Source organism: Puntigrus tetrazona, chromosome 15 (genome assembly GCF_018831695.1).
Source record: "Puntigrus tetrazona isolate hp1 chromosome 15, ASM1883169v1, whole genome shotgun sequence".
Taxonomy (NCBI): Eukaryota; Metazoa; Chordata; class Actinopteri; order Cypriniformes; family Cyprinidae; genus Puntigrus; species Puntigrus tetrazona.
Genome location: NC_056713.1, coordinates 9,530,620 through 9,587,368, shown reverse-complemented (window position 1 = coordinate 9,587,368; position 56,749 = coordinate 9,530,620). Strand labels below are relative to the sequence as shown.

General features: G+C 39.7%; 10 protein-coding genes, 1 long non-coding RNA gene and 2 other non-coding genes across 24 annotated transcripts; 4 read left to right on the top strand and 9 right to left on the bottom strand.

Moving 5' to 3' along the window:
* Nucleotides 1-266: 266 nt before the first annotated feature.
* nek8 (NIMA-related kinase 8) lies at nucleotides 267-9,804 on the bottom strand. 7 transcript variants are annotated; one of them, XM_043259941.1, is made up of 15 exons: nucleotides 9,552-9,804; nucleotides 8,347-8,552; nucleotides 7,917-8,149; nucleotides 7,709-7,840; nucleotides 7,401-7,609; nucleotides 6,741-6,820; nucleotides 6,396-6,583; nucleotides 6,156-6,303; nucleotides 5,567-5,643; nucleotides 4,394-4,511; nucleotides 4,118-4,268; nucleotides 2,350-2,513; nucleotides 2,105-2,257; nucleotides 1,027-1,088; nucleotides 267-683 (listed from the first exon to the last, which is right to left on the bottom strand). In XM_043259941.1, exons 1-15 carry the CDS (start codon nucleotides 9,596-9,598, stop codon nucleotides 441-443), a joined length of 2,211 nt encoding a protein of 736 aa, XP_043115876.1. In that variant the 5' UTR covers nucleotides 9,599-9,804; the 3' UTR covers nucleotides 267-440. The 7 variants fall into 7 exon arrangements, with proteins under 7 accessions (XP_043115876.1, XP_043115872.1, XP_043115875.1 ...); XM_043259943.1 differs by lacking the exon at nucleotides 1,027-1,088 and adding an exon at nucleotides 836-994 and having other exon boundaries at nucleotides 519-683; nucleotides 9,552-9,712; XM_043259937.1 differs by lacking the exon at nucleotides 1,027-1,088 and having other exon boundaries at nucleotides 267-994.
* Nucleotides 9,805-12,425: 2,621 nt separating this feature from the next.
* Nucleotides 12,426-12,514, bottom strand: trnar-ucu. The gene is given in 2 exon segments: nucleotides 12,426-12,461; nucleotides 12,478-12,514. It is a non-coding gene; the product is annotated as a tRNA-Arg (tRNA).
* A 272-nt stretch (nucleotides 12,515-12,786) lies between these two features.
* trnat-agu lies at nucleotides 12,787-12,860 on the bottom strand. The gene has a single exon. It is a non-coding gene; the product is annotated as a tRNA-Thr (tRNA).
* A 1,774-nt stretch (nucleotides 12,861-14,634) lies between these two features.
* Nucleotides 14,635-18,709, top strand: rab34a (RAB34, member RAS oncogene family a). 4 transcript variants are annotated; one of them, XM_043259900.1, is made up of 11 exons: nucleotides 14,651-14,884; nucleotides 15,344-15,407; nucleotides 15,483-15,574; nucleotides 15,666-15,734; nucleotides 15,835-15,936; nucleotides 16,023-16,087; nucleotides 17,004-17,055; nucleotides 17,139-17,220; nucleotides 17,319-17,409; nucleotides 17,535-17,642; nucleotides 18,192-18,709. In XM_043259900.1, exons 2-11 carry the CDS (start codon nucleotides 15,354-15,356, stop codon nucleotides 18,257-18,259), a joined length of 783 nt encoding a protein of 260 aa, XP_043115835.1. In that variant the 5' UTR covers nucleotides 14,651-14,884; nucleotides 15,344-15,353; the 3' UTR covers nucleotides 18,260-18,709. The 4 variants fall into 4 exon arrangements, with proteins under 4 accessions (XP_043115833.1, XP_043115834.1, XP_043115835.1 ...); XM_043259901.1 differs by having other exon boundaries at nucleotides 14,655-14,884; nucleotides 15,669-15,734; XM_043259898.1 differs by having other exon boundaries at nucleotides 14,635-14,884; nucleotides 17,535-18,709.
* Nucleotides 18,710-18,860: 151 nt separating this feature from the next.
* zgc:174895 (uncharacterized protein LOC100126024 homolog) lies at nucleotides 18,861-21,065 on the bottom strand. Its single transcript, XM_043259902.1, has 5 exons — nucleotides 20,269-21,065; nucleotides 20,039-20,132; nucleotides 19,650-19,796; nucleotides 19,434-19,529; nucleotides 18,861-19,163 (listed from the first exon to the last, which is right to left on the bottom strand). Exons 1-5 carry the CDS (start codon nucleotides 20,389-20,391, stop codon nucleotides 19,021-19,023), a joined length of 603 nt encoding a protein of 200 aa, XP_043115837.1. The 5' UTR covers nucleotides 20,392-21,065; the 3' UTR covers nucleotides 18,861-19,020.
* Nucleotides 21,066-21,606: 541 nt separating this feature from the next.
* Nucleotides 21,607-27,077, top strand: proca1 (protein interacting with cyclin A1). The gene is made up of 4 exons (XM_043258232.1): nucleotides 21,607-24,325; nucleotides 24,434-24,566; nucleotides 25,183-25,317; nucleotides 25,433-27,077. Exon 4 carries the CDS (start codon nucleotides 25,539-25,541, stop codon nucleotides 26,877-26,879), a length of 1,341 nt encoding a protein of 446 aa, XP_043114167.1. The 5' UTR covers nucleotides 21,607-24,325; nucleotides 24,434-24,566; nucleotides 25,183-25,317; nucleotides 25,433-25,538; the 3' UTR covers nucleotides 26,880-27,077.
* Nucleotides 27,078-29,178: 2,101 nt separating this feature from the next.
* Nucleotides 29,179-31,813, bottom strand: LOC122359051 (dehydrogenase/reductase SDR family member 11-like). The gene is made up of 7 exons (XM_043259168.1): nucleotides 31,602-31,813; nucleotides 30,771-30,980; nucleotides 30,602-30,696; nucleotides 30,389-30,518; nucleotides 30,182-30,274; nucleotides 30,039-30,104; nucleotides 29,179-29,796 (listed from the first exon to the last, which is right to left on the bottom strand). Exons 1-7 carry the CDS (start codon nucleotides 31,731-31,733, stop codon nucleotides 29,755-29,757), a joined length of 768 nt encoding a protein of 255 aa, XP_043115103.1. The 5' UTR covers nucleotides 31,734-31,813; the 3' UTR covers nucleotides 29,179-29,754.
* A 148-nt stretch (nucleotides 31,814-31,961) lies between these two features.
* Nucleotides 31,962-37,687, bottom strand: LOC122359050 (dehydrogenase/reductase SDR family member 11-like). Of its 2 annotated transcripts, XM_043259166.1 has the most exons (8): nucleotides 37,614-37,687; nucleotides 34,315-34,446; nucleotides 33,603-33,812; nucleotides 33,426-33,517; nucleotides 33,203-33,332; nucleotides 33,031-33,123; nucleotides 32,878-32,943; nucleotides 31,962-32,760 (listed from the first exon to the last, which is right to left on the bottom strand). In XM_043259166.1, exons 2-8 carry the CDS (start codon nucleotides 34,444-34,446, stop codon nucleotides 32,719-32,721), a joined length of 765 nt encoding a protein of 254 aa, XP_043115101.1. In that variant the 5' UTR covers nucleotides 37,614-37,687; the 3' UTR covers nucleotides 31,962-32,718. The 2 variants fall into 2 exon arrangements, with proteins under 2 accessions (XP_043115101.1, XP_043115102.1); XM_043259167.1 differs by lacking the exon at nucleotides 37,614-37,687 and having other exon boundaries at nucleotides 34,315-34,691.
* On the bottom strand, nucleotides 35,241-37,617 carry dhrs11b.1 (dehydrogenase/reductase 11b, tandem duplicate 1). 2 transcript variants are annotated; one of them, XR_006252679.1, is made up of 8 exons: nucleotides 37,482-37,617; nucleotides 37,185-37,394; nucleotides 36,142-36,236; nucleotides 35,929-36,058; nucleotides 35,744-35,836; nucleotides 35,601-35,666; nucleotides 35,344-35,450; nucleotides 35,241-35,310 (listed from the first exon to the last, which is right to left on the bottom strand). XR_006252679.1 is itself a non-coding variant. In XM_043259165.1 (7 exons), the coding sequence occupies exons 1-7, from the start codon at nucleotides 37,611-37,613 to the stop codon at nucleotides 35,409-35,411; spliced, it is 768 nt and encodes a 255-aa protein (XP_043115100.1). In that variant the 5' UTR covers nucleotides 37,614-37,617; the 3' UTR covers nucleotides 35,317-35,408. The 2 variants fall into 2 exon arrangements, 1 of the variants encoding a protein (XP_043115100.1); XM_043259165.1 differs by lacking the exon at nucleotides 35,241-35,310 and having other exon boundaries at nucleotides 35,317-35,450.
* A 620-nt stretch (nucleotides 37,688-38,307) lies between the features above and the next one.
* Nucleotides 38,308-41,412, bottom strand: ca4b (carbonic anhydrase IV b). The gene is made up of 8 exons (XM_043259163.1): nucleotides 41,154-41,412; nucleotides 40,928-40,975; nucleotides 40,232-40,396; nucleotides 39,993-40,138; nucleotides 39,576-39,668; nucleotides 39,431-39,497; nucleotides 39,087-39,250; nucleotides 38,308-38,894 (listed from the first exon to the last, which is right to left on the bottom strand). The coding sequence occupies exons 1-8, from the start codon at nucleotides 41,209-41,211 to the stop codon at nucleotides 38,718-38,720; spliced, it is 918 nt and encodes a 305-aa protein (XP_043115098.1). The 5' UTR covers nucleotides 41,212-41,412; the 3' UTR covers nucleotides 38,308-38,717.
* A 4,134-nt stretch (nucleotides 41,413-45,546) lies between these two features.
* Nucleotides 45,547-47,307, top strand: LOC122359087. The gene is made up of 2 exons (XR_006252683.1): nucleotides 45,547-46,676; nucleotides 47,050-47,307. It is a non-coding gene; the product is annotated as an uncharacterized LOC122359087 (long non-coding RNA).
* Nucleotides 47,308-47,445: 138 nt separating this feature from the next.
* On the bottom strand, nucleotides 47,446-50,255 carry si:ch211-105f12.2 (RIMS-binding protein 2-like). The gene is given in 6 exon segments (XM_043259239.1): nucleotides 47,446-47,818; nucleotides 47,903-47,974; nucleotides 48,910-48,986; nucleotides 48,989-49,012; nucleotides 49,127-49,289; nucleotides 49,417-50,255. Coding segments are annotated over 6 exon segments (609 nt in total). The 5' UTR covers nucleotides 49,624-50,255; the 3' UTR covers nucleotides 47,446-47,752.
* A 1,997-nt stretch (nucleotides 50,256-52,252) lies between these two features.
* Nucleotides 52,253-56,486, top strand: ywhag2 (3-monooxygenase/tryptophan 5-monooxygenase activation protein, gamma polypeptide 2). Its single transcript, XM_043259238.1, has 2 exons — nucleotides 52,253-52,498; nucleotides 55,638-56,486. The coding sequence occupies exons 1-2, from the start codon at nucleotides 52,412-52,414 to the stop codon at nucleotides 56,292-56,294; spliced, it is 744 nt and encodes a 247-aa protein (XP_043115173.1). The 5' UTR covers nucleotides 52,253-52,411; the 3' UTR covers nucleotides 56,295-56,486.
* The last annotated feature ends 263 nt before the right edge of the window (nucleotides 56,487-56,749 follow it).

Below are 56,749 nucleotides of genomic sequence, written 5' to 3'. Positions count from 1 at the left end.
TATTTAAGCCCCGAGTGATGACATTTGCATGCATCTAGGATTAGTTGCACCTAATTATGCATAATTTACTGTTATTACCGGAGTAAATGTGTAACAAGGACATTGTAAAATAAGTGTCAACCTAGTTATTCATCTCAGTGATTATAATTACATTAACTATCACTATATTAGTAGTAGTGATATAAATAATATATTATTATACATGCATTACTACAGATTGTATACAATTTATTGTTGGCCACACAGAACTGTTTGGTAGGCATTACTCTTTTTGCATATTGTATTTGAAATTTAATAACAACAACAACAACGTAATTCAGTCTTTTTTAAATTGTATTCTGAATAAGGCCGTTATTTACAATGCTAGATATTATTATTATTATTAGCAATATAGCCAATATATTATTCTAGACAATGAGGCATTATTTACAACTGTAATATTAATAATAAAAATAGTTCAGTCTCATTTTCGTAACAGAAAGATGTAATACTGCAAAATACAGAATCTGGACAATTCTGTTTTCGTAAGTTAAAATGCATATACGTCTGGTCCAAAAGGTTTTACGTTGTAAATGCAACAGCATGCATTGAGAGGGTCGGTGTGACGCGGAGCGGCTCTTCTGCTGACCGCGAGCAGTCACTGGGCCAGGGATGTCACTTCGGAACAGGCTCTTCAAAAAAAGCTGAGGAGAGAAACCATGAGTGAGAATATAGTCACTGTTTTCAAAAGCGGCAGCAACCTCTGTAATGCCAGACCAACAACAGATGATTGCGATGAACGCATTCGATTCGAGATTTGCTAACATTCGTAAAAGAAATTCTAGCTGCACATTACGTTTGACAGCCAACAGCGTGTTTCCATGGCAACAAGCCACCGACGTGACAGTGTAAGGGTGGCTCTCATCGAGCTGCACTGCCTTGGGTTTCCCAGAATCCTCCTCTTTCCGTCCGAGCCGACCACGTGCTCCTTTACCCCAGGTGTACACTTCCCCCTCTGCCGAGTCAAGGAGCAGAACATTTACTCACAATTCTGAACATCATCGGGCTGAATAACATCTTTGTGCCTCTTTTTCTTTGCGTGTCAGGTCCTGTGAGAATCATGAATGAACAAAGACAACATGAAACAATAAAGGTCTTCAGAGTCTTCAAAGCCTCTGGGACTCAGTCGGGGTTACATGCTGACCTTTAGCCACATGTCACGTTAATTAACCTTCCTGCCCCCACTAAATCACGTTCTGTGGCTGAAGCAGTTAATGCTGTGATAGCAGCCTTGTCTGAACTCCACTGCCATATAGTTTGGATCCCAAAATAGAAATAAATAAAGAAAAAAAATTACACTTTCCTTGTTTGTATGCCTAGGTTTTAGAATCATTAAACATGAAATATTCTGTATTTTCCAGTATTTTCCTCCAAAGTGTCATAAACATATAAATATATTTGAATATTATATTATATTATACTAAAGAATATTATCTATTTTGAATACTTTGCTCTTTTAGGACCCTTGCTGAATTATACCATTACTTTTCTCCAAATTGTAATAAACATATACATGACTATATTACATTATATTATAATAAAGAATATTATCTATTTTAAATACTCTGCTCTTTTAAGATCTTTTGTCTTATGGCATTACTTGTCTCTTAATTGCAATAAACATACATAACTATATTATATTATATTATATTATATAATATTATATTTTTCCCTCCTCAAAATCATGTAGGCTATATATTAATATATATAAATATATTAATTATATTGATATTAATATATATACTTAGTTACTGCAAAATATAAAAGTAAATAGTACAGATGTACAGTTGTTTTTGCTAAATCTATACTGTTAGTAATAAATAAAAGCAATATAGAGACAAAAAATATAGTGTTTTGTAGATTAGTTTTTACTATTTTTTTTTGCTATTTGTTTTATATAATAATAAGATTTAATTATTTTTATTTATTTAATTACTATAATAAGATTAAAAAAAAACTTAAATAAGCACTAAAAGAATCTGGATATCATGAATGAATTACAATAATGATATGCTTTTGATTCTGGGGCGAAACGTGACCTGTTTTGTAAGATTCACTTGTTTACCTGCTCCAATAGCCAGAGTGAAGGCATCGCCACACGCAGCCATGGTGATCCCCTGCAGTCCTGACACTTGATAGGGCACTCGACTGCTTCGGCGGGAACTGCAGCCAAGCTGCCCGTGCTGGTTACTGCCGAAGGTGAAACACTGACCTTTCTCTGCATTTCGAGCACACGTTCATGAATCAGGCCTCGGACTGAACCAAAAGCAGCACGCTGTACTGTAAACGGTGTGAATGAAGAGCTCTGACCTGTGACTGCAACAGAGTGTGCTGTGCCGATGTCTATATACACAATCTTCTCGGCACTGAGAGGAGCCGACTGGACGGGCTGGAACGTGTGGACCTCCTCCACCTGACTGTGAGACGAGGGCTCCTCTGCGTCAGGGACCTTATCCAAGCCCAGCTTGTTAAACCTGCATTTGAGATGGCTATTTATTCTTTCCGATATATTAGCAGCTCTATGTGAAAAAGAAGTGCACTTAATTGTAATGAATGTGCACTTGTAATGTGCTTCAGATCTTAAAAGTATATTTTTTAAAGAGAAAATGTGTACTTGCAGATGGCATAATATTAATAATGAAATAAAAGGACGCTTAAGTGCACTTAAAGAGAGTACAATTTCACGACTGTATTTCTTGAAAACACCTAAATGTATAGTTCAGCCAAAAAAAAAGAAAAATCTTTCATTCATTACTCATGCTAATGCTGTTCTAAACCTGCGAGACCTTCGGAATCAGTTTCGGAAAACAAATGAGTATTTTTTGGATGTATTCCAAGAGCTTTCTGAGCCTGCAGAGACAGCAACACAACCGACGTGTTCAAGACTCAGAAAGATAGCGAGGACATTGTTAAAATAGTTCATCTGACAGCAGTAGTTCCACTGTAATGTTATGAATCTACTGTTGCGTTATGTTATGAGCATACGTTTTGTGCGCAAAAAAATTAAACCTTAATTTAGCAATTTCTTTCTTCAGAATAACTGATGTCATATGGACTATTTTAACATGTCCTTACTACCTTTCTGGGCCTTGGACATGTCAGTTGTGTGGCTTGAATTTCATGAAAAATATCTTAATTTGTTTTTTGAAGAAGAATGACATAATTTTTTGGGTGAACTATACCTTTAAGTATAGTTCTAAAAAACTGCACTTTTAATAATATTAAATAAATAAATAAAAATATTTATTGTTTATAATACATTTTAAATAATTGTTTTAATATGTTTTGATGTGATTTTAATTACATTTAAAGGTAATGTATCATCATAACATAAGTGTAATTACAAATTTAAATACATGTCATAAAAGTTAAAATTAAAAATATAAATTAGAAGTAATTAGGAAATATGACATATAAAGATATACTTAAGTCCTACTTAAGTGGGTCAAAAAGCTAAGTTGTTTTAGTTATCGTTTAAAAACAATGCATTCAGTTCTGCCATCGTTTCCTTACTCTCATGTCATCCCAAACCTGTATTAATTTCCTTATTCTGCTGAGCACAGAAGAAGATTTTTTGTAAATGCTAAAGTGTACTTCTTTTTCGCATCTGAAATGTCTGTAAGAATTATAAAAATGATATTTAGCGCTCAGACCGTAGGATGGTGTGACTGACAGGGTGTGACTGTTATTTAAAATATGGACAATGTGTTGGTCATTTCCTGTGATGAAATATCTTCAGTATTCACAGTCCTTTCAAAAGCTAGAGCAGGAATAAGGAGTGTGAACTCCCTAAACTGGTTTGGCAATCTGTAAAAAAACTAAACGGCATAAGAAAAATTCATTGAGATATCTTGGGGTTCATGTGATTAGATGCAGCAGGTTTAAAAATCCACTCTGAGGTTCATTAACCAGCAAAATGTATTCATGTTTGGAAATCTAGGACAGATAACCACATTCTATATGACGTTTTGGTTAATTACGCTGCCTTGTTGTTGGAAGCCACGTTGGAATAACCATATTTATGAGATTAGAGCGTTATTAAAAATCTGTGCTTTCTGTGAGAGGACATATTGAGTACCTGTTATTCCCACAGGCCAGAATCTGGTGCTGTGTGCTGATGATCATGGAGCAGTCGATCCCACACAACACACGCTGGGCTTCGAAATCATTCGGCAAACTCACCTGCTGAGGGCAGTTGTGGGAGTCTTGAGCAGCCAATCCCAGCCGGCCTGTCAGACAGAGAGATAACAGAGACAGAGAGAGAGAGTGATAGAGAGAGCTGCTGTCTACAAGAGCACAAAGAGAAGCCCAAAGACACGCAGTGTTCGAGTAACAAGAGGTGTTGCTCATTTACCGTTGTCTCCTCGGCCCCAGGAGAAAACCTCTCGCTCATTGGTCACGGCCAGGACGTGGGATGCTCCACAAGACACTTGAAGCAGCTCATAACCCAGCAGAGCCTCCACTATCTTGGGCTGAACACAAAGAGAACAACATGAAGCACCATATCGTGAAGAAAATGAATGCTGAGGGGTGTTTGACCGCAAGCTTGAAGAAACGGTGCAAAATCAACAAATGTATCTGGTATATTGAATTTATTAGTCCTTACTTATTACTATACAAAAGTGATTTAGTCAAGAGCAGTGGGACATTTTCTCTTTTGTTGTTTGATAAACACGAATGACAGAAAGCAGGGAAATTAGACTGCTGTCACTTTAAGAGCTGCCTGGATCCAATATAGTGTTAAACGTGTTTTCTTTTTCAGCTGTTTGCTTTCACTTAAAACCTAAATTACTGAGATGCTTGCGCGACGATACTTTCAAAGACAGTATTTGACCGGCCTAAAAAGCGGTAAAATAAATCGCTGCTGTTTTTTAAACCGCAATGGAAATTATACATTTTTGAGACCATGTAGCACAGCAACGTCACGTGACCATGTAACGGCAATAAAGTCCAAAACCTCTACCAATTGACTCATTTCTTTTTTTTTTAAATAGCAAGTCTAAAAACTTTTCTAATTAATAAAATAAAATACACAAATCTGAAAACAGCTCTATTACATAAGGTAGAAAAATGTTAAGTAAAATAAAAATAATCAAAGTTAATGGTGTCTGCCAGTATATCGCCCACCCCTAATTGATTGGTATGTCATTTCCAGCTTATTCTTTGTTTATTCATTCATTTATTTGTATGGCATGTTAAAAAACAACTTGTTGACCAAAATGCTTTCCAATAAAACAACATATAACACAAAATAACCAAAACCAAAACAGCAGTAACATAATACGTGGCATAAACAATAAACAACGACACCTTTAGCAGTTACCCAGCTACCAAATTTCAGTGTTTACATAAGTTTTAGTAATTGCAGTACTTCAAATTTAACCTCATGTATTACACTTTTTTGCCAAAGCAGCATTTTTTCATCTTTTGTTGTTGAGCCGTGATGTCAAAGCTTGAGGCTAGCCTGTTTAGCGATCATCACCGTTGTAAACAGATCTCTTTATATTCGATCGTGTAAAGAACCTACCTGTGTCACATCGTTGAAGTTCCCATGTCCAAGACAACCATTGCTTCCACTTCCAAACGTCATGATTATACCTCTGTCTGCAAAACCAAATGCAAATTGAGCAGATTATAGTTTCTGGGGCCGATAAACAAAGAATTGAACAACAACTGTTCCCCCGCCAGAGCAAACCGCTGGACGAGAAGAGCAACTGAGCCGGAAGTGAGGACCTTTAATCCTCCGTATCTGGTGAATAATGATTCCCCCACAGAGACGCATATCCTTTACTTTAGAGCAGACAAATGTACACCGCTGTGCTGCAATGTCAGGGGACAAGAGATTAGCCTTTTCAGTGTGAACAAATGCTGCTTAATGAGCTCCGTAGGAAGGATAGTAAAAGAGGTGATTACATCCTCCTTTCATCCTTTTTAAACTTTATCACAAATGTTTAAATTACTCACAAAGTCCACTTTGCAGCTTACTGAAATAACTGCTTAGGAAAGAAAAGAGCATCTGATGGACGTGTCAGCTTTGTTTGTTTTGGTCTTAGGGATGAAAAATCTCACGCCACGAAAACACCTGCACGGAAATTTCCGGATTGTAAGAAGCGTACCTGTTAGACAGGTGGTGAAGAGATCGCCACACGAGACCGATTTGATGGTGACACCAGACTGTCCCTCCAGGAAGCGCGAGATGAACTGGGGCTGCATCTGCTCTACGGCGCCGGGCAGAGCGGGCTCACCGGATCCAACCGAGGGGGCCTGGCATAGAGTCCAATCATAACAAACTCTGAGAACTGCATTCAAATATCGGTGATTTTCAGTTAGGAAGTTAAGAAAAGTGATCCTCATACCTCCCACGTGATGAGCCTCCCAGATTTGGTGACGCCCATCTTCTGTGTGCGGCCCAGGGACACTTGAATAACCTCTGTGTTTAGCATGGGCAGACGCAGAGGAGCGGAGATGCCACTGCCCCAGGTGTACACGGACGATAACGGCAATGGGTGCATCATCTTTGATGAAGTGAGACTGGACAGCCCTCCTGATGGGACAAACCACAGCAGAAATGCAGACAGGGAAACCAAGATCTAAATGAAAAGCGATATTTAATGTGCTATTATATTCAAGGCTGTATTAACATGCATGATGCTTAAAATGTATAAATGGTAAACGAGAGACGTAAGAGAATAACATCTGACCCCTGGTTCTGGTACCGGTTACGCGTCCACCAGGTCTTCCATGGGGGCCTGTCTGTACAGTAGAAAGTGGCTTTTCAATTCTAAAAAAAGAACAAGTTTAACAAGTTAAACAAAATGCATTCACAAAATGCAACAACAGAAACAATGTATACAAAACAAAAAATTGGTTGGCAATAAAAAAGTGGATTTTTAATGGTTAACACGAGACCGCACAATTAAATGTAGTAGAAAAATAAAATAAAATACACCAGTCTAAAAACAGTTATATTACCTAAGGTAGAAAATTTTTTAATACATTTTTTAATAATTAACGGGTAAACAAAATGCATTTGGAATAATTAACACAAGTCTAAGAATTCCGAAAAGCTTTAATAGTACTATTAAATGCATTTAAAATAAAAGTAAATAAAAATACAGTTCTATTAAAAAAATAATTTAATTAAATGGTTTTTTTTTAAATAGCAAGTATAAAAACTTTTGCAATTAATAAAATAAAATACACAAATCTGAAAACAGCTCTATTACATAAGGTAGAAAAATTACAAATAAAATTAAAATAATTAATGGGCAAACAAAATGCATTTACAGAACTTACCACAAGTTACAAACAGTACAATTAACTGCAACAGACTGCAATAAAATAAAATAAAATAGTCTTGCCTTCGCATTTTGACATTGCCTATGTCAGTGTAGAGATTAAGCAATGGCCTGATACAGATGGGATGAGCCATTATCTCATTTAGTTGGGGCCTTTTGGATGGATCCAGATTGAGCATGTTGAGAATGAGCTGTCTCAGTTCTGGGCTGTATCGATCTGAAATGGGGGCAAATGTGCCACTCATGATCTTCAGCACCAACGCTGGCAGGTTCTGAAAACAGAGAAATAGTTTTACCAGTCAAGGAAAATAATAATTTGTGATGTTCAAATTCTTTAAGATCAACAAATCAATAAGAAAAACACATCTCACCGCCGCTTCAAATGCTCTCTTGAGACTAGCAAGCTCATAAAGCACACAGCCTAGGGCCCAAATGTCGCTCTTCTGGTTGTATGGCTTCCCTTCACACAGTTCTGGAGAGATGTAACATGGTGTCCCCACAACCTGTCACGAAAAAGAGGAATCTGGACTGTGACGAAATCGCATGCCGTCAGATTCGAATAATTGCCGTTGTACTTACAGTATAAGCTTTGCTCTTGCTGACAAGAATTTTTGAGATTCCGAAGTCTCCTATTTTTACTATCATCTGGTGCTTGTCTAGGAGTATGTTCTGGGTTTTGAGGTCCCGATGCAGGATGAGTTTATTGTGCACATGATAAAGGGCCAATAAGATCTGAACGAAGAAGTGTAATATAGTGTCTTCATCTAACAGGGAGTTGCAGCGCTTCTGAATGTAATCGGCCAGGGTTCCACCTACAATAAACACAACAAGATAGACGATTACAGATATTACATGCATGCTGTTTTGATTCATAGTCCAAAAGTAGTTGCATTAAAATCAGCAAAGATTTCTAATGCTTTATGTTAAAGCAATACACAAATATGTTAGCATCACGATAAATAAACATTTTGAAGTGACCATCAAAAATTTGTGTAAAAAAAGTCTATGCCTGGAGCGTATTCCATGGCGATCATTAGTGCCTTGTCCTCGAGGAAGTTTTCGTAGTACTCTATTATGTTTGGGTGGCTGAGTAACTTGAGGACTTGGCATTCATTCTGGGCTGCAAGACGTTCATCACGGCTCATCTGCTCAACCGGGATCTCCTTCAAGATCACCAGCGCGCCGTCGGTGCGTCTGCGGCAAAGGTGCACTATCCTGCGGCGGACACAGAAATCAGGATACAAGAGGATTCGTTACATTCACGAAATGCTGAATTTAAAGCTTCAACGATTCAGTTGCCTGCTCGCATACTTTTAAAATGGACCCAATGAAGACACTCAATTGCAAATGAACTGCAAACGAATGAACCTTATTGTGCCGTTTGACCCACTTATTAAGCAGGTCGTAATTGCATCTTAACATGTAACTTCACAATTATCAGAAAAATGCTTGAGATCTTGATGAACACAAATACAGTCATGATGTCATCACCACTGATACCTGCACGTCATACACGTAGACATTTTCGTCACGCTTTTGAAATGACGAAGCTGCGGTCTAAAGGAGTTCACTTTAACTGAAGCATCAACCGCTGAAGAAAACACTAGTTAATATGATAATTAAGCACTTTACACGCGCCGTGGCGTTAGTCAGCATACAAATAAGCCTGCTTGACTGAACACAAGGATTTAAAATGTACTTTAAGATTTTAATTCGACGTTATCGGTCCTCTCGTGACTCTTAAAGGTGAAAATAAAAATAAAATATTCGCACAGAACGCACACTTTAACGTACAAGCCCCTGTTTGTTACCGGACGTTCCGGATAAGGTCAGAACAGAAATTCCGACCAGAAAGCCGTATAAACGCTGCTGTTTTGACAAGCCAAAAGAGCAGGGCGAGCTATTCGTTGCTCATTAGTCGTTTTCCCTTTGAAAGGAAAAGTGTCGCAATCTTATCGGAGCTCTTAACGTGACTGTAACTCGCTGGATAGGGAGATAACGGCTCTGGAAGGATACCGCTGGAATGCGGAAGCGCGCGGAAGCGACGCTCCGTTAGCTCGCGCTCTGATTCCGAGGAGAGCCGGAGATTTGAGGTCCTTCACGAAGTTTCTCAACCGCGCGCCGCGCCGAGTTCAAACGCGTGAAAAAGTCGCGTTCGCGAAGCAGCCAGCTTTATCGACCGAGTGCACGTCGCGAAATAAATAGCGCGTTTACCCGAACGCTCCTCTCCCGACCACTTTTATCTTCTCGTACTTCTCCATGTTTGCTGGCTTCTAAACGCGCCCCGTCGCCAGGCAACACTTCCTCCACCCCTACAGAGTTCTAGAGGGGACAAAATACAGCGAGCGAGAACTGAGGGTTGTGCTCGAGGATGTGGACACGTTTAGTACTGAGGGGACCGATGTAGGCTAGTCGTTTATGATTGAACCAGCCTACTGAAACTGATTTATGTAGTTGACAAGGTAGAGAGAGGGTGTCTTAACATAGTGAAATGTGTTGTGATCAGTTGCTCTGACTGTTCTGAACGCTGTTGGCTTTTCCTCAGCTTTTAAACGGCTTCAATTCATGCTTGTAATCTGGACTAGGTTGAATCACAGAATCACCGCCTGACTATTGTGGTGTCAACTTCATTCTTAATAAGAAGATTGGTCTTTGGGCGATTCGATGACCTTCAGCCAAGACACAACATACTTGGAAAGTATGTTTTCGGTGACCTGCTGACTTTTTGGCCTGATTAGACCCGAGCAAAACGAGAGGTTCACATTTCAGAGGAACATAAAGGACCCTTGTTTGCTGGATGCTTCTCGTTTCTTTCTCCGAATCTTTTAATTGTTAAGAATTTAATAATATTCCAGTGTAACTGTGTTTGACAGTTTTATTGGACGAGACATTGGAATGGATAGTTTCCTGTTTATTTGAAGAAATAATTATGTCCAGAATGGAACTTCTTTTAACATCTTCGTAAACTGGTATGACTGAAGACATCAAAAAAAAGAAAAACACTGTTTTTGCCACATTGCAAAGCTTTTCGCTGTTTTTGCTGTTCATTCTCTTCAGAGTAATTTTATTATCATTTATAGACTAATTTATATAAGTATATATATATATATATATATATATATATATATATATATATATATATATATATATATATATAAACATTTTTATTATTATTTTTTTACATTATTTTCATGTTAGATTTATATTTGTCTGTAATTTTTAATTACTAGGTTTTCATTTTTTGTTTTAGTTTTAGTAGTAATTCATCTTAATCTAAATAAAACACACGTATATCTCTGTGTGTGTGTGTGTGTGTGTGTGTGTGTGTGTGTGTGTGTGTGTGTGTGTGTGTGTGTGTGTGTGTGTTAAAGTTACATTTCGTTAAACTTTCATTTAATTGCAAAAAATGATTTTACGGTTTCAGTTAGCTAGTCAGCTTTTGCTTAATTCCAAAGGTACTGTAATGATATCAGAACTGTGAGAAAACGATACAGATATCAGCGGCTATGTTAAAAATACACACACCTACGAGTTTCGACGGGGCCCTTTCGGCTCACATTGTTCTCTTTAACAGCAACCGGTTCCGGTGATCGTGAACATTCCTGATCACTGACTGTCACACTCTGAGACGAGAAACACTTTCGAAGCGGATTACACCGCGGTTTATGGGATGAACCAAATATGCGACCAAGCTGGTTCCGGAAAAGTAAAAGCAGCGAGGGTTTCAGAGCAGCATGCGTTTAAAAATGTTACAATCCAACGTTGTTTTGTTCATTTTGCTTCATCACATGACTCATATTTTCAAGTAAGTCATACAAATAACTGACCAGAACGATTGCACGGAGGAGGACCACAAAATGCATACTCCGACTCCAGAGGTTTACGCGCTCGTGCAAAGCACTGGCTAGTTTCTCTGAGGACGTCTGTAGCATCAGCCCCGAGCAGTTTCCCGGTTCTCGAGAGGAAAGGCCGCGTTCACACTGCAGCAGAACGCGGGTGTCAATCCTGTTGCGTTTTCAGGAGCGTGTGTGAACGAGACATTTCGATCCCGAATTCTGCTGCTGTGTCAAAAAGCGGATTTGCGACAATCAAGGTTTGCTAGAACCAATTGCTAGAGCCTCTGAATCAAACTTAATGTCTTTGATGCACCTTTCAGCTGGAGAGCATCAGTCGTACTGACGCTTGTTTAAAACGTAAACTGTAAACCGGATTAAATGTGCACGCAGAGACGTGGCGCGTTAATTCGCACGAAAGCGGCAACAAACACAGAACGACGAGACCGGTTCAGCAGAGTGAGTTGTTTGAAAGGTGAAAAGTTCACAGAATGGCCTTTTCAAATTTGCTGAAGCCTGGCGCATTAAAGTGCGCGTGACATTTAAATATTCCATTAATATATAACCATCTTAGCTTCAGGCTGACACAACGTTAACCGTAGGTGTAAGCGACTGAAGAATTAAATAGTTGCATATACGACGTTATGTAAAATAATAATCACTGTTTTGACGAAATAATGCTCTATTACATCGAAAGAGGGATTCTTTTGAACCTGCATGTTAAATTAATACGAACTGCTATTTTTCTGCAGAGTCGCAATGATTGATGGCCCACTGCAACACATACGCCTACATGATATTTCACAAGGAACTAGAGGTTACTGAACATATTTCAAACGTGTTTTTCAATAACCGAGTAGATGTAATGACAAGCAACTGGTATTTCCTCATTTGGCTGTTTAGATGCGGTTACAATAAAGAGAGAGAACGGAGAATCTTATCTTATTTCACTAGACTGTAACTGGTTAGGTCTTTTTAGTGTTACGTGATTTTTTTTTTGTGGTGTGTGCTGCCCTCTTGTGGAGGTTGCGGGAGGTACTCAACGGGATCAGTAAACTTCAGCTTTATCCACCGCGCGAGATTACGGAACGACATTGACTCAGTCTTTTAGAAAGCGCGAAAAGTTTTTGCGTTTCTCTTAAACGCGTTCGTCTGCTCTCGAAGGCGTTTAAAAGCATTGTGAAATTACTCAAGTGGGCGTGTTGAAATCGCATGCAGTCCGTGGGAAACACTGTGCGGTTCGACGTAAAAGATGCGACTCTGGTGGGACTCGAACCCACAACCTTTGAATGGCCTCATTCAGAATCTAGAAGTCCAATGCGCTATCCATTGCGCCACAGAGCCCGGGGACGCGGCCGCTCGCGGTAGCTTTTGAGCGTTTCACGCGAGAGCTGTGGTCAGAAAGAACGGACCGCTAGTTTCTGTACAAACGAAGCCCGGTTAAAGATGAAGAGGAAATGTGTTTCCTGTCCAAGAACGAAGAGAGAGAACGAACAAGTCCACAGTTGGAAGACAACACTTAAACCCCAGAAGAACTTCATCTGTCGAAATTGATCGCAACTCGTGGCTGCGGCTTTTCACTTGCTGGTTATTGGTAGAAAAGCAGACGCTTCATAAGGCACCGCTGGGATTCGAACCCAGGATCTCCTGTTTACTAGACAGGCGCTTTAACCAACTAAGCCACGGCGCCGACCCGCGGGGTTCTCCTGGTCATTAATTGGAGGAGGGACGGTCTCAGCGCCTTAAAATTATTAAAATAAAACAAAAAATAAAATTCTTTTCCATCGATTGCTTTATAAGCTACAACCTTCATTGGCATGGGCTGCATGCTGTCTCAATTTCTATAAAGTACTCTGTTGGTTAAATCCTTTTTTTCGTATTGGGACCATATACATGACAAAAAGGTTTAACAATAAATAAGCGTAATACTGCTTTAAATTGCTGTCGTTTTTTTCCAAAAATTATTATTTTTTATTTGAATTAATAGCATTTTTTTTACCTGAGCCAAAATAAATATCGTTGTAACGCTTTCGTCAGGCATATTTTCTACAAAAATCAATTTATGGCACATTAAAAGATTAATTACTTTCACCCCAAATAGTGATTTTACATTTTACATTTATTTCGCCACTATCCTAATGCAATATTTCTCAGAACAAACCACAGAAAATCCTTTTTATTGGTTTTAATTGTGAAAAGTTTACGGTTGGTAATGTTTGTAATAGTGTTTGTACTTAAAACCATTAGATTTTTTTTTTTGTTTTCTTTCTTATTCAGCAGGATAGGAGCATAAAGCTCTATATAATTTGTTAAATAAAATTATAATAAAAAATAGAATTTCTGACAAATTCTCAAGTGACTTTGATACATGCCTAATCTGTGTGCAAAACCAAAATAGAATATTGTGAAAAAAACTTATTTCAAAAAAGTGAAACTTTCGTATTTGAGATTAATTACAAAAAACATTAAAACATTTTAAACAGTAAAACGTTTTTTTAGTTTGATTATTAGAGTTTAAAGCTCATAAAAGTCTAAATCCAGCATATCAAAAATATTAGAATATTTCCTAAAAATCAATCAAAAAGTATGTATATATATATATATATATATATATATATATATATATATATATATATATATATATATATATATATATATATATATATATTCTCTAGAGATATATAGAATATGGCGCCCTCTGGTGTTTGAGAAGAAAATAACATGCTTTTCTGTAAAACTTTTTTTTTTTTTACAAATATAGACATACATAGAAAACAAACAGAAACAAAGATAGGTATTGCCAGGGTAACAAACCAACCAAAAAATTAAACAGGCCTAAATAAATGAACATTTTACAAACACAAAAGAACACACAAATAAAGTTTTCATAGATAGAACTTTGACAGAACTTTGGAGAGTTGAGATAAATCAACTTTGAACAATAAAAGCAGAGGTTAGGAACTAACCAGACCTCTGCCTGTATGAAATTCAGTTAGTAGCAGACATTATTATTATTATTATGTTTTCAATATAAAAATAGCCTTTTTAAAATTCAGTTTTCACCAGCAATTACTAATGTCATTATTCAGAAATCACTTTAATATGCTGATCTGCTGCCCAGTATCATTATTACTGTGCATCCCCATAATTTCATATCATTGTCACCGGTTTATATTTCCAAGCAGGCATTTTTGGCTCAATCAAAAGTGAAAAATAGACATCAAAGTAACAGCATTTCGGCGAAATATAACTTTAACATAAATGTTTTCACGTGCATCCTTTCTGAATACACATGTAAATGTATTATATGTAATAATATAGTAATTATTAATAACACACTTATTCAACTCACATCGAGCCCAATGTTTCTAAAATATATTCTTGCGGCGTTTGAGAGCGTTAGGCCTACCAAGAACCCCGGGGAAACATTAGTAATAGCGCATTATAAAAGAGAGGTAGTGTAATAACAACGGCGTCGGTCGAAACCCTGGGGGCTGCAGGGGGCGTTTTCTATCCCTCTTTCCTGGTTTTGTCTGGGGGTTGGAGGAGACGAGCTCGTCTGTACGCACTTCACGGCGCTTCCGTCGGTTTCCTTCAGAAACTTGGAAACTGCAGGCGATGGACGAACACTAAAAGCGCCTCGCACCCCTTTCCGTCTCTTCCTTTCCCTTCATACCACCCTTTCCTCGAAGGCGTCGCGTTTACCGAAACGAGGTAAGAAGCACGCGTTTGTTTGTAGCAACAGAGTTAACGGCTCGACTCGAAACGTCTCTTCTTAAAATCTTCTTTTGAAATGTTTGTGTCTGTCATAACACTACTACAGACAGCGCGTGTTTAGTTCACGTAATCACGCACAAGACGCGCGCGCTGCGCTAAAAGTATATATAAAAGGCACCGCGACAAATTCAGCCGCAAATTAGGGGTTTTCTTTGTTCTCTGGTTTACTCGGGATTAACAGATACAGATTAGCGAGTCATCACCCATGCCGCTCTAAGCATGCAACTACTAACTCGTTCTGTCGCGTTACCACTGAAGTAACGAGACAGGCCGTTGTTTTATACTCCAGCCAGAGCTTCGTCCGGGCCAGCCATTGCTCGTTCCTCCCTTAACCGCGTGCCGTGTTATAAAATGCCAAGCTGTGATTCATAACTTGAGCGTTTCTTTCCCCCGCAGAAGCATCACCATGAGCGTGCTGCCCCCTGTGCGGAAAGACCGCGTGATCGGCCGGCTTCCCAAGGTAGGTGCTTCACACACAGCCAGCTGATGCCCGAGGCCTTGTTCGTCCTCAAACGCGTTTCCTCCACCCTTGCAGTGCTTCAGTAAAGGCGCCGCTCTGAACACAGAGGACGAGTTCCAGGGCAAGGTGAAGACGGCCTGCCAGCAGCAGAGGACGGGAACTGTGGGGTGAGGAGATGGCTTTCCATGAGCCGGTGGTTTCGGGAGATTCCCAGAAACATCCGGCTTTGTTTCACCAAGCGCCTTTTTTTTTGTCCAGTAGGTTTAAGATCTCCAAGGTCATTGTAGTGGGCGATCTGGCGGTGGGGAAGACCTGTTTGATCAACAGGTGAGTTAACCAGTTTAACGGCTGGATGGAAGAATTCAGCTCGCCGTTGGCCCGGATACGGTCATTTGTTTCTGTCGAAATGTACTTTTTTTTTTTTTAGATTTTGTAAAGACGTCTTTGACAAAAATTACAAGGCCACCATTGGCGTGGACTTTGAAATGGAGAGGTTTGAAGTTCTCGGGGTCCCTTTTAGCTTACAGCTGTAAGTACGTTTGACCGCAGCCCGGCTAGCTTTAAACGAGTCCTTTCTGTAGTTATTCCAAATCAGTTTTTGTTTCAAACTTTCAGGTGGGACACTGCGGGACAAGAGAGGTTTAAATGCATTGCCTCTACGTACTACAGAGGAGCTCAAGGTATACGACTCGACAAAAAAATGATATAAAATAATGCTTATATATATATATATATATATACTGTATATATACATATATAGACTTTTAATATATTGTAGATATTATGCCTAACAATAGTTTATTTCTATATACTATAAAGTATAAAATGAGGTAGTGGTAATAAAAGTATAATAGCTAAGTAATTATAGGGCTGCACAATTAATCAAATTGACAATTATGAATGCCACAATTACATAATCGTTCAAAAAAAGCAATAATTGTTCAAAGTCCACTTGTGTTGCTTAAGATGTTTTTTTCTTTCTACAGGTTATCTTACTTTTCCATTGTTTTATTTATAGTTTTAGTTTAATATTATAATATCATGCATATTTTTTTAGCTTAGTACTATAGAAAGCGTCATAAGCGTCATTCCGTGTAAATTGTGTTAATCGTAATTAATAATCACAATTACAGTTTCAAGCGAATAACCAACAATTATGATTTGTGTCATAATCTTGCAGCCCTAAGTTATTATATTTAATGTTTTTCAAATATGTTATTTAAAATAGTGCTGTCAAACATCAAAAAAGTTTTTTACATATATATATATATATATATATATATATATATATATATATATATATACAGACATACAGTATATATTTGAAAATATTAATTGTATATACTTTTATATTTATATTCTTGGATTTTATATTATATAAAATATATTTCATGTACAAATATAATTTATTTCTTAAATATATATACATGCACGTGTTTGTATTTATATATACATAATAAATATGCACAGTACACACACACACACATTATGTAAACAGGAACTTTTATTTAGGATGCGATTAGCACTCATTTGTGCACACTATCTTTTTCTTAACCTTTGAGGTACTCATCTTCCTTTGCCACTGGTGTTTTTCAGCTGTAATCATTGTGTTTGATCTGACTGATGTGGCTTCGCTGGAGCATACAAGGTAAATGACATCCTCACTGTAATTCAGGGTTAACAAATACACAGCGCGCTTCATGCATTGAAATGTATCGTCCTCTTCTAAAGGCAATGGCTGGAGGACGCAATGAAAGAGAATGATCCTACCAGTGTATTACTCTTCTTGGTTGGCACAAAGAAAGATCTGAGTGTGAGTGGCAGTTTTTATTTTTTTTTATTGACATATATATATATATATATTAACATTCCTGACCATGCATAATCCAGTACAATGTGTCTTCCCTCCAGTCTCCTGCACAGTATACACTGATTGAGCAGGATGCCATTAAACTGGCAGATCAGATGAAAGCAGAGTACTGGGCTGTGTCTGCTTTGTCTGGTGAGTTGCTGTCTATAGAGATTGCTTCAGCGTATTATATTATCGCAAAGTCACATCTGGAAACCCCAGACAGGAGCTGCTGCTGTTTACGTTGTTTAACTACTCTTTTTTTTTTGTCGCTGTAGGGGAGAATGTGAGAGAGTTTTTCTTCAGAGTGGCATCTTTAACATTTGAGGCCAATGTTCTGGCAGAACTGGAGAAAAGTGGATCCAGACGTATTGGAGAAGTTGTTCGTAAGTGCATTAAAGATCACCAAAAGTTGCTGAAAAATGTACTCACCTTCAGACCATCCGAGATGCGGACGGGTTTCGGGGAGCAGCGCTCACCAGTGGATCCTTCGGAGTGAATGGGTGCCGTCGGAATGAGACACAGCTGATAAAAACATCACAGCATTATGACGGCACCCATTCACTGCAGAGTAGCTAATGTAATGCTACATTTCTCCAAATCTCGTTAAATTGAACAAAAAAACTCATCTGCATCCCGGATGGCCTGTAGAACAATATACTTTCAGCCATATTTCATTTTCATTTTTTCATCGACGTTATTTAATCCACTGGAATTTTATTGCATGATGAAAAAAAAGGTAATTAGATTATTATTTCCCCTGCCTGAATGTGAACTGAATTTATTAAAAGAGAAAAATCATTACAGAGTCAGACATTATTACATATGAAAAGATAACGAAGCAGTGATTTTCTGTAGAATACGATGCACAGATGAACAATACATAGTTATAAACTTCTTATTTAATGCAATGAAACTTTTTTTTCTCCTCACAGAAATCAACAGCAACTCAAATAACCTGTATGCAACTTCTAAGAAGAAACAGACCAACTGTTGTCAGTAAAGAGCGGTCATGTGAAAATGCAATCGTTTGCACCAGCATATAATGGTACCAAAGGAAAACACACACACGGATGTACTATGCACGTACGTAGGGAGAGTCTACATGAGAACAGATGCACAATATTTCAACTATGAGACTGTAGAGAGCAGCGTTTTTTATATTTATAGAGTGTAACTGAATATCTGCTGCATGAAAGAAAACATTCCTTGATGGGAATCCCGTAAAGAGCTCTATGCACAATCATCATCAGTGATTATTATACTGTGCTAATTAAAAGTAATATTTTTATTTGGCATTTTGCTCAGTTTACATTCAGTAGTGATTTTAAAAGCTACACAGGAGTATCACGCACGAGTTGCACAAAAAGCAATAAACAGCGATAAATATATTTTTCTATATCTATATCCTGTTTATTAAAAGGGTCGTTTTCCTTGAACTTTTATAGATTTTTTTTTTGATACAGATTCGTAATCTTGCTGTAAAGATTTTAAAACGCTAATTTCCCGTGATTTACTTTTTTTATCCTTAATAAAATTTCCTTAAATAAGCCGTTTATTTAATTTTTTTCAAGACAATAAATAAATAATAAACCCCACACGTGTCAATATATAATGTCATTTGATTAAATACTGATTTTAATACCGTTCAAGTTCATCATTATTGATTATTTCACCATTTTCAAGTTTGTAATCTAAGCTACAACCTTAAAATTGCAATTTAAAAGTTCCCGTGAATATTATTTAGCGATTTCTCAATTTAACTTAACCACTAAAGCTCTTAAAAGACTCCAGGTGCTGAGCGTCTATCTGAGACTGCAGCTCTTTTGGGATGCAGTGGGAATATTTATAGTTTTCCTTTAGCCACTTTCCCCCCTCGCTGTTCTCAATGGCCACGGCGGCAATGCCTGCAAAGGACGGAGAAGTAACAGCGCTAATTTTACCGTCTTAATCGAGCCCGCTGATTAAGTTAGACCCTCTCGCAGAAAGAAGCCGTGCACATGTGCGCCATATCTCCCAGAAACAAATATAACAAGAAAGTCGATAAACCCTACTTCGGTTACATCGTTTGTTTCAATAGCCCTCTAAATGGAGAATCAACATCAGAGAAAGATATTAAGGTGGCTTCGGGTGGAGAGAGGAAGTGGATAAAATCTTTCAAAACGTTTTACGCTTACCTACAACAGCAGCTCCTTGATTCTCCACCAGTTTAATAGCTGCTCTCATAGTACCTCCAGTCTCGATCCACTGGTCTACTATAAGAACCCGCAGACCTGAAGTACATCATAATATTGATCACTTATGGTATTACTAAGAAGTAGATGCGCCTTCAACGGCGTTGGTGGCGCATCTACGGTCATGGTGACGATGTATGAGTTCACATGCATCAGTACCTGGCTTTAACACATCGACTCGCACTTCCATCAGTTTCTCTCGTCCGGAGTAGTCGCTGTAGTCCTGAGCGCGAGTTTCAACACATAAGTGTCCCGCTTTTCGGATGGCCAGAAACCCTTTTCCTAAAGTCACGGCCACAGCTGAACCTGAAGTTGCGGGGTACAATACACACAATCGATTTTTTACAGACAATGTCCTTTCGGTTTATGCGCTTCGTGATTTAGAGACGGTCCCTAAGTTTATATCCCACTCTATATTTAGCTTGTTTGCAGAGGAGTTATATTTATATATATATGTATGTACTGCAACACGTGAACTGAGCTAAGAATACTCTCTTGAGTTCTGACCGTCTTGCTCCACGCCAGCCACGAAAGAGAACGTTTCATACCGAGGATGAAGCCCATGGCATCTATTCCAGCCACCAGGTCAACGGTCTCGTTCTGGAACGGTTTGAGAAGATCTTTTACGCAATCTGACAGGGCCTGGATTAGTCGAGAGCGACAGAAAACAGTGAGCAGAGAGCGTAAACCGGCAGTCGAACGCTAGAGCGTCTTTATTTTTCGGACATCAAGATGCACGGTTTTAAAGGTTTGACTCGCAACAAGAGCAGTCGTTTACCTGTGAATTGCAATAAACCCTTGATGGATCGAGCCATGCAAATTTTGGACCCTTTGTGTTTGGTGCCATTAGAGACAAGTACCAGCCCTCTTCTCTCTTTTGGGGAACTGTTAAAACATCCATTCTGGGAAGACCGCCGGACGTCTGAAAGCTCACTTCGGTAGCGGCGTGTGGCCGATTTGGTGTCGAGTTGGAGTACTGGGTAAAGTGGGCGTGAGCCACAAACCAGAGCACTTACTGGGTCGCTGCTTTTAAAAACAAGCATGTTTGGCGCCCCCACCCCCCTAACAAACTGTAAACGTTAATGTTTGATAACGCACTTGTAGCCCACTCCGTTATATTTCTATGAACTGGAGTAGTTCCAGGCTTGAGCCAAAGACGAGGGGTTAACTGTCTACTTTGGCAGCTGCTAAATTCTGAGAGATGGTTCTCAGGTTAAGTAAATAAAAAAAAGTGAAAGAAAGGACCCGTGATATATCTTTTAAATAAATGCTCAATAACGTCGCGTTGCGCTACAGCGCGACTGACTCCTGGGACTAACCGAGGCTGATTGCGCTCATGATATCTATCCGCAGTACGGCGGCGTGTCCAGAAGCGGAGAGCAATATATCCCTCCGCGACATCAGCCGAGGCGCTCAGTAGTGTTTAGGCACAGGAGCCAAGTGCGAATATGAGAGATTCAGAAAGAGCGAGAACCGCCGATAATGGGTTGTGTGTAGGTTTAAATCAGGCTGCGATTCGTCCTGATGCTTTACAAATAATAGTCTTTTTCAGCCCAAAGACTTGAAGTCAGTCGGCAGTGAATAAAGCCTAAAAACATAGCCTATATAGGTACCGTAGTGTAATGCGTTTCCACTTATTTTGCGGGGACATTCCTTATAGGCGAAGGCTAATGGTTTTTAAAGGGTATTTTCTATGCCGTTACCCGAATCCTACACATAAACCTACCCTCTCAGAAAAACATTCTACTATTTTAGATTTTCTAAACATTTCGATATGATTTATAAGTTGTTTTACTCACGGGCAGAAAAAAAGATTATGTCAAAATGTAGCCCACTGGTAGGATATTACCATACCATATGGGGCACATTAGGTCCATATATATATATATATATATATATATATATATATATATATATATATATATATATATATATATATATATATATATATATATATATATATAAATAAAATAGAAATCATGTGTATTTATATGTTTGATCTGTACCGTAACAAAAGTGCAGTTCGACAAAAGCTATACGATGGTCAATAAAAAAGGTTAGGAAAGCTTCTGCACACATGGTAGCAGGAATATATTTTTATGCTGAAGGAATGACAATAACTATACCATGGAAAAAAATATAGGGGGAAACACTAAACGACTAAACGCATTTATGCGCAGTTGCACCTCATATGCATCCATAAAATCCACAAAAGATCGAAATTATGATTCAGTGGATCATTTCATTTTTGAATCTTTTAGTCTTTTGCGTTTTATTTTCTGAAGAAATGTCCAGCCCGGTCTCGTGGAAATGCATAAACAATACAAAAAAAAAAAAACCGGCGTATTGATGCGCAAAACGGCTTTTGGCTTAAATATGACACGCACGTGTCTGGCGTGCATATAATTAGCAGTTTTCACGTACACGTCATCCAACAACCCTAATACCATCGCGCACGATATACACGCCAAGTTAACCTCGTATCAGATGGGAAAAGGGTTCCTTTTTTGATATCCGAAAATCACGCGCAATCAAAGAGAACGGATTCCGGCGCAGGCCTACATCAAACCTCACGAGCACGGTCATGAAAAGTGTTCTGCTCCAAGAACTGATGTGCTATAGCATAATAAACCCTTTAAAGAAAATGCGCCGTGGTGAAGCAGCAGTTCGTGGTGCAGGCTCACGCGCTGGTTAATAGTCTGGCAAAAGTTTTTAATGAGCAGGCAATTAAATGAATACTACATCGGACTGATTTTCCAACAATGTCGCATGTTGCCTCTGGTGATTTTACATCATTTGCTTCCTCCCCCACCAATCCGATTTCTCGGCCAAAGCCCACTGTTGGACTCAACGGGGGCTCTCTGAAAGCCGCCCATAAATATTTTGCTTTTAGACTTGCGCGTAGCCTGCTCAAGTCCTGATCGATTTGGTCATTTTGTTAGTACCCGCACCTTTTTCAGCAGATATGGGCTAGCCTGTGTTAATAAATAATAATGAGTTAAATACATAATAATAACCCGGGACGGACGATATTAACCGTATGATGTTTTTCTTAGAATTGCAGCACTGGTGAGCTACAAAGGCCTTGTTAAACGACTTCAAAAGCAACAGCCACACGAGCAATTGCCATTTAATTCACATACAGACAACGGCAAACGTGGGTTCTCTCCTCAAACGACTCTTTTTCACTTTACTGGCGCCCGCGTCTGCTAAAAGTCCCAAAGTCGAGATCCGCGTAACCATAGGAAAACGCGCCGACGTTCGGCAACCGCGCGGAGATCTTCATTGGTCTGCATTGAAAAAGCCCACTGTTCCAAATTAGGTCACTACCCATTTCTTTTGTGAAATTAGAATGCCCAATCTCGTTGGGTCGGGAGAATCACCCCATCTCTTGTTACTATGGAAAGCGCCGAGAGGAACCTCCTCCTTGCTGCGTCACCGAAGTAAATCTCGAGGTGTGGGGAGAGATGGGGTTACTTGCGGTCAGAACACACACACACATATATCCATTACACCCTACATTCATCATGCGGGATTACAAATTCCGGTGCGCGTGCACACAGCAAACACTGCTTGATTAAAAAGAACCTGCGTTTAAAACAGTTAACCATGTTTTTTTCCTCTGTGATGTGACTTTGAGGGGTTTAAGTGGGTCATCTTTTAAGTAGTGTGTTCAGACGTTTCATCTCTCCTAGCGCAGTCACCTCAACTCAAAGAGGATTGAAACAAAACACCAACTGCATTTGCGATAAATAAATAAACGGATGAATTGCTTGCGATCTGACTTTTTTTATTATTAATTTGACGTTGTTTGAAAGCACCTAAATATATCTAAAAATATGAGTCTAAATAGAATTAATACCCTGCGTAAGGTTGCATTGAATGGGCTATACTTGCAATTCTGTTTTAGGCTACGCATGCTTTTAACCGTAACGCCTTGCCTTCTATCGTCTTAAAACGTAATTAAGAAATAAGAATAAAGCGGAAAGAGCTATCTCTCGCAAATCAGAGAAATACGAATTTGCATTTTGCACGTATATAAGGTCCGCTGGGAATGAGAGTACGCTGGAAATCATTGCACATTGTTCACTTGCCACGGGAACGCCAGGAGGAGGAAACAGATGCACATTAGGGTATTCAGGTTCATTGGAGGAGGAAAGGGTTAATTAAATGACAGACCCCTCCCATTATTGAACGGCAATATATTAATAGGCACGGCAGCCGGTGAAAGAAGCCGGTGCTCGTCGGAGAGGAGAGGCTGCGGTGCTGTCTGAGACTCCGTGGTGCTGAAAGTGCCGCCCGCCGCGATGTGGTCCGTGTTTTTCGTGTTTCTGTCTTATCTAGACAGGAACTTCGTCAAAGGCGAATTCCTGAGCCAAGCTCTAGACGCAGAAAAAGAGAGCAAAGAGCTTTTTTACATGCTGAACAACACTCTTTGCGCCAAAAGTTCGGTCGCGGGAGAGTATCACCTCCATCAGGTCACCGACGGGGCTGAAGAGGTCCGCTCGGTGCACGACTCCGAGGGCCGCCTGGTCGACTGCTCCGTCATCCAAAACCAAATGCAGGTCAAATCCTTCATGCACGTGTGCAGACTCGGGCTGAGGAACCAAATGGGCTCCGATCTGAAGATGAGTTTGACCGGGGTGTCCGAGGCGAAGGCGAACTGTAGAAAGCTGAAGTCTAAAGGCGACAGGAACGCGATCGCGACGAAACGAGCAAAAGAGGCGAAGTCCGACGCGGCGAACGGCAAAAGACGCGAGCCAAGCGAGGCTTCACTTATCCCGGGACGCTTTGGTGTGGAGCAGGAAACATCGCGGACACTTACGATCAGTTAGGTGAGCTGACGTTAATTCACTGACTCCAGTAGCGTATTTTTTGTCGTTTTCGTTCTGCGTAGCAGGTGTTTAGGCATTTTGTGCATGTGATTTTTTTTGTTCCCACAGGAGAATTTGAAGAGACCGACAAGTGTTGCCGCGTTCACGATCACTGCCCCTATGTCATCCATGCGTTCTCTTCCAATTATGGATATACCAACTTTAAATGGCACTCCCTTAGCCACTGCGACTGCGACAATAAGTAAGTTCGATGTGATCCAGAAGTTTGACAGATGACAGCAGCATGGCATGCAATAGGCTACTCCTTTTAAAACGACTTTTACTGTTGCCTATATGCCGTTTTTACAGCTTTAAATTAATCGTGAGACAATTATTATTGGAACTGCAGTGCTTTTTATTTTATTCTATCGATTTGAAGGACTGAAACGATGGAAAACCATATGCAAACAAACGTATAGTTAACCTACATAACATTAACGTGCTTCATTTGGAGATGTCACAACAATCAACACCATTTAATGTTGGCTGAAAATGATTTTCTATAGAACCATCACAAGGAGAACTACATTTAAGGCTTAGATCAGGTAGAACAAAATTAAGTTAATGTACAGAATTTTTTTCAAGTGTTTGAAATTAGTTGACTAACTTATGTTTTTTTTATTTAAATGTAGCTAAAATAAATGGTTTGCAACCACTTATCACTTAAAAATATAGATAGATTGTGTTTGCAGCAGTTTTTGCAGTGTATTTTTTCAAAAAGTTTTTTTAGCTGATGTCAAAAAATAGACAATTTTGAAATCATCTATAAATCTATTTAAGATAATAAACATTTGTACGCTTACATTTGCGTCTTACAGCTTAAAGGAATGCCTGCGACTTGTCAATGACACTTCTTCCCGAGTGGTTGGACAAGCATTCTTCAATGTGATCGAAGTCCCTTGCTTTGAGTTTACCTTTGAAGAGCAGTGTGTTGAGCGTCACTGGTACGGGGTGTAAGTATCCAATTATCTATCAGTTTCCTTCCTTATATTCTGGCGTACAGTCTACAGCAGTCAAATTAATAGTTAGATTAATGCATAAATTTTTGCTCTTCTCTCCATGATAAAGGTGTAAGAAGTATGACAGAGTTCCTGTAGCAGTAATTAAAGAATCAATCCCTTATGACTTTGGAGGCATTGATGTCATTGATGTATTGACAATCGCTCCTCCCAAGATGAAATTATCAGATGAAGAAAAGCAGAATGCGACAACCTCTGAAAGCACAACGCAGTCATCGGTCGAATCAAAGACCGCCGCTCCAGAAGAGCCCTCGCTCACTAACGTGGTGACGGCTGCGGAGGATTTCATTAAAGTGCTCGCCACAGTCTCCACCTCTCAAAGCTCGTCCGCAGACGCAGGTAAAGGAGAAACTCAGACGTCAGAGAAGAAGAGGAAGAAAAACTCCAGCAAGAAGAAAAAAGAAAACAAGAAGAAGAGAGGAAAGGGTAAAGGCAGGAAGAAGAACAAAAAGCTTGACGCCGTGTTAAAGGTCGACGAAGGAACCACCGGAGCTCCGCCGACCGGTCAAACGGAGGAGGTCATGGGTAAGAACAACTTTGCGGAGGGAGCAGCGAGGATGAATCGGTTTAGGATAAAAGACAGCAATTTCATGAACAGCGAGCTAGACTCTGAAGGAAATACTAATAAGATGATGAGAGATGATCCTCAGAGGACAGTGAATGTTAATCAGGATGTTGTTACCGTTACTGCCTCGATAAAGAGGGATAAAGAACCAGGGATTGTAGAGCACAGTCAGGCAAACGGCACAGAGTTAGTCTCCACCTCTCCTACAGCTCACATTACCCCAGTTGTGCACGATAAGACCAGAGCTAAGCTGAGACAAAGAGCTGGAAAGAAAAGGCAAAAAAAACCCAACCCTATTACAGAAGCCAAGGAAGAAACTCTCTCGACTAGACAGTCTGAAGGTGTCAGCCTCTTAACGCCGACACCGGAGAGTCCAACGGCCGCTGTAAGGAACGAGGCGAGTACCATTCACGCGGAAGAAAAGGGACCTACTACACAAAAAACACCCATTGTTAGAACAAAAAGGCCAGGTTCGGTAAAGGGAGAAGGAAGAAAGAGAACGAGAAAAGTCATTGCTTCCTCTACAGAAGAAACTCCTCGTGATATCAGCTCTCAGGATCCATTGCTGTTCACAGGTTCTGCAACTGTCACGCAAAGCGATGTACTAGAGAGACTGGGATTGGACCGATTCGAAAAACCATCGGAAAGTTTGAGGGACAGCAATGCCAGAAGGAACAAAGGAAGGCGTGTAGTCAAAATCTGCTACGAAGCCGTTTTGCCCGAAGCCGCAGACACGACACCCCTCACAACTCTGATCGAAAAGGACACCGAGTCTCAGTTGAAGGATCCTGAGATAAACACGGCACCAATGTTTCCGCTCCTACAGACTAACACGCCATCCTCGGCAACCCGCAGACCTAGGAACACAAAAATAAAGAGACACAGGGAGCGAGGAAATCGAGAAAAGCGTGGAAAAGCTAAGAGAGAATGAAACTCAAGAAGCTCCACGTGGTGCGACCAAATGGTTTTTTTATCTCCTAGGCTGCCATATGATATTGTTTTAACAAGCAGCATGTTTTTACCTTCTCTGTTTTTATAGCTCCGTTGATGGTAGACTGACAGATCAGATCAGTTTTATGAAGCATGTGTTTCCCGACATGATTGCTGAATAAAGTAAATAGAGCATTGGTTTTGCGTGGTCTGAGAAAACATTCCTCTTCTTCACAGTATGTTAAGTGTTCTTCCAGGTAACCTGATTATTTACAACATGTGCCCTTCTCTATAAAAAAACGTCATGTACCTGCAGTGCATCGAGTCCATTTATATAGTCTTTGTTCTAACATCGACTTTGGCCTTTTAGGCCGTTGCCATTGGACTTAAGCAGAGAGGGTCACATTCTTCTCAAAGGATAATCTGCTTTAGGTACTTCACCCACCCTCCGACATTAAACAAGTATTGTAACATTGGACTGAAATCTCCCATCAGCTGACCCTCACATGCTCTTGTTAGAAAGCAATTGCGGATTGAAGCTCTGCGGTTTCAAGCCACGGCATTACAATAATGCATATTAACTAGCAATCACTTAATGTAGAGGTTTGAACATCCATCTGCTAATCAGGACTTGAACTGTTGGGGCCACTGAAAATGTACGTTTCGGCAGGGTTTTCAAACATGTTCTCTGGGAACACACACGCATTCAAATGAGGGAACGCCCAAATTTATTCATATTATGTCCTGAGCCGATCATCACGCCATTTTGCATCACACCGACTTCCTCCTCCGCTGTACTCAGCAGTTTCAAAGTGTGTGAAAACAATGTGGAGCCTCATACAAGCTCCCTGGTTCCCAGACATGGAGAAATATTCCAGCATTCAGAGGGTGCAGACGTTATGAAATAACACACATTCCAAAACAGTACAATAGTATCACTTACAAAGCATAAAAGACAATTCATGATTGATTCGGCCGCGTTTCGTGCTGTTATGGTCGTGGAAATGGGGTTAAGAGGGCGGGACTGCGTTCCCATGAGAACAAGAGGCTTTTGCTGAGTAACTGCCCGTTCTGTCCGCATGCTGAGACGAGACGTGACAGGTCATCTAAGACCACAGAGAAACTCCAATGAAACTCCCGAGCAGGTAAAAAGTACAAGAAGTGCATAAAAAAACGAATCTATGTTGGGTTTAAAGCAACATAATGTTAATGAGTTTTATATTTGCAAGCAGAATATTTTAATGGCAAAACAATGCTTCCCTCACAACGTTAAGACGGTTTATAAACAGGGCTGAACATTTCTGGTTGCTAGGCAGTTTTCCTTGAGTTTCCAATCATGCATGAGGAGGAAACATTGGGCAGTGAACAGCTACAGAGTCTTAAATTAAACATGCAAAAATCTGATTGCCGTTCACACTATAAAGACAACACTTGTTTTCATTACTATGTCTTTGGAGGAAAACAAGGTCAGACTCTTTTACTAACCTCAATCCTGTTTGACAAGATCATTTATTAAGGTATTGTTTTCCACTTTCTGAGCAATAAAGCTTTCAGTAGCTTACTTTTCAATTTTTATTAGACGTCATTGTTCAAAGAGAACCAGAAAAACCAGATGAGCTATTAGGTCTAGTCAGTGTTGGAAGTAACTCATTACAAGTAACACAAGTTACGTAATCAGATTACCTTTTTCAAGTAACTAGTAAATTAACGCATTAATTTTTAATGTACAAGAAAATATCGGATTTACTTTTTCAAAAAATATTTTTTTTACCATTTATTGACTGTCAAGTCTCCTGTTGGGAGAAATCAATAGGTCAGAGGGGCTGTATTTGAATGCTGGACTAAATGTAAGTGTGTTTTAATTAATCTCACTGGCAGAAAAACTGATTTAGTACTCACGAAATTAAAATGGTGAAAATAACGAAAGCCTGCAATAATTAAATACGGTAACACAAATGTATCTAATCGCATTTAACAATGTCTTTGCTGCTGACCTTTAATGATTCAGTTCAACCATACCAATATTCAAAAATGACTTTAGATAAACTAAAAATTGTGCTTCATTGTTTATTTTAATTGCTAAATATTGAGTATTAGACCTCCTTCTGCTCTATTCTAGTGTAGAAGTAAAAATTCTAATATTAAAAACAAACAATCAAGCCCTGCTCATATTTAAAAAGTAACGCAAAAGTAACGCGATGCATTACTTTCCATAAAAAGTAACAATTAGTTACTTTTTAGGAAATAACGCAATGTTGTAACATATCACTTTTAAAAAGAAAGTTTTCAAACATTTCAGCTTAATTGCACATGATTTTCTTTTATTTGATTTTCATGAAACAAAGTTAAATGTTTGAAGAATATCCTTGCTCTTCCTATGATTAAGTGAATAAGAATTGAAGCTGACAAGCTCCAAAATAACACAAAAGAATCATAAAGGCATGTCATGAAACGCTGCACTGTACTGTAGTTTAGGTCTTCAGGAGTCAATAACTTACTTAGTCATAAAATTAAAGCCATTTGTGCAATGTAAACCATTATTGTGGAGCTGCAAAATCAGAGCTAAAGTCAGCACTGATTCTTTGTGAGTGTTTATCAATATGGCGTCAAGAAAAACAAAAATCACAGTAATTTTGCAAAACTGATTTTGTTTCACAATTAAGCAAAACAGCACCAAGAGTATATAGAACTTTTTCCAAAACTCCTAATTTTGGCTGTCTAGCAACTTTTAGAATAAACACAGTACAGTGAATGTGCCATTATATGTAAACGTGCTAGTAATTCGACCAATAATTTTATAGATTAATTTCTGTACTTCTGTAATTCACCCCTGTCACGCCATCTCCGGATACTTGACGAGCTTCATCTTGATCCTGTTACAGCTCATGCTCCACTGGCGTGATATCAATGTCACCAATCTGCGCAAAAAGAAGAAAAAACTATTATATTAAACAAATCAGCCATTCACCAGTTCTACCGGTTTTTCCACTCCTCCCCGAATTGATTCTACATCAACATAAACCGACAAAGAGCAGCAATTATTATAATATGACAAATTCTTTTTACCAAAACATCACATTCATCTCGCAATCAAAACACAGATTAAGTGACACCAAACGTTAACGCCACAAAACTTTCTCCGGTGATGGCTGATGCTTACCTGAACGTGAGGAGGAGCGCTCAGGACATACACCACCGCGTTTGCGATGTCTTCCGCTTGCAGGGACTGTAAATATAATATTTAAACACGTAAATGATGACCTTCAACGTATTGCATAGCTAGGAATCAGCATTCGTCTGTACCTTTATGCTTTTGTAGGTGGCAACAACCATTTCCGGGTTTTCATTATAGAGCCGGTAGACAAATTCAGTCTCCACTAAGCCGGGAGAAATAGACTGTTCAAGAAAAAGCACACTTAGTACCAATAACCATTGCAATAGGACGCACAGTAATCACATTGCAGAAATAAAGTGTTTAACAGGAGCACATGGTGATCCTCCCGCTCTTACTGTGGCACGTATGTGGGTCTTGGCCTCTCGTAACTCTTGACGAAGACCTTCAGTGAGAGCGGTCACCGCGTATTTGCTGGCAGTGTAGAAGTGTGCATCAGCACTGTTGACGACCCGGTGTCCACAAACACTAAAACATATGTGTGATTTGTGTCTGAAGACAGACTGGAAAACGAGTACACAGAAGAAAAGTGCTATGAAATACAACCCTACCTGTTGATATTGATGATATGACCATCGTCGATGTTTCTTTCTTTCATGGACTGGTAGGCCTCACGGGTGCACACTGACAGGGCAATGACGTTCACCTAAAAATGCGGGGATGTGGTCATGACCGATTCTTTGTGTTAGATAAAGAAAACTGCTCATTTGAGTTACATACATCCATTATAGTTCTCCAGCCACTTGTTTTGCCGCTCAGTAGAGGCTCTCGGAAATTCAAACCAGCATTATTAACGCACACGTCAATGCCCTGATGATGAACTTTGATCCAGGAGAACATGGATAACATGTCGTCCTCTACGGACAGATCGCATTTATACGGGATCAGATTGCCGCTGAAGCCGCTGCTCACGCATTCAGAAGACAGTTTCTGTCAAAGGAAAGAGTACTTTGAGATTTCATGAAATGTACAAAGCTCAAAAACACTGGTAGAGGGATACATAAAAAAAGTTACTGCTGTAAGTTGTATCATAATTTCATACAATACGCACTGCATTGTCCTTATCGAGCATGTTCTGAAAAATGTAACCAAACAGCTGCTGGACCATTTGACTTCCAAAGTTTGTTCCTCCATACAATAAAGTCAATAGGGTCAACAACGCTGTAGAATATTAAGTCCTTTTTGTCACTAAAGAAGGCTTTTAACCAAAAAAAGTGGACCATATGACGTTTTCCAGTGCATAAGATACGAAGTTTGTTGACGTGTATAGTATACGCGTCCACCCCGCATTTTTCTATGCCACAAATATCAGTTTTTACTTGGCGTACGCACATTCACGAGATCGGGCAGCATCTCGAAAACTCACGTAAGCGAACGTGCCCTTTTGTCCAAAGGAACATACATGCTTCGTATAATATCAAAGCGATAAGTAGTAATACTGAATCAACAGCGACCAGCACAATCTGTGGACCAGGCTGTCTATCCGATCGCGTTTTGTGCGAGCTGCATAAATCACCTGCGATTTCCTCACACGACTACATATAATTTTACCTGGATTTGCTCCACGTTCCTGGCACAGCCGACCACCTTCATGCCGTGCCGGACAAGAGTCTTTGCGATAGCTGCCCCGATTCCCACCGAAGCCCCGGTGACCAGAGCAACCCTGCCTTTCCAGCGATCCATGTTACAAGTTCACGAAACTCTCCCAGATCATCTGCGGGCAGGTTGCGGTGATCCTCACTGGCACTGCAATCCTCTATGTAAAGGAACACTCCCTGATAAACCAACCAATTGCAATGCACTTCCTATTGTACTTGAGCAGCAACAGAGCACCTGATTCTCTCTCTCTCTCACACCCTTTTGCGTTATCAATAAACATAAGGAAACACGTTAAATTAACCAGGAAACTTCTTGCGTGTTTAGACATTCTTGCAGTGAATTTTATTTGAAGTGACAAATTTATTTGTTGTTACACTTTATCTCGGCAGTCCACCTCAGACATTCTAACTAGAAGTAACTTTGTAACTGGACGTCAGCTAATCCTCATTCATTTGCATCTAATGTTTACTAACTAGATAGTTAGGTTTAGGTTAGTGTGTAAGTTAACATATGCTTGCAAAGTTTCTCATAGTATGTTGCGAAGCCATTAAAATAAAGTGTTAGAAGATATTAAGCAGAGGGTCTACCAGTACTCTAATGACCGCTAGTCAACATGTGTTTGCTAGCCTGTTGTTGTTGTGACACTGTGTAGAGTAGACTATGGAAATAAAGTGTTAGCTTTTTTTTGTTCTTGCACGGTCAGTGGCAACTGTTTGGTTACCAACATTCTTCCAAAAGAAATACATACAGGTTTGGAGCAATTTGAGGGTGAGGAAATCCCTCTATCCATATCTTTAACATTAAAATATGGACATGTATCAGCTCTCTATGATATAGTCGGCACTTTTTAAACACAAACCTCAAGCATTGTGTCTAACACCAGTAGCCTACATTAAATGATTTCAGGCATCGCAGTAAAAAAAAATAATAATAATAATCATCGCGATGAAACGGAAGTGTTTAGTGTTTTCACAAAATGCATTTCAAAATCCATTTGACAAATCTAACTTTTTTACGACAATCGTCTTTAAAGACGTCAGAGATGTTTCGCTCCGTCTCTCCGCGCGGTTCACGTCAGCTGCTCCACAGGCCTCATCTGAACGTCGCCAACCTACAGAGAGCAGAGGAAAGTTAGCTTTCTATGTCTAAAAAAAAAAAAGTTAATGGTTAGAAAGCCGGGCCAAACATTAACGCCACAAAAGTTTCTCCGGTGATGGATGATGCTTACCTGAACGTGAGGAGGAGCGCTCAGGACATACACCACCGCGTTTGCGATGTCCTCCGCTTGCAGGCACTGAAAATATCATTTAGAAATTTTACAAAGGTATAAACGAGGTTTCTACAGCACGCTCTGTAATCGAGAAACCGGATTTGTCTGTACCTTCATGCTTTTATAAGCAGCAGCAGCCTTTTCTGGGTTTTGACTAAAGAGCCGGTAGGATAGCTCCGTTTCCACTAAACCAGGAGATATAGACTGCAATAAAAGAGCATTCTTAGTGCCAACCAGTTATATTTTGAATAATCGCGTTACTTATTGATCCTCCCGCTCTTACTGTGGCACGTATGTGGCTTTTGGCCTCTCGTAACTCTTGACGAAGACCCTCAGTGAGAGCGGTCACCGCGTATTTGCTGGCAGTGTAGAAGTGTAAATCAGCATTGCGGAGGACACGATGTCCACACATACTAAAACACAGTCAAATGTTAAAAGATGTTGAATTGCTCGGTGCGCGGCACAGGTAGCAACACAAATATGTCTGAAAATAAACATTGCAGTACCCGTTAATATTAATGATGTGACCGTCGTGAGTGTTTTCTTTCATGGACTGGTAAGCTTCGCGGGCGCACACCGACAAGGCAATGACGTTCACCTAAAAATTTGAAGACGACTTTCACAATCTCCAGCTGCATTGTTTTTTAGAACAGAAATGCATATTTATACTGTGAGTCACGTACATCTATCATAGTTCTCCAGGCACTTGTTTTTCCGCCCAACAGAGGCTCCGGGAGAGCCAATCCGGCATTATTAACGCACACGTCAATGCCCTGATGATGAACTTTGATCCAGGAGAACATGGATAACACGTCGTCCTCTACGGACAGATCGCATTTATACGGGATCAGAGTGCCGCTGAAGCCGCTGCTCACGCATTCTGCTGCCAATGTCTGTAAATGGAAAGAACACTCTTAGATTTGCATTTCATGAAGGGTGCAAAGCTCCAAATGAATTGGCAGCATTACAGCATATAACAGCAGGTATAAAACAGACAGCGCTACGTTTATATAAATAAGTTAATTATTACACCAATATATAGAACTTTGTCCTTTGTTTTCGGTGACATGAAAAAATTAGACTGAAAAGCATTTCAAACTTTAAGATTGCACTATTAATATCGAACAGAGATCTCATTGAACGGTGTGAAAATGATTCAAAAATAAAAATTAATGATTAGTGCATTTTAGTGCACGCTGCATTTTGTCCATATATATATATATATATATATATATATATATATATATATATATATATATATATATATATATATGAGCATTGAACTGGTGTTGTCAAACGTAAATAGAACGACAATAGAGCAAAACTGGCTAATTAGTATGGTGCATTTCACAAGGTACAGTCAAGTAAAGCATCCTTTAGCATACTGTAATTTACCTGGATTTGCTCCACGTTCCTGGCACAGCCGACCACCTTCATGCCGTGCCGGACAAGAGACTTTGCGATAGCTGCCCCGATTCCCACCGAAGCCCCGGTGACCAGAGCAACCCTGCCTTTCCAGCGATCCATGTTACAAGTTCACGAAACTCTCCCAGATCATCTGCGGGCAGGTTGCGGTGATCTTTACACTCATCTAGCCAATAGCGATGCACTTCCGATTCTTCCGAGCAGCGCGCTTGAATCCTGCCCGTTCCTCCAAGATTTTTGCCGGTTTGCCTTCACAAGAAATGGTTGCCGTTTCTCACATAGTTTGCTGTTAAGTTTTACTTACGCATTTTCCAGCGTGCCGGTAAAGTTCAGTAAACCGTGCTTAACCTGCAGCGCTGTCTTCTGCGGACAGCACTTCCGCGGTCTATTTCGTTTGGAAGCGTCGCGTGACGTTCCTAAAACACTATTCGAAATTCCCGTGAAAATTTAAAATATTCAACGCAGAATATGGAAAATTATCAAATTTTCCTGACACTTTAATGCTATCTGTATTCAGCTTTTATGTAAAAAAAATATTTAGAGGCAGTTGCGTTCATGCTGCAAAGAAAGAAATTCACCCACAAGTCGTCACAGAATTAATTTATTTATTTTAAATCAAACCAGTTGCAAATTCATTTGTTTGCTCAGCCATGTTTGTGCTGTGACCATTTTTGTTTCTCCTTGACTTGAAGAGAACAGAAGAATGGATTTCCTCCTTTTAAAACATCACAGGTCAAAATCGCATTGTCGAGAAAGCAGTATAATGTATAAATTTCCTTAACTTTCCTCAAAATATTTTCTTATCTATGTTCATTCATTCAGTCATTTTGACGCCAAGCAAAATAAATTACACTGATTCCATTGCTGCTTATTTTTATAATAATTTTCATAATAATTATTATTTATTTGTAATAAATCAAATGACAGGGCAGTGTTTTGTGCTCTATATATATATATATATATATATATATATATATATATATATATATATATATATATATAAGTGTGCTATAAGATGCTAAAAATGTCAGAGACGCTTCATTCATCCCGTTTCTCTGTTCAGTTTACGCCAGCTGCTCTACAGGCCTCATCTGAATGTCACCAATCTAGAAATAGGAAAGGAAAACCATTAAGCATCAAATCATGAAATCTTTAAGCAAACAACTACCTACCAGACACTGCCTAAACTCTTTTTAACCTGCCTGTCAGTTTAACGTCAGCAAATATTGTTGTCTCCGGTGATGGCTGATGCTTACCTGAACGTGAGGAGGAGCGCTCAGGACATACACCACCGCGTTTGCGATGTCTTCCGCTTGCAGGCACTGAAAATATAATATTTAAACACGTAAATGATGACCTTCAACATACTGCATAGTTAGGAATCAGAATTCGTCTGTACCTTTATACTCTTATAAGCAGCAGAAGCCTTTTCTGGGTTTTCATTATAGAGCCGGTAGGCAAATTCAGTCTCCACTAAGCCAGGAGAAATACACTGTTCAAGAAAAAGCACACTTAGTGTCTTTGGACGTGCAATTATCATTTTACATAAAGTGTTCAAGCAGATCGAGACCCTCCCGCTCTTACTGTGGCACGTATGTGGGTTTTGGCCTCTCGTAACTCTTGACGAAGACCTTCAGTGAGAGCGGTCACCGCGTATTTGCTGGCAGTGTAGAAGTGTGAATCAGCACTGTTGACGACCCGGTGTCCACTCATGCTTAAACACACAAATGTATGAAATGTTCTTTTAAATGCTGGAATCTGAATACGAGCAAAAAGTCTGATAAAACAGTCCTGTACCTGTTGATATTAATGATATGACCATCGTCGATGTTTCTTTCTTTCATGGACTGGTAGGCCTCACGGGTGCACACTGACAGGGCAATGACGTTCACCTAAAAAAACCCCAAAAACTCTGTATTTAATAAACTGGTTCAGTTTCAAACGGTTTGAACTCGAGATTCATTTCTTTCAAAACCAATGAGTGAACTAGCCGTGAATAAAAAATGATGGAGCGTTGGAGTAAACAAAGTCTTGCTAAAAACAACAACAACAAAAACCATCACAGACATTCTAATGGTTTCCCTTAAAATACCATTACGAACCATTAACTTTTTCCAATAAAACCACTACAAAATTTTTGTAGTCTGCTTTGGACACTTTTCCAATAGGATCCAAATAGACACCATTATACCTTACATTAAAACCAATACAATTTCCATCATAACCAATAAATCCATTACATTTTCTACTGTTTTTTTTCTGCAGGGAGTTGTTTACTGATGAAGTGAATAGGTATTTTTTTAAAGGTTTTATCAATGCACGTTATATTCCAGCACCGTCTAGATGTCACAGAGCGAGGACTTAAAGTGACTCGGTTGATGAGAGAAAACGAATCTCTGTCGAAGCTTCGAAACAGTGAATCAATTTATCAAGCAAACGAGAATCGATTCACTGTTTCGAAGCGCTGAAAACGCCACAAGCTTGGCGACGCCTGCTGGTCAAAATAGGCAAGAAACAACTTTTACAACCCCATCGCAATTTTATTTTATTTTTTTTAACAAATGCATATTAACAAATGATCAAATACCATTAAATAAGAGTCTGTATAAGCCATAAACAGTGCTTGTTTTGTTATATGACCGGGGCGACCTCATTCACGGGTTCACAAAGACACCCGTTAAACATTTGAGCGCGTTCCTTACTAAAACGCGTTATTTTGACGCGCGTTCCATTAGTTCGAAACGAACGCGATTCCTAAAAGTTCCGAAGCTTCACCAAACAGGGATCGAACGCCCCCGTTGCTACATTTTAAAAAGAAGTCGCTGCAGTCAGTCACTTACGTCTATCATGGTCTTCCAGCCGCTGATTTTTCCGCTCAGCAGAGGCTCCGGGAGAGCCAATCCAGCATTGTTGATGCACACATCGACTCCTTGATGATGAACTTTGATCCAGGAGAACATGGATAACACGTCGTCCTCTACGGACAGATCGCATTTGTACGGGATCAGATTGCCGCTGAAGCCGCTGCTCACGCATTCAGAAGACAGTTTCTGCGAGACAGAAGAACACACTTGGAGTCGCAAAACACTCGCTTCTCGCAGGTGTACGCTATAAAGCCTATGCTAACAGCGCTTTACCTCGATTTGCTCCACGTTCCTGGCACAGCCGACCACCTTCATGCCGTGCCGGGCAAGAGACTTTGCGATAGCTGCCCCGATTCCCACCGAAGCCCCGGTGACCAGAGCAACCCTGCCTTTCCAGCGATCCATGTTACTTGTTGCTCTCGCGAAGATCAAATGATGGACAGCTGACTGTTTGGTCAGATTGAGCAGGGTTGCCAGGTCCGGCAAACATTTCCACCCCAGAGCTGCTTTAAACCTGCTCGCTTTGTCCAAACACATCCCCGCGCAGCAGGTCGTGCTTTAACCGAGTTTGACTCGTTCCTAGGTCTACATATTTGGGAACATTTTAATACAAAATTGTAGTTTTGACCATATATCTGCACTTAAACCTAACCTTACCCAAGAGTGATGGCTAAAACACTGATTCTAAACCCAAACTGGTTCTTCAGATCTGATTGGCTGATCGCAATGTTGATACAGGGTCAACAAAGATGTTGACCTAGGAACACGTTGAACTCAGCAAAATCAGATTCTGCCCATCGGTTATGCTTGTCGAAATCTTTATGATGTTGTCACCCTCTCAAAAAATACGCTTTTTATTATTTGAATTAAAAATTCATTTCCTTCTCTCCATCTCGTTCTCATTTGGGTTGCCAGATATTTTAACACACATAAAAAAAACACCTTGTAACGTCAATGAATAATCCCTCTTCTGAGATTCAGCCAATGAGAACACGCCTGTAACAGGTGCAATAAACAGTAAAAAAAGTGTTCAGCCTGTAAAAACTGGCAGGGTTGGTTATTCATTATTCATTGTATGACCATTTGTTTGTTTGTCAAATTTCTTTTTTATTGTTATATAAATTTGGATTGAACATTTACCAATGCAGAACAAACAAGAATACAGTAATTAGAATTATATATATATATATATATCACCAAGTATTGTCTCATAATATCATATAATGTCCTCAATATTCTGTATATGTTATACAATGTCCTTAATTTATACTGACTTGTAACAGGGAATACCGTGCAGTTTTTTGCACGCTAAGTATATGAATTTTACAAATGTTAATTCAGTCACAGTTCAATCGCGCTCAAAACTATGATGTTTCAGAATTAAAATGTCATTAGATTTCGAAATTCAAGAAGAACGTTTCGAAGCCGCGCGTGTCTAAACGGCAACAAAGTCAGATTTCCCATGATTTATCGGTGAACGACAAATAACCTCAAACAGACAACCGTGAATTAGACGGCAAGAACATAAAGGGATGTAAAAACAGAGCTGACCAATAAGGCAGCGCTAGCGCAAAAAACGTAGCTCCTGGAATAAAACACCTCGCGCCCGTTCCGCAGCTGAACGGGCCGGAAGGTGTTCACCATGGCAGTCCCGTCAGAAAACATCAGCTCTGAAAAGGCAGCAAGCTGCGAGACAAAGGCAGAACGGTTTTCTTTTAGTCACATGATGTATGTGCGTTTCTTCTAAAGCCAAACTGTACCCCCAAAAAGTGGGTTCCGGGACAGAACGCCTTTGTTTTTTCAGGGCCCAAGCTCTAGCTGTCAATCTTTCATATTGCATCTTTAAAGTGTCGCCTGTTTGTGCACGCAACAAATCACCTGTTCCCTGCTGAGCGGTATCGTTTTCTCAAATATCGTCCAGACCACAGCTTCGGAGCAGCCTGGCGTGGTGAGGGACCCCTGGTAGCGGAAGTACCTGTCCAGTTCGTCGTGGGGCAGAATGAGCATGTCCAACGACACGCCCGACAGCGTTACATTGGTGCCTAAAAAAAAAAAAGAGATGTTTTACGAGTTGTCACGAAGTTCCCGTTCTTTGTCCTAAGTTTAGCCTGTCCGAATAACAACGCGTTATCAAACAAGTTCCGAGCGCTGCTGTATATCAAACAAAAAGCTATAAATTAAACGTATTTATTAAACCCCGAATGCACATAAAACAGCCTTACCAGGATGTGTAATATTTTTCAGGGAATTTATGATGCCGTCATATTTTTTATTGGCGCTTTGTGACTCCTGTAAGATAAGACGCATGTGATAAAACGCCGTTTTGCTGTCGGCGAGTAACAAACGTTTAGAAAATTTTGGTTTTACCTCATAAAAAAATCCTAGTACGGCCACCCCTGAAGGGTCGTCGACGGCCTGTTCCACGGAGCCGTATTTTTCATTCACGTGCACAATGTGAAGCTGTTAAAGACACAAACGCTTGCTTAGTTGTTTATCACAGATAAGTGCGGGGATAAAACCCGTCTGTCCGCTTTATTTAGTAATGCGGAAAAAATACTTTCTGTGTGGATTTGCGCGACTTCCGCTAACGCTTCCGCGCTAAGTGGTAACCGTTTGCGCTATAAACCAGAGTATTTATGAATGCTTTTATACAATACATTTCAACAAGGCACTTTGCAATATCAAGCGGCACAAACGGACTATATTTGTACAGAAAAATTACGTTATGAATAGCCGCGCATGTCCCTGCGTTAAAAACAAGATGGATGTCTCACAGCCCGTTACCTCCATAGGGTATTTCTCTCCATCTATAGTATGTTCAGATCCAGGTCCAGCGTTCTTGCCCCAGTGAAGGTGAAGCTGCTGAGCTTTGTAATTGGCTCCTAAATTGGCTCCACCAATTGCTGCTCTGTTTGGCAGGTTGACTTGCACTACAGAACATATGGCCAAAATGGGTTATAAAGTGCAATGGATACACAGGATATTCAGCATTTAAATGTAGGTTACAGTTATGGGTGTATTACCCGTGTGTCCATTGTTTGTAATGACAGTATCGATTATAGATTGGTAGTCCGTAAACTGCACTGGGGTTAGGTGACTGTCAAAGACAGTTTTCTTGGTTACGATGTTAATAGGTGACTGTTTTGTATTTCCACAGGTTGCTGCTACCGATGCCCAGTCATCTGGTCCTGTAAAGTTAATATAAATCATGCACTGAAGTTTATATTATTTTTGTCTTTAATGCAAAAAAAAAAAATAGTTGCTTCAACTTGAAATAACTTGTCACCCCTCTTTAGTTTAGTCAACTAAAAAATACTAACTTAAAAATTTAACTAACTAACTTAAAAATTTCAAGTTGATTAAACACATTTTTTTAGGCAGTTGAAACTAGTCTCTTTTTTACAGCGTTTCAAAGAAGCCTCTATTGCTCATTTTTTAAAATCAAAAGCATAGTAAAAACTAAAATACCGTGCGATTTTATTAAAACTGTTTTCTATTTAAAACGGCGTTTATTCCTGGGATTCAAAGCTTCATTTTAGCATCTTCAGTGTCACGTGATCCTTCAGAAATCACTCAAAAACGCTGATTTGCTGCTCAATAAATTGTTTTTTTTTGTTTGTTTGTTTCGAAAGCAAGTGAATGCCACCACAACAAAGGAAAAATACCGTATTTATTTTCCAATAATTGAATATAAAAGAGCGAACAAGGCACACGCTCACCTGCGCACGACTGATTGCCGCAAGATACTTGAGACTGATAGCACCAATCTGAAAGGAAACCAAGATGACTTATGACTTATTGCAAACTCGTTCATACGCGCGTCGTCTATCGATAATGAAATCTAATCGCTTTTAATTGACCACACTTGGCATGCGCACGAAAATAGACAATGTCCAAGGTGTGTTTTCTGCGTTCAGGAGAGAGAAGGTTTTAAAACACACTTACCCGCGCTGGAAGCCAGCCTGCATGAAATGGCAAGTACGGAAAAGCAGAGCAAATTCATCTTTGATATTTGGATGGGAAAAAAAATCCAGCCGAATGATGAATCGAGGAACAGGGGAATGCGTTTTATGATAGGACACTTTGGAGGTGCATTTTATAACAGCGGGATGACCCTCCCTTTCACGTTTTACTGCTCAAATCCTGGTGACCGTCAAATTCATTTCTATTAGAAAGTGTATTCTTGTCACTTGGGAGTAGTTTAGTGTGTCCAATCTACTCTAATCTAGTCCTGGTGACGAACACGCTCTCCGCCCATAACTAACTCTCACTTGTTTTTAAATAACACGTATTATCTATCAGTTATTATCAGTTATCACTAACTCATGGATGAAGTGGTGTCCACCTTTGGAGCAGCAAGTAAACACGACAAAAGTTAGAGTGACCGACAACATAATGAAGTTGCATTGAGTGTATGAATAATAATGAGTGTATTAATAAAGGTTTTAATACGTGTATATGCAACGAAATAACTTTTAAATACTCTGTGAATAAAATGCATGTTACTCTGATTTGAATAGTTACGCCATCTAGTGCTGACTCTGAGACGTGTTTAGGGTCAGAAATATTTCCTGTTTTTGGTTTTGGATTTATGAAATCCATAAAAAAATCTCTCTCTCTCTCTCTCTCTCTCTCTCTCTCTCTCTCTCTCTCTCTCTCTCTCTCTCTCTCTCTCTCTCTCTCTCTCTCTCTCTCTCTCTCTCTCTCTCTCTCTCTCTCTCTCTCTCTCTCTCTCTCTCTCTCTCTCTCTCTCTCTCTCTCTCTCTCTCTCTCTCTCTCTCTCTCTCTCTCTCTCTCTCTCTCTCTCTCTCTCTCTCTCTCTCTCTCTCTCTCTCTCTCTCTCTCTCTCTCTCTCTCTCTCTCTCTCTCTCTCTCTCTCTCTCTCTCTCTCTCTCTCTCTCTCTCTCTCTCTCTCTCTCTCTCTCTCTCTCTCTCTCTCTCTCTCTCTCTCTCTCTCTCTCTCTCTCTCTCTCTCTCTCTCTCTCTCTCTCTCTCTCTCTCTCTCTCTCTCTCTCTCTCTCTCTCTCTCTCTCTCTCTCTCTCTCTCTCTCTCTCTCTCTCTCTCTCTCTCTCTCTCTCTCTCTCTCTCTCTCTCTCTCTCTCTCTCTCTCTCTCTCTCTCTCTCTCTCTCTCTCTCTCTCTCTCTCTCTCTCTCTCTCTCTCTCTCTCTCTCTCTCTCTCTCTCTCTCTCTCTCTCTCTCTCTCTCTCTCTCTCTCTCTCTCTCTCTCTCTCTCTCTCTCTCTCTCTCTCTCTCTCTCTCTCTCTCTCTCTCTCTCTCTCTCTCTCTCTCTCTCTCTCTCTCTCTCTCTCTCTCTCTCTCTCTCTCTCTCTCTCTCTCTCTCTCTCTCTCTCTCTCTCTCTCTCTCTCTCTCTCTCTCTCTCTCTCTCTCTCTCTCTCTCTCTCTCTCTCTCTCTCTCTCTCTCTCTCTCTCTCTCTCTCTCTCTCTCTCTCTCTCTCTCTCTCTCTCTCTCTCTCTCTCTCTCTCTCTCTCTCTCTCTCTCTCTCTCTCTCTCTCTCTCTCTCTCTCTCTCTCTCTCTCTCTCTCTCTCTCTCTCTCTCTCTCTCTCTCTCTCTCTCTCTCTCTCTCTCTCTCTCTCTCTCTCTCTCTCTCTCTCTCTCTCTCTCTCTCTCTCTCTCTCTCTCTCTCTCTCTCTCTCTCTCTCTCTCTCTCTCTCTCTCTCTCTCTCTCTCTCTCTCTCTCTCTCTCTCTCTCTCTCTCTCTCTCTCTCTCTCTCTCTCTCTCTCTCTCTCTCTCTCTCTCTCTCTCTCTCTCTCTCTCTCTCTCTCTCTCTCTCTCTCTCTCTCTCTCTCTCTCTCTCTCTCTCTCTCTCTCTCTCTCTCTCTCTCTCTCTCTCTCTCTCTCTCTCTCTCTCCTCTCTCTCTCTCTCTTTACAATCACAAAGCAAAGTAAAGTAAGTTACTCTTTTAGCCAAGACATGTACCCTAAAAATACAACAAACAGTGGTGTAAAGATTAAGCAAAATAAAGTTAAATAAAGTTTTATAAAGACTGCAACAAAGAAGGCATTCAGCTCGTCTTACAAACTAAAGGCAAAGACGTTAATTGAATTAACCCTGATCTAAACCTGTCTGGATAACACCCATCTTTTCATTCAGTCAGTTAAAAGACGCTATCTATACCATGGTATTTATTTCAGGTCTTAATCTTGTTTTGTACAGAAATAGGAGCAGGAAGCATGTCATCAGCCCCTCTTGCTTGAACAGTGAGAATAAATTTTATAGGACAGAGTTGTAAAACACTATAAAGTTCATGGTGGAGTTGATAACGGATCCATTGGTCTCTGTGGATTGCAAAATGAGTGATTTGTGCGTCTGATAAAAGGGAGGCAAACGACGTCCTCTAGATTTGACCTTTAGATGCAACCTTCAGCTTTCATAAGCTCTGACGCGAGCGTATCACACACGCTTTTTCTCAGCTTTCAGGAACAATCATGTCTCATGTGTTGATTTTTATTACACAACTCTTTGAAATATGAACGTCGCATACAGCAAATGAACTGATTTCATCTTTATCAAATCAAATATCACACTGGGACAAAGCGTTGCATTAAATTTGAATATATTAAAATTCATTAAAATAAAAAAATCGCTAGTATATTCTTTACACTTCAAAGCAAAAGCGCTAAAATTAGAAATTGAGATATGCTCCAATAGCATTTTCCCTCTTATTTTTATGGCACAATATGTCATGGAGAGCCAAATCAAAGGTCATCATCGGCCAGTTTTGGCCCACGGGCTATCATTATTTTTTTTACTATGTTTGCATACCTTTTACGTGTATATTTTACAGACACAATCATAAAATATTATATAATTTAATAGTGTTTTTTTATATTTCAAAAAGCTAATTTTCTAAAAAATAAGCACAATAAAGGTAAACCATATGCATACATTGTTAGTAAGATAGTTAGTACGATATGTGTTTAGTTAATGGGTGGGATTAGAGATATAGAATGCAGAATATGTGCTTTAAGTACTAAAAAGCAGTCAAAATGTTAAAAACAGGCATTTTAATAAGCAACTACTTAATAGTGCTATCTGGTCTCATAGCATAAACATATCTTGTTGCCATTTTTAGCGAGACACGAAATAAGTGCAAATAAGTACATATCACTGCAGTTTCCAAAAGAAATGAACACTAGAGGCAGTAAAACTTTATTCCTTTTCACACAAAGTTACAGTTTCGATTACTAAACTGTCATTTTTTTTTGCACAATTACTTGATGCATGTCATACTATGACTTCAATATTAATATGCTGGGAGATTTGAAAACGTTAGCGTCACACACATCCAGCTTCATAACTGTGGGTTTTCAAAGGCGCTCACGGAGTACAAAGGTGTACTTGAGACTCGAGGAGCTCCGGCTCAAACCCTGTGTGACTAAAGTTTGAGAAAACATGACACGGTTGCATCAACAAATGTGTTTCTATTTATCAGTTTTGCATTTGTTAACACTATCAGGTAGGTTTAGGGTTGATTCAGTGTAGTTCTGACATGATAGAGCTTTAACTTTTAGCAGTAGTCCACGGATATTTCACTTCTGATCCCCAGCAATTGGTCTCTCTCTCTCTCTCTCTCTCTCTCTCTCTCTCTCTCTCTCTCTCTCTCTCTCTCTCTCTCTCTCTCTCTCTCTCTCTCTCTCTCTCTCTCTCTCTCTCTCTCTCTCTCTCTCTGTCTCTCTCTCTCTCTCTCTCTCTCTCTCTCTCTCTCTCTCTCTCTCTCTCTCTCTCTGTCTGTCTCTCTCTCTCTCTCTCTCTCTCTCTCTCTCTCTCTCTCTCTCTCTCTCTCTCTCTCTCTCTCTCTCTCTCTCTCTCTCTCTCTCTCTCTCTCTCTCTCTCTCTCTCTCTCTCTCTCTCTCTCTCTCTCTCTCTCTCTCTCTCTCTCTCTCTCTCTCTCTCTCTCTCTCTCTCTCTCTCTCTCTCTCTCTCTCTCTCTCTCTCTCTCTCTCTCTCTCTCTCTCTCTCTCTCTCTCTCTCTCTCTCTCTCTCTCTCTCTCTCTCTCTCTCTCTCTCTCTCTCTCTCTCTCTCTCTCTCTCTCTCTCTCTCTCTCTCTCTCTCTCTCTCTCTCTCTCTCTCTCTCTCTCTCTCTCTCTCTCTCTCTCTCTCTCTCTCTCTCTCTCTCTCTCTCTCTCTCTCTCTCTCTCTCTCTCTCTCTCTCTCTCTCTCTCTCTCTCTCTCTCTCTCTCTCTCTCTCTCTCTCTCTCTCTCTCTCTGTCTCTCTCTCTTCTGTCTCTCTCTCCTCTCTCTCTCTGGTCTCCTAACTATAAGCTGGCTCCCTAACTATAAGCTGGCTCCTGCTCTCTCTCTCTCTCAGAGCTGAACATAACACATAGCGTGAGACGATCACGACTAAACTACACGAAAAGCAGAATTCTCCTGTGTTTCATGACACGCTTAACTTGGCTTTACTTTAGTGAAAATGCACGATTGCTCTCTAAACTTCACCAGCGCTAACATCTGAACAATAACCCAGCTACATGTCATGTTTTCCTATTTTACAACACTAGGTGCATTATCACCGTACATCACAGAGAAGTGTGCGCACATCCCCCACTTCCTTCTGTGCGTGTCAAACGAGAGTTTGAGGTTTGGGTTGTCTAGACAACGAGTCCATCTCGTGCGCGTAGCGTTCAGGAGAACGAGAGAGCGTCCTCCTGTTTGTCGAACAACCACGTACCCGGCAAAAATGCTGAATTCAAGCATCGGAGGAAAGTGGCGGCAAAGAAAGCGTGTCTGATAATCTCATTTCAGGTCAGGCGTGCGATATATCGAAAGACTGTTTTACTTATCGGCCTCTTAGCGAGCAATTAGCAAGCCACCGCTTCGAACTCCTCTTTTATGACATTTATGTGACTCAATACCACACCCTCATATTGGACTCAAAGTATATGTAACATGCTGATGAAACACGCCATAGCCAGCCCCCCTTCCCCTCAGGAAAGAGCTCTACGAGAACATGCTTCAAATCTTCAACTTATTAATAAGCCATTGATAAGAATAAGCGCATCATCTTCCACCGATGATAGCGTCTCACCGACCAGCGCTGGTTTTTTTACAAAAAAAAAACAATACACCAACTCACGGCGTATCATATTTTTAAAGCCATGCCGTCAGACTATGTGGAAGCCTGATGCAATCCGATCACATGTTTACTGGACTTCCTCTTTACTTCTTTGTGTGATTTTATGTATGCTGAAGACCGAGGGCTTTTCTCTCATTTCTGATCTGACTTTTATCGGTTAAAATGCCCTTAAAAGGAATTGATTCGAGTCCGTCTTCGAGCGAAACTCGCTGTAGTCCAATAGGCGTGCATTTGCGCTTCTTTAAGACAGCGACTGCAGGGCCTCTTCCTGTGGTTTGCACCATGTGGCCTAAAAAGTGTTAAAAGGCGACAACTTCTTTCTCTTTTCGCTGTTGTTTCCGGGATCAGGCGGGCAGAGAACTGGTAAGTCTTTGCTCTTCGGGTTTAATCGAGGTTATATTTCTGGTTTGGTGGAACGTTAAAGACTGCTTGATGAAAGCTTATGCAATTTATCGCGTTTGCTAGAACTAACTAATTTCAATTTTAAACCGAATCAAGCTTTAATAGTCGAGTCCATTGGTTTGCACTGAATACATTTCACATACGTTTTTAAAAGCAGCAGAAGTAGAGTACACTGTTTTACTTGTTTTCAAGCGTGCATTATTTCATTTTTACCTGCAAAAAATAGCTATTCTAAACTTCCTTGCGATGTGCTCGCTACGAAGCTGAACACCCGATCGTAAAAACGCGACCCGACTCGTGTAATTGCATCATTTTGATCTCATTTTCATTTTAGGTTCAAGAAATAGCTGTAAAACGGACATTCGGAGCACATGGAGATAAGAGGAAGCGCGTGAAGAGAAGAGGCGGGAACGTCAGTGCAGTCACTCATAAAGTAGACAGCACTACTAAAGGTCTCTACACGGTGTAGTGTTTCCTACTTTATGGATGAGTGTACTGTTTGCTGCGAAGGACGATCTCGCGGAGAAACCAAGCGATGCTGGATTCCGAATGACTTGTTTATGAATTGTTAATAAATGATGGTGTTTTTCGAGGCTGTGATGCAATGATGTTTTCGAGCGCATTCGCCTTTATGTTCATTTGTATCAAACAGATCTGAATTCGCGAGGCGTCAATAAAAAGCGTATAATGTGTTTGTCGCACTGACACCGCAGGAAGGACTTGCAAAAACAGCTCAAATCACGGTATCAAAAAACATTAAGACACAAAAAACAATATAAAAATTGCCGTCTTTTAAGGCTATAATGCGCCAGCTGCTTTCCGAAAGCTCTTGTGTAAATGATAAATTCATTTCCTCTTGTGTATTCAACTGATGCTAAGCATAGCGCATACGTAGGGGAAAGGTCGAGTGCTTTTTAGACATGATGCGACATGCACGGGAAACAAGACACGTTATATAGTATAAAGCAGCGGGGCTGGAGCTGAATTCATTAAAGTGGGTCGCTCTCCTCTTCCTGATTTCTGGTTGCTCAGTTCCTTTAGTCCCAAGGCAGAGGTTGCAAAAAGTTTGATGGCACAAGACCTCTGTAACCGTGTAGATCTCCCTGGATCGATGTAAAAGAGTCGTTCTTTAACTTACGACCTAAAAACACCCTGCATGCGTGGTTAGACAGAGTCATAATACTTACGTAATAAAAGCCATCACTGTCCATTTCTCCAAAAACGTATATAATGTCTCCCGCACGAAAGGGAAGCTCATCCTAAAGAAGAAAACAACCGAAACACGCTGGCTTAAAACTCAAGGACTGTATAAGGATTTGATTTTTAATTGATTTAAATCAATACATAGCTACGATGTGAAGCTTGTGTTGAGATTCTCATCATTAAAGAAATAAAACAAATAAATTAAGAAGTTTATTAAATAGTATTAATATTATTATATAGATAGACATACTTATTATATTTATTCATATTTAGAAAATGTTATCAAACTATTTGGTCTTACAATTGAATTTCATTGATTATGTATGTAACATTACAAAAGCAATGTGATATATGATTTCATGTTTTAATATAAAGCATTAAGATTTTTATTAATAATATACCATTTAAAATATTTACTTTTTTTAAACATTTTTCTTAGTAAAACATTTTAAAATGTATATATACTTTTGGTAACACTATGGGGAACCAATTCTCACTGTTAACTAGCTGTTTATTAGCATGCATATTATTAACAATACTTATAAATTTATTAATACTTATAAAGCACATAATATACCCATAATCCTACCAATACCTAAATTTATCAACTACTTTACTAACTCTTAAAAAGCAGCAAATTAGTTTGAAAATATATTGTATATATGTTATTTTATTTTTATATATATATATATTTGTTTCTTTTATTTATATATTTTTATTATATATATTTTTAAATGTATTGAGGCAAATTTTTAACTGAGGCAAAAGTCATAGTTTATGATTTGTTATTATGAGAACTGGACATTAAAATAAATTGTGACCATACTTGTATAATATATTATATAATTATTTATAAAATATATATATATATATATATATATATATATATATATATATATATATATATATATATATATTATATATATATTATATATTTTCTGCATTTTATATTTTCTGCATTTTATTTGTATTTATTACATAAATAAATCACCTCAATATCCATGTTTGGAGAACTTTCCCATGGGTCATAATCAAAAATGGCCACCATCCTGTGGACCTTGACGCCTCCGGCACACTAGAAGTTTCACTGGGTGCTGAAGTTAAAAGCCCAAAACAGTCACGACTCAACCTCTAAATCCATGCGAGGGCGCAATTTTTAATAACGTGTTAAATATACAGCTAATTAAATAAAAACAGTAAATGCTTGCCTATGGAAGGCGTCTCCTCTGCTAAAAAACCCTGCTGGAACAGACGAACTTTGAGCTCTCCGTCTTCAACAGGAATCTCCGAAACCATGTTACTCGGCACAAAACCGAAGCGGCCGCCCGTCTCTCCGCTATAGAAGCCGTCAGCATCTTTATCTCCGTACACCTACGAAAGAGCACACCGCAGCACGAGCTAAGTGTAGGATCATTTTCATTTAATTCATTCACTTTCACTTAACAGCTTCATGTACTTCTCATAGAGTTCGTTAAGGTAAAATAATGAACTTTCTTACTTTAATGATCTGTCCTTGTTCAAAAGGCAGCTCCTCTTCCATTGTTTCAGGGTTCGGGGACATGAGCGCGGGGTTGTATGAGAACAGAGCCACGAAGAGGCGCACGTTCGGATCAAACATTTCCCTCTCGGTTTCCCAGTTCTCTATATCTTCTGGTGTAGCAACCCTAAGACCGTCTGGACACAGATAGACATCCAGTCCAATCATCCCAGCCTTCTTCCTCTGTCCGACTGACGTCCCCTCAGCAGGCAGACAGGTGGTTAGCAAACTCCCATATGCTCACTATAGCTTTAGCATTAAGAGCGGTAGCCGGGCTAATCTGCCTCAGACTAATCCTCTTGGAGGAAATGGATCGCTTTTACCCCCAACCGCCCCGAATGGTTATCAAGTTTTTTTTAAAGATAAGCCCATGAAACTCTGCAAAAAGCGAAGGAACAGATTTCAGATCACGGTGCGAAAGGGACCTGGAGCACAGAGGAACCGGAATAGCCCTCTGCCAGAGGATTTGGCCCGGTCCTGCTGCGCACAGTCCTGACGATTAGCTGAGCCATCCGTTCTGAACTGTGCCAAGTAGAGCTAGCTGTTAACCACATTATCGGCACGGAAGTAACCCTGCAAGTCTCTTTCACCTTTTCGGGACAATCCCTCGCAGTCAACAAAAGGTTTGCATGGGTCAGAGGAAACCATAAAACGTTGAGGAGATATTGTATTAAACCAATTCCACGTTAAGAGAGAATTTGACTTAACTAAAGCAGCGTCTATTCTATTCTGGAATTTCCTATGTGTATTTATCATAATCTACACACACCTCTATTTTGACACTTATTGAAGTGTTCACAACACTGGCTAACAATCAATGGTTTCAAAAAAAAAAAAAAAAAAAAAAAAAAAAAAAAAAAAAAAAATATATATATATATATATATATATATATATATATATATATATATATATATATATAACGCTCTTTTTATATTCCTTATTTATTGCATTTATGTGATCACAAAATTGTATTAGCAATTTTATATTTACATATTTTTATAGAAAAAAATAAAACATTAATATTGTAAAACATTATTACAATTTTGGACTGTAATATATTAGAGTGTAATTTATTCCTGTAATTAAAAAGTTCATTATAGTCTTGAGTGTAGTTTAAATAGCTTACTAAATAGCTATAGAAAAGGGATATATAATGTAATGGTTTTATAAAATGACTCACGAAGATCCTATTGCTTGGCTGCTCCATCAGTCTGATATCTATAACCCTTCTTTGCATAGACAAAACATGAGACACATTATCCTAAATGTCCCAATAATTGTGTCATCCCCAAAATCATCCGCTCCATGCAGGAGGGGTGCTAGATATGGTAATGTGGGTGACTCATTCTCCCATATTGCATTTGTTCTTAGAAGACCTCTGATGTGCCATCAACATCACTGCTGATATGTGGCCTCTTGACTCCCATATAAGGACTATTACATCATGAGTGAGGCACCCATATGGCAAGCCACTTTAACTTTTATTCTTCAAACATTTCTTATTTTAAATTACTTGTTAAAGCCGATTTATAAATAATAAAAAACTAATATATTTATACTGATAGTGTAATATATATGGTTGATAGATAAGACACTGATAGTTATCTCTACCCAGGACTGAATTAACATTTTATTTCATAGGCCCCCAAGGTATCAGTGAACCAAGCAGTTGCTTAGGGCCCCGAGGCCACCAGAGGGCCCCCAAAAGTAGCCTGCGTGAAATTGCATTTTTTTTTTTTTTTTTTTTTACATTTGTGATATATTATGTCGGTATTAAAGCGCAATACTAAATAATGAAATAATCTGTACATATTTTATTTTTCCACATCGTTCCGGGTATCTTTTTGTTTTAGCGAAGTTCATGTCTGAACATTAAAACACCAGCAAATAGAAATTTGATATAATTTAACATTTTACTTGGTTCGAGTTTTTGTAAAAGTAACTTTCCCGGGGATAAATAATAAGAATACATTAAGCTTGTTGATAACAGCTTAACATTAGCCTACCTTTTAAGTGTTATTATATTCAAATACCATTATGCCCCAATTAGCTAACTATAGAAAAAAAATCACATAAAACATACCAGTCAGACAATAATATGATGTGATCAACCCTGCAAGAAACAAATCTGGTCCTGGGTGTGTTAGATTAGTGTGAATAAACGAGCTTTGACAATAACCATATTGATAATAAGTCATATTGGCGACGCCGAGGGGCCCCCAAATAAAATTTAGCTTAGGGTCCCATAAAGGCTTGATTATATGACTTTTAAAATAAACATCAAGCGATAATAAACTACACATTTTGTAGCTGAAAAACTAAACATCTATAAAATGTAAATATTCCCCGCTATGCAATAACTGCAACATTCACAGTGAACTGTTTCATTTGTATTAATGTAAATAGTTAACATTTTTATTATTATGATTTAGTTAAATTATTATGGAGCTGATTCTGATTCTGTTTTGAAGAACCTTTAATGCTCTCGTATCACACGACTGTACAATTCTATTTCCCCTTTGATATTATTCTATATATATATATATATATATTCTATTTTCCCCTTTTATCTTTGATAAACTGTGACAGAAACACGGTGCACAGACCGACATGCACGATTTTTTTTTTTAACGTGATCTCGTTACTGAATGATAATTCCCCTAATAAATAAATGAGTGTGCGGTGCATCTGTATGAGATATCTCGGGATTATATATTTTGGTTTGTTTTAAGGAGTAAATGTGACGCCGGCTTGCCGCAGCACCCACGTTTAGCACCCTGACGTAGCCCTCGGGCGCGCGAGGAGGGGCGAGGGTGGCCCGTCGGCACGAGCGCAGACAGCGAGGAACAGCTGCAGAGAGGCTCTCGTTCATTGAATTACGCCGCATAGCTCATACAATATTACTGTTTCTTCCCCAAAAAACGAATTGCATCGTCCAAACCGTAGCCATCCAACATGGTTGACCGCGAGCAGCTGGTTCAAAAAGCCAGGCTGGCTGAGCAGGCAGAGAGATATGATGATATGGCAGCAGCCATGAAATCGGTAAGTCATTCTTTCAATTTACCCTTGGGGTTTTATTTGTTTGATGGTTTAGCTTAAACAACAATCGCTAAACTATTCCATCTATCTATCTATCTATCTATCTATCTATCTATCTATCTATCTATCTATCTATCTATCTATCTATCTATCTATCTATTTACGTAAATCTAGCAAAAATACATAAATGATTTTAAAAAAATGATATAATTTTCGTTTTATGCATACTGTACGCTCCATTTGACGGGAAAACGGTAGGCTAACGTAATTATCGACGATCGTATAGGTTGAGTAAAATATGGCACGCAACGGGAGCCTTTAATACAGTGTCGTGTAATAATTTTTTGGGGTGATGATTTTTGATAAATCAGTGCTTTATTAATGAGAGTGCAGTGGATCGGGTGTAGACTGTCTGGATCTTGGGCGGTGCCTCATGTCTTACCCGAGACCACAATCAAATGAATGAGACAACACATGACACATGCATAAAGATGTTTCAACATCGCTTTCGGCGTTAATGAAATACAAGTAAAAAATAATAATAAAAGGGGGGAAAAAATATTTTTTGCACGTTATTCTTTTTTAAATCGTTGCTTTGTGTGTTGTTCTGCATATTCATGCTCGTAACGCAGTGCATGCCTTTGATTCCACACTGGAAACGGGCGTTTTGTCATTGCTGTTCATCACCCAAGCATAGTGTAGCATTGTCATAAACGCATTATTCATCTTCCATAATCAGCACATATACATTCCATTTTTCTCACGCATCCTCGCAATTTAGTTATGCCTTCCCATATTCATTTCCCACATATGGGAGCTATTAAGATATTTTTCTCCAAACCAACGTTAGAGGCAGCAGCATTCCTTCTAGAATATTCCATCCTTGTCATATTGCAGTAAGGTTCATAATTCAGATTGAACATTCCTCCTTGTTTCGAACCCTAGGATTTATATATTATTAAAGGCGGTGTGTCTTGGACATTGTTAATTCGTAGTGAATGTTATTTCTGTGAATATTTTAACAGTATATGAGCGTGTGAGCGTGCATGGCACCGTAATGAATTCATTCAAGGCCTTGGGGCTTCTCGAGGGAGGGAGAAGGGGAACATCTGCATCTCTAACGCTTCTTCACCGTCAGCATCTTGACTATATTCCCATCCGAGCGAGGGCATTTAGGAGACTAGTCTTACACGGGCTTATGGAGATTGAGGAGGACCCATCCGTTTCTGCTTTGTCAAGGGTTGACATCATGCTTTTTTTCTGGAGAGGTGTCGTCTAGCATCTCTTATTTCTGGAGTGATTGAATGGTTCTTACCCATGGTAATACGTTTCCGACTTAATTAAAAATGACATGCAGATGTGTCTGCCTCAGTACTCTTTAGTCTCAGACTGCCAATAAATCATGAATCATAACTGGGTGCAAAATCTGTTAATTTGCAATCTAGACCCGATGCATTGGCACTCGTTAGTAGTGTTTTACAATAAAGTCTTTATTTAATACCAAAATGTGCAAATCTGCATTGATTAAAAAAATACAAAAAAAACCTGACAAGATCCACCCGATCAATTTAGCTAAAACGGTTGTATTATCTTACCGTCATATTACTTTGGTCTAAATCCCAAATGGCCGTGAAAAGGTAAGGTTCCCGTCCTTGCAGTGGTTGTTGTGTATGTCGGACAGGCAATTTTAGCTTCATGGATCAGTGGGGGGGATTTAAAAGCAGTTTGACTCTAAAGTTACTTCAGTCCTATAGATAAAAGCCCATTTAGCCACGGACCTGATGGGAAAGTGCCCACAGGCTTCCATTATCTTGATGCGTCCGGTCAAAGAGACAAGCAGCAATAGGCCGAGCCTCAAACTTCACACTGGAGTGAGATCATCTAGTTTTTACTTGAAGTTTGTGAAAGGCTTTCTTCCATGTAAATATTTGCATGCGATTGCAACACGGCTACCTAGATAACAAGGTTACCCGTCACCCACCACGACTAGCCTATCTGTTACTATCTGTCGGTGAGAGGCATGCCAATTTACTCTTGCACAGAAACCATGCACCCGGATGTAAATAGCAATACGTTTGTTTAAATAAAACGCTTTCATATCCTCCTGCCTCTGTTTCGTTATGAGTCCTGTCTTCCTGTCTGAGCCACTGTTCCTGTTTCCTACTCTAATCTTTATTGATCTGTCTAAGCTGTCTTTGAATTCAATTCTCTTCGTATTCTGAGGACTTTGAGAGAATAATTTTAGCTTTTGTGGCCGGTATAGCTAAAATCAGACACCTTGATCTGAAGCACGTGGCATTCGAAAAGTGTACAATTGCACATTTGTACACTTACTGAAATACAGATTGTCATTGGCTTTGACGGTTCCATGAAGAACATCCACGGAAGCTTTCCAATACATGTATAAAAAGTTCTTTGTTATTCAAAAACTGTTCTTCACACAAAGACCCTCAGACGTTCTTTGAGGAGCCCAAAATGTGCCGGAATGTGGCATCGCCTCAATTTTCAAGAGAGTAAAGTAACCAATAATATTACGTAATCGCACCATAAAGAGGTTCTGACATTTTGACTAGGAGATCTGTAGTTGACAGCTGAGCGATTCATGACTTTGAAAATATGAAAATAAACTTGTTTTGTGAAAATATGGAATCAAACTCGTTTTTACATACGTAGTATAGCCGTCCTGGTTAGGCAAGAGAAAAGGTCAGCGAGAAGGCCACTGTAACACATGAACTGCTGCACAGCGATCGTGTTAACTTACACTGCAGCTGCCCTGGAGGGTATGTGGGAACATTTCGCCTCCCGCCCCTGCCCCCTATCCTCTCCCTGCCCCCACTCTCGGCTGAAGTGATTTCACCTCTAGTGTATTGTGTAGCGCTAGCGCTCTGTCATCTCACTAGATAGAGTTGGACTACTGTACAAAATGAGACGATTGCCATGGAAACTGCACTTGGAATATAGCTCGAGCTCATGGCTGCACAATGCATTCAGCCAGCTGATGAAGCTCTCTGTGGATATTATCATTATGCAACAGAAAAATTAACTGTTGGGCGTTCGTTAGAATCGCTAAGTTAGTTACGTAACAAGAAAAGCTTGTTATTACCTCTTTCCTCAAACAGCGTTCTATTTCCTTCCTTTGTAGGTAACCGAGTTGAACGAGGCCTTGTCCAACGAAGAGAGGAACCTCTTGTCCGTCGCCTACAAGAACGTCGTAGGCGCTCGGCGCTCATCCTGGAGGGTCATCTCCAGCATCGAGCAGAAGACCTCTGCCGATGGCAACGAGAAGAAGATCGAGATGGTGAGGGCCTACCGCGAGAAGATTGAGAAGGAGCTGGAGGCTGTTTGCCAAGACGTGCTCAATCTGTTGGATAACTTCCTGATCAAGAATTGCAGCGAAACCCAGCACGAGAGCAAGGTCTTCTACCTGAAGATGAAGGGAGACTATTACCGTTACTTGGCTGAGGTGGCCACAGGCGAGAAGCGCTCCACCGTGGTGGAGTCCTCCGAGAAGGCCTACAACGAGGCTCACGAGATCAGCAAAGAGCACATGCAGCCCACTCACCCCATCCGGCTGGGATTGGCCCTCAACTACTCGGTCTTCTACTACGAGATCCAGAACGCTCCGGAGCAGGCCTGTCATCTGGCCAAGACGGCCTTCGACGACGCCATCGCCGAGCTCGACACCCTCAATGAGGACTCCTACAAAGACTCAACCCTCATCATGCAGCTCCTCCGAGACAACTTGACACTGTGGACGAGTGACCAGCAAGATGATGAGGGTGGGGAGGGCAACAATTAAGAGTAGACAAGTTCTTGATCTAGAAACATAAAAATGGCTGGTGGACTTTGGCAGCAGCTTTTGCCATGGTTTCCTCTGCAGCAGCAGTTCTTTATTTTTCCACGAGTTAAAAGAAAAAAATATCAAGGGTGGTTAAGGGGGGGCTGAAGTCCTAGTTTGAATATATACAGAAATATATATAGTTGAATGGGCCTCCCAAAACCACTGAAATGTCAGTCAATCAGCCGGAAACGGTCGTTGTTGGTTGGGAATGGCAGCCTCACACTGGCATATGGACTGATGTATTTCAAAGGGATGCTGCTTATTTATGTTTTGGGGAGTAGAAAAGCGTTTCAAAATGAGGGTATGGTGGCGTTCGAAGGGTAAAAATAGTATTAAATGGTTCCAGTATTAGTCACGAGTTTGAATCGTCCTGTATGCGCTTAATTAACCGAACTGGAAATTTGATTTAAATT

Excerpts from the sequence above, each read along its gene's own strand:
- rab34a (XM_043259898.1), top strand. The coding sequence starts at position 15,354 with ATGAGCGTGCTGCCCCCTGTGCGGAAAGACCGCGTGATCGGCCGGCTT. Across the intron at positions 15,937-16,022 it reads GTCCCTTTTAGCTTACAGCT|GTGGGACACTGCGGGACAAG; the intron begins GTAAGTACGTTT and ends TCAAACTTTCAG. Across the intron at positions 17,221-17,318 it reads GCACAAAGAAAGATCTGAGT|TCTCCTGCACAGTATACACT; the intron begins GTGAGTGGCAGT and ends TCTTCCCTCCAG.
- LOC122359050 (XM_043259166.1), bottom strand. The coding sequence starts at position 34,446 with ATGGATCGCTGGAAAGGCAGGGTTGCTCTGGTCACCGGGGCTTCGGTG. Across the intron at positions 33,518-33,602 it reads CCTGGAGAACTATGATAGAT|GTGAACGTCATTGCCTTGTC; the intron begins GTACGTGACTCA and ends TCAAATTTTTAG. Across the intron at positions 32,944-33,030 it reads CTGCTTATAAAAGCATGAAG|TGCCTGCAAGCGGAGGACAT; the intron begins GTACAGACAAAT and ends TGATATTTTCAG.
- nek8 (XM_043259937.1), bottom strand. The coding sequence starts at position 9,598 with ATGGAGAAGTACGAGAAGATAAAAGTGGTCGGGAGAGGAGCGTTCGG. Across the intron at positions 6,821-7,400 it reads GGCAATGTCAAAATGCGAAG|AATTGAAAAGCCACTTTCTA; the intron begins GCAAGACTATTT and ends TTCTTTTTTTAG. Across the intron at positions 4,512-5,566 it reads ACTTCAACGATGTGACACAG|CCCAAGATAGTGGAGGCTCT; the intron begins GTAGGTTCTTTA and ends CTTTGTGTTCAG.
- ywhag2 (XM_043259238.1), top strand. The coding sequence starts at position 52,412 with ATGGTTGACCGCGAGCAGCTGGTTCAAAAAGCCAGGCTGGCTGAGCAG. Across the intron at positions 52,499-55,637 it reads TGGCAGCAGCCATGAAATCG|GTAACCGAGTTGAACGAGGC; the intron begins GTAAGTCATTCT and ends CTTCCTTTGTAG.
- proca1 (XM_043258232.1), top strand. The coding sequence starts at position 25,539 with ATGAAATTATCAGATGAAGAAAAGCAGAATGCGACAACCTCTGAAAGC.
- dhrs11b.1 (XM_043259165.1), bottom strand. The coding sequence starts at position 37,613 with ATGGATCGCTGGAAAGGCAGGGTTGCTCTGGTCACCGGGGCTTCGGTG. Across the intron at positions 36,059-36,141 it reads CATATCATTAATATCAACAG|CATGAGTGGACACCGGGTCG; the intron begins GTACAGGACTGT and ends TGTGTGTTTAAG. Across the intron at positions 35,667-35,743 it reads CTGCTTATAAGAGTATAAAG|TGCCTGCAAGCGGAAGACAT; the intron begins GTACAGACGAAT and ends TTATATTTTCAG.
- ca4b (XM_043259163.1), bottom strand. The coding sequence starts at position 41,211 with ATGAATTTGCTCTGCTTTTCCGTACTTGCCATTTCATGCAGGCTGGCT. Across the intron at positions 40,976-41,153 it reads CAGGCTGGCTTCCAGCGCGG|ATTGGTGCTATCAGTCTCAA; the intron begins GTAAGTGTGTTT and ends GTTTCCTTTCAG. Across the intron at positions 39,251-39,430 it reads GAAAAATATTACACATCCTG|GCACCAATGTAACGCTGTCG; the intron begins GTAAGGCTGTTT and ends TTTTTTTTTTAG.
- LOC122359051 (XM_043259168.1), bottom strand. The coding sequence starts at position 31,733 with ATGGATCGCTGGAAAGGCAGGGTTGCTCTGGTCACCGGGGCTTCGGTG. Across the intron at positions 30,697-30,770 it reads GCTGGAGAACTATAATGGAT|GTGAACGTCATTGCCCTGTC; the intron begins GTATGTAACTCA and ends CCGCATTTTTAG. Across the intron at positions 29,797-30,038 it reads GCGCTCCTCCTCACGTTCAG|ATTGGTGACATTGATATCAC; the intron begins GTAAGCATCAGC and ends CTTTTTGCGCAG.
- zgc:174895 (XM_043259902.1), bottom strand. The coding sequence starts at position 20,391 with ATGGATGTTTTAACAGTTCCCCAAAAGAGAGAAGAGGGCTGGTACTTG. Across the intron at positions 19,530-19,649 it reads AGTCGATGTGTTAAAGCCAG|GTCTGCGGGTTCTTATAGTA; the intron begins GTACTGATGCAT and ends GATGTACTTCAG. Across the intron at positions 19,164-19,433 it reads TCAAGGAGCTGCTGTTGTAG|GCATTGCCGCCGTGGCCATT; the intron begins GTAAGCGTAAAA and ends CGTCCTTTGCAG.